The following is a 72,089-nucleotide window of genomic DNA, read 5'->3' as shown; positions in this document are numbered from 1 at the left end:
TTTCCTATCTGCATAACCAGTCTTCTAAACCCACATACTTACTATGCTCCCTGCTCTGTGTGAACCTGTCACGTATGAGAACCGTATTTTTATTTATTTTTTTCTCACAATGCTCCCACACCTATGTGATATTTACAAATTGTGTACAAAACTGCATTTGCTATCCCCCCTGACCACCACCACCCCCACCCCCACCCCCACCCAGGGGAACCCTCCCTTTCCCAACTTGGGCATAACGTCTGCCCTACTGCTCTCATCTCTCCAGGCTATTTATGTGTCTTGAAGTAGCTGTGGATTTTAAGCTGTATTTGGCTTTCATCTACTTTATAAAACTTTCCACTTCCTCTGGATCTTTAAAATTATGCATTTTATTATTCCACATAATATTTAATGTAGCAGGGAATTTTATTTGAGCCGTAGCTCCTAAAGACCTAAGCTCTTGTATGTGCCTGCCTAACTCCCATTGTCATGTCTGTGTTTCTTTTGCAAGATCTGACTGTATGCAGAAAGACCAACCATCTTTAACATAGGAGCCTGCTTTTACTGCTTCAGAGAGTATCTTTTCTTTACCCGAGTAAGTGTTAAAGTTTACGAGAATTTTTCTGTGCTTGTCCCTGTTGGGGTTCCGTCTGAAAGAGTCCCTGTGGATTTGTTGAATATCCTGAGAGATATCTAAATCCCTAACTTTCAGTATTAGTTCTTTAATCAGGCCTAGAGCAAACTCTTTCAAGTTCTCGCCTTCTTTTCCCTCCGGTATATTAAGGAGCCTTAGATTATTTCTCCTAGAAATATTTTCCAAGAGCTCTATCTTCTCCTGCAATACTTTCTCTCTCTCCTTGCAATGTTGGATTTCTTTGCTGTTACCAGCAACCTCCCTTCTCAGGTCCTCTGTAGAGGTTTCCAAATTTCTGATCCTATCTGTCAGGTCAGTAAGCTTATTTTCAAGGCTCTCACATTCATCACAGAATTTTGCTTGGTTAGCTTCACACATTGTGAATCTGTTCTTTATTTCCTCAGAGAGTGTATGCAGTAGTTCCCCAATGTTTTCCTGCCTCGTGGTATGGGATGTTAATGCCTCCACCTGCGGGGATGTGGGTGTCCTGGCTTCGTTTCCGCTAGGGGCCATAATCTCCAAGCATGGTATTATATCTTCTTCTCCCAAGCCCTGGTACCTATTAGTCAAGGTATGTCGGGCAACTCTTGGCGTACCCCACCTGATGTTGGTCCATGATATTAGCTTCACCCAGGGGACCTAAAGAACCATTGTCACTTGTGGGTGTGCTTTCACCCTCCCTCACCTTGAAGTAAGACCTTAAAGAGGGTGTGATTTACATTGTTGACCCTCTGCCTACTGAGCCTGATGTGTTCCCGGATTTGTCACCTCTTATTTTTTTTAGAAATGTATTTTGAAGTGGGAGCCTTGCATGGTACTCCTGAGGGAAGGGTGGAAACCCGGAATACAGGAGAAATAATTGGATGGGATTCCTTGCCGCCAGTCAGCTCTTCCCTTTTTAGCTGAGTATCTGAAGCTACAGTACAATGATTTCTCAAAGCATACCTGTTGGTTGATTGTTTCCTTAGTACAGGTACTGCCACCGTTTGGGTGTTCTCCAGTTTTCTCTTCTGTAATGTTTTTGAATTGGAGGAGGATTTCCCCAGCGTTTTAGCATCCTTCCCTGGCGCGGGTGTCTTTCTCCTTCTCATGTGCTGCGGGAGCTGTTGCCAACCCAGCGGAGTTGGTGGCATTTGTGGCATTTGTGGCGAGGTCGACTGTGGCTGCACGCTTGTGCTGATTCTGCTGCCTAGCCCCCAGAGGTGAACTTGTGAAGCCGCCCGCCGATCCCTGCTTAGTTACTGAGTGGCCAGAAACCACAGAAAACCGTGTCACTGCCCGCTCGTTGGAGAATGTCCCGCAAGACAGCGTGTCCCACAGCCTCCCCCAGCACGGACCGTCACCCAACAACAGTGATGCAAACAACCTAATCTGGCTACATGCAGCATCAACCAGACCCGATCCATGATGCCTGCAGGAGTGCGGGACGGACTAGCAGCTCCAGCCTCATTCAAAACAGCACCTTCGCTTAGCAGGGTTCATCAGGAGAAGGTCTGCCGACCGTGGCAAAACGAGAAGGGGAGGAGGCAAATCGGAAAACAGCCAGGGCGAGAAAGGAGGAACCTCAGACACAGGCAAGAGAAAGGAAAATCCTGCAGAATCCAGCAGGAACAGTCCGCGCCGTCCACACAGGAAAGTATATCGCCGGAGAGATGAGCGCTCACAGCCGACTCCTTAGCTGGCCGCCATTTTCCCCACCACCGCCTCCCCATATACAAATATTAATGTATCTGCTGATGTTTTCTTCTTCATGATGATTGCGTACTAAACATTGCTGCCCATTTGTGGCCATCCATGGGTTGTATGTGATGTTTGTGGCCTTTATTTATGCTAAATGATAAATAAAGCATTAAAAAAGTGCTTCACTATAAGGTGCTAATACGTTAATTCAATAATAAAGCAGCTAATATTATCATAAAGTTCACAAAGCAAAGAAAAACAAACTCACTGTCCTTTTTAACTGCTTCACCACAGACCATCGCACCACCCTCACCACTCTGGTGTCTACTGATCCATGTTGCCACTATTTCTCATCCCTACAAAGGGGATACATGGCCTTTGCCAAAGACGGTGCCAAAACATCAGTCATGTCTAAGAGCACTCTAAAATCGAAATATTCTTTAGTCCTAAACATGTTGATTGCTAGTGCCTTAGTCAAAATGTCCTCCTTAATTCTGTGATCAGCAACATTGGTAGTTATAGCGCACGAGAACTTAAATTGTGCATTTAGAGTATTGCTCACACATTATTATTAAAATGCCTTAATAACCTTTCAGAATGCAGTAATTGAATAATGTGTCAAACAATGTAATTATGTTTGAATTATTTTCTTCAAACTCAAGAACTCTAGTGAACACAAGATTTGTCCTTCTTGAGTTCTCCTTAAGATCCTCCTGTTTTGCTTAAAGCATTTCAATTTCTTTCTTGTACTTCTGAATATAAAAGTATTGCTGATTTTGATTGTCTTGTATGTCAGAGACCTGTTGCTCCAGTTCTGCATTATGTTTAGTCACATTTTTGATCCTGGCTTTCTGGTTACTCCTAAATACATATGGCCAATTGAATGTGTGCATGTTTGTTTCTTGAAACTTCACAACCAGCCAGTGGTGCCACATAGATGTTTGTAATGTTTCAGATTTCCCAATAAAATTTCCTAAAGTAGTTGGACGATTGCTTACCCAAATAAAACATAGGTTACATAGATACATTATCTTGTAATTTCACTAATACCAGGAGATTGGTGAGCGTGTTTCTTCAGATTAAACCACACACCTTCAAGACACCACACACAATGCTCCTGGATATATTAAACTGTAAGTGTCAACTTAAAACTTGGATTTATCAGTATCCATTACATACCCACAGTGTGTTCAGAGTCTACTTGTGCTTGAATATGTAATCTCCCATTGTAGGGGAGACCTCTGGCATATCTTGTCTCTCTGTTGTTGACATGAGGCTTGCAGGATCAGACATATCTGACTGCGCATCAGAGTTTGTGGGGTCCACTGTTTTATCTTACTCTTACTGCACACTGCCACAACTGCATCTCCATTTTCCTCTGTTTGTCTTCTGAGTTTGAGGAACCGGTTCCTCATCAGTCTTCACCTCCGTCGCTTATGGATCTGAAATAAAGTATGCTTGGCATCATCATCCTCAGAATCTGGCCTTTGAACTGCCCCGCCCCAGGCTCCCTTAGAGTCAGTGAAAATATAGCTTTCCAATCAGTCATAAGCTTCAGTGTAGCTAGAAACAATAGCATTTAGCACACACCCATCTCTTACTTGCAACTAGTTTTAGTTGCGTGGAGTTTGAATGAATTCAAAGGCCAGGTAAACAAGACAAAGTACTACTCACACCACCAGGAATAAACTCTACTGGAGCTCTTGAGGAGGATGAGAGCCATGACATCCTAGCTCCATCAGTTCAACAATCATCCCTAGAGGTCAGATGAATACAGAGGAGTACAGGGCATAATTTCTGGCATTAACCTTTGCTGTAACCATTGCTATTCAAAGCACATGACAGCTGAGTGAGAGAAATGGCAATAGTCTTTTCGCCATCATGTGCCAATTCATCACCATTGTACAGACGCATTACATCATTTTCCTGCACCATCATTACTCAACTCTGGGGCTCAGCTTCTAGAACTCTGTGCATTGACTGTGTGTGATCTCCCAATGCCTTCCCATGTCAAAATGCAAGCCTAGGATTTGTGGAAAGCTCCCCACACCTGCCATTTTCATTCTCCTGTAAATCATGGCAAACATTTAGGATGCCTGGATTGAACTTCACCTATAACCCTTATCAGACCCCTGGCCAAACACAACTCCTCCACTTCCCTGGCATACCTGACCACAATCATGTGTATATCTTCTTGTACATGTCCATCTTCACTTGACATGCATTTCTGCGGCATCTCTCCTCAGGCAGCTTTCCCTAGAAATGTCTCAGTAGTGTCTGTCTTCCAGTCATCCCTTGACTCCCGCTCCATCCTCCAGGGCCTGAAAGCTGTCATGTGATGAAGAATAAGAAGCAGGCCCTCCATTTCCACACCATGCTTATGCCAGCCTCATCCAGTCTCCCAGCAGGAGCAGTGTTGTCCTCAATATCACCTCAAAGCTTCACATTCAGATGACGATTATGAGACACCTCTGCATTCGATGTGGCAAATCAAGACTTGCTAGTTGAGATTCAAGCATGCGAAAGAGATTCTGCTATAAAGACTTGGAAGAAAATCAGTCACAGAGGGTTTTAGACCAAACACGGTTAAACTTTATGCGTCTACAAAACCAAGGGCCCCAGGTACAATTCAAAACCGGAAAAAACTTACAGCAGGACTTTGAAGCAAGACAAATATTTTTTTATTTAATTCAAATGCACTGACCTTCTTGTTTTAAAGTCAAGTCAAGTCAAAACCACTTTATTCGATTAATAAAAATCATAAAAGTATGCTGTACATATGCAAAACAATTAAAAATATTTAAAAGAAGTGTATATACAAGATAAAAATACTGAACAAATTCATTTTAAAATCATTAACAATCATTTTACTAATTTAAAGCAATTGAGTGGTGTACTTTAGCAATATTTTAGGAGGATTGAATTTCTTGTGCGGCTTTCTGTCTCGCCCTCCTAATTCTAACAGATGCTGCAAAAAAGCTAGCGACACAAAACATGGTTACAGGGGATTCCAAGAGTTGTAAAAACAGTAAAGCAGGTTTACACTGAGTAAAATTCATATTTTTCAATAATGGGAGAATAAACCTTTTCCTGGCATCATGGTACAGAGGACAAAAAAACGTAAAATGCAAGGTGTCTTGGGGGGGAAAAGTCATCACATTTACACGGTGCAGCAACTTCAGGTCTACTCCAGCCATGCAAATCCCAAAGTACCGTATGTATTTGGTTAAACCGGAATTTTGTCAGTAACCATCTATGAAAAGAGTTGGTCACTGTAAACAAATAGGGAGATATCATTGGCGGCTAAGTAACCAGAACATGACCCCTAACCGATGGCTTACTTAGTTCTGCTGCTTCCCGCTGTGCCTCCCTTAGCATAGTAAAATTAATTTTTACCCACGCTAAATCAGATTTACATAAGGATTCTGGGTTGTAAAAGATCTCCGGTCGCCCCAAATATACAGCTAGCATTTTTATGTAAGACAGCCACTGGATTTCCTTCATATTATCTAGGTTGATACAATCCTTTAAGATCTTGTGGTTTAAGGAAAGGTTCGAGTTCAACCAGATTCTAATCCATAGCAGAATAGGGGCTATATTGATTATATCTGCAATATACCCTATCCCCAGTTAAAGATGGACAGAATAGGTAGCTGTGGATTGCGGGCGGCCTAGAAGTGACCGTAAAAATGTGTTTTCTTCTATTTGTATGTGGTCTGGTTTAGTAAAACCCCATATAGCTGCCCCATACCTTGCAATAGACAGGGTCTTAGCCCTGTAAATCGCCAAGATCGCCTCATAGGGTTTCCCCCCCAACCTTTTCGCAAAACCTAGCACTGCAGCCGAGGAGCTTCTCACAGCATTTACCTTTATTGAGAGCTGTGGGGACCACATACCCCTCTCATCAAAAACTACTCCCAAATAGGTAAATACCTTTACTCTGGTAATTTCTTCACTGCCGCAGAAAAAGGTCTTGACTTTATTTTTCGAGACACCCAGAGACATAACGTGTGATTTACCATTGTTTACTACCAGATCCTGGCTTTTCATAAAATCCCCGAATGAGTCCAGCAATCTTTGTAGGCCCAATGGGGTCCTTGCTAGTAAGACTGCGTCATCCGCATATAGGAGCACCGAAATCGGGGTGCCTCCCATGTGGGGGACGTCGGGCGTTGCTGTTAACAGGTTTACTTCCAACGAATTTACATATAGCGTAAACAGCATAGGGGCTAAGATACATCCCTGGCGTACCCCTCTACCAGATTTACAACTTGATGTACATTTCCCCTCGTTGGTCATCCTAATCGAGGCATTTAAGTCTCTATGCAGCTCGGCCAAAAAATACACTAGGGACTGATCAAGACCCATCTCCAGGAGCATTGTCCACAGCCTTGACCTGTTAACAAGGTCAAAGGCTGTGGACAGATCCATAAAGCCCAGGAATATAGAGCCTCTAGCCGCCTTCGTGTATTTAGCTATGATTAGGTGTAGATTCAGACATTGGTCCTCCGTGCTCCTTCCCGCTCTAAAGCCGTATTGAGCGTCGGACAGTATGTTATTGTCCGAGGCCCACCCTGTTATCCTTGCTAAGATAACCTTCCCCAAGATTTTTATAGAGGAATCTAGCAAGGATATAGGCCTATAGCATTTGGGGTCTCCTCTTTGACCCTTTTTGAACACTGGGATTATTATTGATCGGGACCATGACTTAGGGAATCCCACACTGGCCGAGGTGTTGAAGACATTGGTCAAGATATTTGCCCAGTACACAGGGTTTGCCTTGTACATATCAGAGGGTACCCCATCTGGGCCTGGTGCCTTTCGTCCTGCTGTGCCCTCAATTGCTTTAACAACTTCCGCTATGTGAAACCTTATTGGCGTAACAGGGGGTTCCAAGGCTGGGGTCACAAAAATTTCCAATTCCAAGTGACTTCCATAAATTTTTTCAAAATGGTCCAGCCAGTCCTCCTCAGCTATATTTACTTCTAAAACATTGTTTTGGGAGCAAGAGAACAGAGGAGTATTGATAATGGACCAAAACTTTGTACTATCTTTTAGGGTTGCTTTATCCATAAGCCAGCCCATGCATCCTGTTTAATTTCTTTTTTCCTTTCTTTTACAGTTTTTGAGTACTCTCTTCTAAGCTGGGCTACCCGGGCTTTATTCCTTGGTTGCTCCTGAAGAGCTCTTTTGAGGAGGTTATGGGATTTAGTGCATTTGTGGTCGAACCATCCCATTACCGCTTTATTTTTTGCAGGTCGATTACTAATAGTAAGATCTTTGGCCACCTGGGAGCAAATGGCTTCATATGAGGTTATTACTTCCTCCCCATTAGAGAGGACATCCCCACAGATGTTTAGGTCATGTGCTGCCTTACTAGTGATGGTATTGAAGAACTCCTCAGGCACAACTTTACTCCAATTTAGCCTCCTCCCATGATCTTTAGCCTTAACCTCCACTACAGCCTGTGGCGGAACTTTTTTGTTCAAAAGAAAAAAACCATCTACCAGCAGAATCAACACTGGATTGTGGTCACTAAAGGATGAAGGTATAGCATTATAGGTAATAACATATTTTAAAAGTCCTGAAGAAAGAAATATGTAGTCGATTATTGTTTCGCAATCCCTGCCTACATACGTGGCAATACGAGTGCTTTTATCAAAAAACCCTGCTTCAAACAAGTCGTTCGTAGACAGGAGTTTCTCCAAAGCTTCCCCCTTATGGGTGTGCTCGAAATGCTGCGGGATGTGAAACCTGGCCCATCATAATCAATTAAAAGACAATTCTCACTACATAAATGCATATTAAAATCGCCCAACAAAATATATTGGCAAAAAGTGGTTTGCTTTTCATTATAGATATTTAAAGAATCTGTCAACCAAGCCAAATGTTCATTTGGGGAATCACCTTGCTGGGAGTTATAACAATTCACAAGAATCAATTTAGTATTATCTGTTAATCTTAGTTCTAGGACAAGAAAATTGTGAGAAGCACAATCAACCCTTTTCACTTTTCCCCTTATGTTCACAGATACTAATAGCACAAGGCCCCCTCTATACCTTCCTGCTAATGATCTCAATGGAGGGACAAAGTATGAGGTATAACCATCTATCCAAAAGTCACAGTCCCTATCCCATGTCTCTTGGAAAGCCACAATATCATGTTGTTTAACAAAGTTTAACCAGTTGCTATCCTCTCTCTTAGATCGCAGGCCAGCAACGTTCCAGCTTAACATCTTAACCGTTTCCCCCTCACCATTAAACTTTGTTACGGGGTTACAGTGAGCGATGACAGGAGCCAGTGTAGTGTGATCTGATACCATGGGAACCAGGTCTGGGGGAGATTCTTCTCCTGGTCCCACACAAACCTCTTGTCAGTCACACAGTTCTAACAAACCTCTTGTCAGTCACACAGTTCTTGTTTTAAAGCTTTTAAACATAGATAGATATAAGAATCATTGTAATCATAACAATACTTGCCATTAGAAGAACACATGCCTGTAGCACAGCACTTTTGCACTTTAGCATAAGAGCTACATGCGCATCACTTATTTGTTATACTATGCGTATTTCTTATTAATTGTATGTTCTTTGTTACTGCCTTGTGAATATAATTGTTATGGTCCAGTGGCTATTTTTCTGATCATGTCATGATCATTTCTATTCCCCGCAAATTGTAATGATTTTAAGTAATCACACAATAAATTTTGAACTTGAAAAAAAAAACAGTCACAGAGGGTGATGCACGCGAGATCAGGCAAAGGACTACCCGATGAGCGAAGGGCAGTAGCAGAGATGGAGGACGGAGGCAGTGCACCAACGATTGGCTTCATGGGAGCAGAAAAGCTGGCAAATGGAATCCTGAAGAGAATGCTGCAGCCAGGCAAATTCCAGCATTTCAGGTCTGTTACACCGCTACTTCAAACTGGGACTGACAGCTGTCTATCACTGCCACGTAGTGTGCCTTAGAAGTGGTCCAGCCGGATAGTTCCTGAGGAGAGCCGAACCAGGGGTTTGGACGGGCTCTAAGACCCAAAGTATGAGTCGATTTCTAAAAAAGTGTTAAGCCTAACTTGCACCAAAATATTTTCTAATCACAGAAATTACATGTTGTTTATATGTTATGCAAAACTATACCAAGACACTTACAAGTAAAAAAAGTTTCTTTGTGACCGTTTTTATATTTTGTTTGCCATCCAATACAAGACCAATACATATATATTTTATATAACCAACAATACTTTGCATTCTGAAATCCAATACTTCTGCTGGAGGGTTGCTACTTGGATCGCTTTAGGTAGTTGTGTCGCTTTTTGGGCGGACTTGAAACCCGTTGGGGATCTGTTTGGACATAAAGTGGGTGCTTTCTTACTTCTTGCCTGCTTGAAGACTCCTGTGATCCAGACGGCTATCTACTTTGTGTGTGATGGGTAGTTTTTCTAGCTCGTGTAATGGGCTATTTATTGAGGCATTTCCTTTGATGCTTTCTCGGCAGCGGAGGGGGTAACAAGGGGTGTATTTTGGCTTCTTTTTTATGATCTAGAAAGCAGAATCATGTTGAACGTTGGTACGACAACTTGTTGAATTTTAGCGCCCATGCAATCAACAGTGTAGCGTGTTCATTAGTTTGAAAATAATGGAAATCAATTTGAATACATCATTTTAGTTTTGTTTTGTACTACAAAAACAATAAGACGAGTGACACAACAAAAACGTCAGCAGCAGTTTCTTTGAAATGAAACTTGTCTTTCCCTAAGTGTTTCAGAAATACTTTACATCTTGTTCCAGAGGGTCTCTGAAACATAAATGTTCTTAGGGAACTCCTGAATTAGCTCCTTGTATTGCATTTCCAGGACACATCAATAGGTTTTGGCATGACCGCTCACAAATGTAAAATACATTAGTTTTCTTTATTTCTAGTGGTAAATGTTTCTAAAAGGTATATGATGCAGAACCAGTTTAGATTGGTTCCCCGATCAATCTTTGCCAGGCTCCTCTCCAACGACAGCCTTTGTTTACTGTTGCCCATCACAGTAGAGTAGTATCTGGCCTGAAGCATCCACAACAGAGGCACAAAGAGGTGTGATGATCCAGCAGTTCATTAGCCAAGCAAAGTGTGATCAAGGAAGAAAATAGGCTGTGCTACACCTAGAGGGTCAACTTCACATTTCGCAACAGAAATCTGCAGCCCGGTAAACAACCTTTACAATGCAACTTTTACATCGCAGAGCCTTTACAACGCAACCATTACAACGCAAACTATTACAACGCATTGCTCTGGGGGGCGCTCTAGGATAGGGAATAGGTTAATTTACTATCCAATAACCTTCCCTAGTGTCCACGGGGACTGGAGTTGGAATAGTAAATTAAACTATTCACTATCCAGCACCCCAAAGCACTAAGCGTTGTAATGGACTGCGTTGTAATACTTGCGTTGTAAAGGCATGCGATGTAAAAGCATGCGTTGTAATGTCATACATCCCTGCAGCCCCACCATATAAGAAAGGGCAGTGCTTCAGAAAGTTCAACCAGTAGCCCCTTAGTAACCAAGCCGTCATTGAATTTGTACAGGGAGCTGCCTCAGTCCTGTGTCTGGATCTACACCCTCAGGAATGCAGGCAATAAACTTCCACTGATTGAGGAAGCTGTTTTCACCCTCCATTTGGTGCCCTGTCAGAGCCAGAGACCCAAAATAAATCCCACAGTGCTTTATTAATAATACTGAGCCCAACTTTTGAGTGACCATCACCAACTTTCACTCGAACATCTGCAGAATCTCCTTTCAGTGTTGTATCCAGTCATTAATTGCCTAATAGTCATGAATAAACATCAGTCAAAATAAAAAAAAAAAACACCACGTGGCAATACATTTTTCTGGGTTAAGATATTTGTATTGTGCCGGGATGCTTTAGAAAAACATATTTACTCACGTTTTCGATATTTATGAGGCTTTTTTTATTGTAATCTACAGCCATTGCAAATTTAACTTCCAATTCATTTAACAAATATGTAATCATTTGTTTAATGTAGCGTGTACCATATCAGATTTTGATTTTATATAGTAATGTAAAGAACATTTTCTGTTATTCAGCTTGGTGGCTGACTCACAATTGATCACTCTCAGAAGGATGGAAGGTTGAAATGATCCTGCTAACATTTAAACCTATGTCCCACAGTTTCCTGCAGAACTCAAAACACAAACATCTTCACATGCATAAACTATCATGACGTGCAACAATCGAATTTCTGAATTCTTGTGTTCCTATACTCTGCAGCACGCATGCTTTTTCAGTGACGTAGCAAAGGGGGTGCTGCACAAGTTTAGGAGGCTGCGGCCTTACCTCCGCTCATACCTGTCATCTTGACGGCGGCAATTCCCAGCACCCTATAGTCCTCCTGCTCTTCAATTCGGCCATCACGGGTGGCAATCGGAGGAACCGCCACTGCACTTTTTAATGGTTCTTTGGCCATATCATGGTCTCTTTGCTGAGAATCTCTGTTTTTAATTATGTGTATTTGTAAGGCACACTGTCACCTGCATGGGTATCCGGCACTGAGCAGGTGTGTGTGTCTAACCCTGCCTATGTTAGGTTGGTCTTCAGTTTCTTGCAGGATTCAAGAACAGAGGAGGAGGTTCTCATCTGGAGTGGGAAGCCCTTCACGTTTTAGGAGTGATGTAAAAGTAGGTCTGTCCTCCTGAGCTGGTTTTCTGTATGAATGGGATGTGTGCGAGTAGGAGTCCTGCAGAGCAGAGGTGTCTGGATGGTTGGGGGGAGGAAATGCAAGTGATCAGGTTGGTAGGTTTTAATTCCTGCCTTGAATGTGTGTGAAAAGTTTGAAATGAGCATATTTGAGTATCAGGGATCACTGGAGCTTCCTGAGGTGTGGTGAATTGTGACTTTAGCACGCATTTGTTCTGCACGCAAGTTGTTACAACGACTTGCTTTCGGGGGAGCAATGATGTCGTATTATTGGAATTAAAGTCCAACACTTTCCCTACTGTTGTGCAGACTGGAGTTGGAATAGTAAATAAACTATTTCAATATCCAGCGCCCCCCTAAGGCAAGTCATTAAAACAACTTGCGTGCGGAACAAATGCGTGCTAAAGACGCATTCATTCAAATGACGGAGTTCCGAAGGCATGCATGAAAAACACATTCGGAATTCCATCTATACATTCCTTTGAAATTAATGCTAACAAAATATTTCTCCATGCACTATAATATCCCCAGCTCAATCAGGTTTTGTTCCACACTGGTCCACAGCCTTCAACCTCCGTACTCTATTTAACACATTGCACAGAATAAACCCAGATATTCCCGCACCAGCAGGCCTTCTAGACACCGAGAAGGCTTTTAACTCCTTGGAATGGCCCTTTTTCCTTTCCATAATGCAGCACATGGGGATGCCACAGGGATTCATTGCCACCACAGCTCTATTATACACTCGAACTACAGCTAGGCTCTGGCTTAATGGTACTCTGTCGGTTCCCTTTTCCTTGTCGCGGGGCACGAGGCAAGGATGCCAGCTATAACCTTTACTATTTATATTAGCAATGGACCCCTTGATTAGGCACTTTCAGGAAAAACACCTACACAGGGGTTTACAATTAAACACAGGCCCATTACTAGTTTATTTATATGCAGACAACACAATCCTATATGTTTGAGACCACCCAAACAAACCTGGACCCACTTCTCAGAGAGATCCTCCATTTTGGTACCTTCTCTGGGCTGGGGATAAATTGGACTAAATCAGTAATTTTCCCTCTCACGGCTGGAACGGCCCATTGGGATCCGGACTTTCCATTGGAATGGTGTATGGATTCAGTAAAATACCTGGGGGTACACATCCATCTCGACACAGATCAGATCATACGATGCAACTATGGAGTAGCGATCTCCAAACTTGAGGCGCAAATTGACTCCTGGCTCAAACTCCCACTCTCCACGGCGGGGCGAGTAGCCCTTAATAAAATGATTGTTCTCCCAAAGTTTTTATATTTATTGCTCAACATACCAATTCCACTTACGAACACATTTTTCAACACTCTGCGATCACACTTAATCAGGCTTATATGGGGCAACAAGACACCCAGGGTAAGATGGCAGATAATGACGCTCCCCTGTGATAGAGGAGGATATGGAGTTCCTGATCTACAATTGTACTTTCTGGCAGTACAATGCAGTTTCGCAAAGACATGGTACCACCCAGGTGCCAGGACTACATGCCTGCGCCCGGAGTCAGACTTAGTTTTACCGAGCACTTTCGCCACCGTATTGCCCTTAGGTATCCCTAAAGATCCAAAAGACATACAACCGGTCTCCACCACCAGCTGGGCATGGACTAAACTGAGTCGTATTGCAGGCACCCAAACACTGTACTCTTCATCCCTCCCACTCCTCAACGCCAAACTGCTACCCATAACTGGCAAAAAGTTGGTTCAAAGGACGTGCACTAAATTTAACATTAACGCAATGGGGGATCTATTTCCTACTGACCACATTTTTGACCCAAATGATATATCTACATTCCCGGATACCACATTTATGGATAGATTTGTATTGGCTAGATTGCGTTTAGCTCTGCTGCCTCACTTCCCTTACTACCCACTAGAGCCTCCCTCATTTCCCCCCTTACAATGGTGATAGGTAGCAGCAAAGGGATCCACCTTATATCCCAATTGTATAAGGCTTGCGCCGACCTAGTCTCAGTTGATGATGTAAGACTGCGTAATGCATGGAAGTTAGACTTAGGCAACCCAATCACTGATGAGCAATGGATGGCCTGCTGCAAGGTCACTAAAATGGTGTCTCTCAATAGCAGACATAAACTGATCCACTTCAAGTTTTTACGCAGAATTTATGTTACACCAGCCCGAGCACACAAGATATATCCCACGAGACCGCATTGCTGTCAGCAGTGCCAATCCCCTCAAGCAGACTTCGCACACCTTGCCTGGACGTGCCCACGCATCCACACCTTTTGGGTTGAAGTACATAAGATTTTAAGTAAAATGATACAGGTCCCGATTGATCCCTTGCCCGAGATTGCCCTCTTGGGATATGTGGTCCAGTTCCCCCCTAAAACTCGCAGATTTGCTGCCACCTCTCTACTCCTGGCTAAAAGAGAAGTAGCAATTCACTGGGGCGGCTAGAGGGCTCTGACGATACGCAGCTGGATCCAAAGCTTAGCGACCTGCTCTATGAGAAGCGACCTGTATGCTAGTACCATCCCTCCTTCCTCCAGGCCTCAAGACATTTGGGGCCTCTTCAGATCTTTCTTTTCACAACAATAGTCAGACGTCCCCCACCCAACCGGAACGGGGTATAGTGCCGACTGGGGTGGGCTAATGGGACTCAGTGTACACGTCAATGGTCTTTACCATGCTCTGCCCACCCGTAGAAGGTAATCCCTCTGTTCTTCTTGCATATATCTCGTGGAAGGGAAAATTGCACTATATCAATGGACTGGTAGCCGGGGTGGCATTTGAAAGGGTTTTGGTATATATTATAAGCATTATTGCACGCAATTGATTAACCAGGTGTGCTTTAAAGAAAATGTCATACCTAATATGTTGAGAGTGTACCCTATGTATCATGCACTGAACTCAGTGCTCTGCTTTATCTTTAACAAAATGCTAAATAAAGTTAAAAAAAAAAAAATATATATATATATATATATATATATATATATATATATATATATATATATATATATATATATATATATCTCCATGCATGGCCTTACAAAACGGTCATGTAGATGGCGAAGCACGTGTTGGCTCAGCTATTTTGATGCTCAGGATTATTTGATTTCTTTAATATAGTAAAGTACAGACGGCTGAATTTCATGCATATTTCGATTTTATTCTATGCCTCTCCAAAGTCCACTATGCAACATTCCTCAGTTACTCTGATGTCAAGGTTTAATATATCTTTTCATCAGTTTAAGTTTATTTTTTTTCTATATAGCTCTGATGTGAGGATTCAATATATATTTTGATCAGTTTAGGTTTCATTTTGTTTTCATATAGGGTTGAACATTATGAATGGCCTCTGAGCCCTAAAAAAAAATAGATCAGATTAGCACAAATAAAGAAGTTATAATGTCATGCACATTTAATTAACTTTTTCTTGGGAAAGCAAAATCTTACTCAGACGTATTCTGGGAAATCACTGCCTGTGCCTCTGTATTCTCTCTTGATGGGAGCTTGTATTTTCTTATTTTGTTGTTGTAGTTGAGTGTAGGAGAATACACTGCTGTTTGTTTATGTGGTTGGAGGGTGCTGGCAGCATTGATTTCTGCTGACTTCTCGTCAGTACTCCAATTCCCCAGAAAGAAAGCGCTTTTTGAGTGCTTGGAAGGAAAGCATTTTTGACGTCTGGAAGAAATATATATGGGGCGCGCAGCGTTTTTCGAGCACTTGAACAGAAAGATACAATTTAAGTTCCTGAGAGAAAAAGCGTATTATTTAGACCCCAGGAAGGAAGCGTTTATCAGGTCAAAACATTATAATCTTGAAAAAATAAGTGTTTATATCATTTGGTAATGTCTGGCAAATCCAGGCCTAACAAAATTCATCCTTGGGCCATTTTGCCCCACTTAACATCTGTATTTGGCATCTTTTGTTTTTTATATATATTTAGTAAGGAAAGATAAAAAAATATATTATACAGTACAGGCGATATGATGCCCAATGGGTAAAGTAGAGTAATGATATTTTTTTTGTTTTTCTTGTATGCATCTTTTTACCCTTGTTGAATTGTGTGTTTATGGTTTTAATTGACTATTAAACTATATATATATATATATATATATATATATATATATATATATATATATATATATATATATATATATATATATATATATACTATACATTCTTGGACCTTAGGGCTATCTACAGAGGGACCAAAGACTATCTGTGCAGAACACCCCCTGCAGCACGCAAAACACACAAAGTGAGTTCATGATGGCCAAGGCGGGACTATGTGTAGTCTTGGGACAAGCAGCAGTGAGAAAACTGGTTCGTTCTCTGAATGGCCAGTGAAGCTGCGAGAAGGTCCGCATCCCACAGATTCCCAAAAGGATAATCGAATGCCACTGGGTAGAAAATTTAGCATTTTGTCTTTAGACCCATATATTGTCTTGAAATGGCATATGGTGGAGGTGTGGGAACCATTAATAGAGCGATAGGAGTATGGACATCATATATTGCCAATCTTTTACTTGCACCCAATCGAGTGCATGTGTAATTGCTTTGAATGCAGCAACTGACCCTTAAGATGATTTTACTCTATATAGGTGGTTGAATATCAGCTGCATGTGCAGCTGTTTTGATAATGTTCTTGATGATAGTTCTGGTCAGTCTCTTCTGTGGGAATATAGATTCTCCCCACCAGAGAACTAGCTTAATATTCCCTTAATTATTCATAGGGTGGAAATAATGCAAGATGCAGATCAGGCTTCTCAAGAAGCATTCTAACCAAGGCCATCTTTAGGTTGGGAGGCTTGTCCTGTCTATGTATACATACCCATTTTGAAAATGAGGCAATTCAGCCATTGTGCGAATTTCCCCTGCTGCTGCCAGTAGTGTGCTACCAGCCATTATGAGGTTGGCAAACAATATAGATAGATTTGAATTCACTTCTCAGTTAATGTCATCGCTCTGGTTATCCACATTTTGGAGCGTATTCAATTTTGGTCGATTCACTAAGCACTTTGCATCCAACTAAGGTGTGCTAAAATGCCTTAGTACCTCCAATTAACAAATCCTTATTCGTGAATTCAGGATCTGTGACATTGATCAGTGCACATCTAACTTACGATTGTGGTCAAGCTGCCAGGTGTATCACTCAAAGAGGGGAACATAAGGGGTTGGCTGTCCAAGGATTGTACTCTCCCGATAGGAATAACCACAGAATCAAAATGAATGACCCAGACATGGCAGTTTCACACCATATTTGTTACAGTTGTTGGATATTCTCTATGAGAAGGTGATTCTCAAAAAATAGAGGCAAGCCCTCACACACCAGCCTGGATGGCTTCCATCATCAGCGTTATTATGCCTGCTCCCTTCTACATTTGCTAAACTAACTAATGTGACGCTTATTACTGCCCAGCTGGATCATGTATTGAATTGTACATGGATATGCTTGAGGCGAAGTTTCTCACAGGAGAAATATATCTACATAGACAATGAAGCGTAACATAAGTGCACTGTGAATACAGACGGCCTGCCTCGAAATTAGTCGCCATTAGCTGGTCATTGCTGAGATAGAAATATTAGTTGTACAAAGGAATGTAGGCCTCTGGCCTGGAACTGCCGGATAAACATGGATCTCCTGTTGATGGCCATAGATATGTATGCATGGACAAAACTATGCCTTGGAAACCGTGGGGGACGTATACTTCTCTGGGGCCTCTAAACAAATGGGGGCCTTCACGGTTAGTGTGTGATTCCTACTGGACAGCTCCTAACACATGCTGGTCGAATAATTGTGAATCAACAATTGTAGGTCCCTGGTGGCCTGATGCCGCCAATGGATGAAGTGCACTCTCCTGACTGGGGGTATGGGGACTAAGGAGGATATTGAGGTTTTAAGAGCAAGTGACAGCTACCTTGACAAGATCATTGATCTTGCCAGGCAAGAAGGCCACACATTGGTGCAGCTCTGTCCGGCTGATCGCCTATCCGCCAAATATCTGCTGAAAATTGCGGCATCCATGCAATTCAAATGCGTGCTCTGCAAGGGGTGACGTCCCTGCCACTAACGGGACCCCCTAGAACAGTCGGAGCCTGGTGTGTTGCCAGATAATAGAAGACAGAAGATCTGTCTGCAGCGCGGCCAAAATGGGGGCCGCCGCTGGGCTACACTGAACGAAAGTGATGACCAGTGCACCAGTGATAGCAAGAGTGGTTTCAGCGGTGCTGCGCTCGGGGTATCTATTACCTGAGTATACCTGTCCCTGTCATCTGGAGCTGCTGCTTGCGGCAACTAGAATTGGATCTGCAGTGAGGGCACAACCTGGTTCCCTCACACGGTTGAGTGCTGCCTGTGGATACGAAGAGGACCGCCTTACTGCCGCACGGAGCCCAGTAACATCCGCAGAGCCTACCTGAGGACTGGGACTGCCGCCGCAGGAGAACGTGTGTGCCCACCGCGGGCTGCGGAGGCCGGGCGGGGGCAACGAGATGCAGACAGCCATTTTGCTCAGTGTAGTCCCCCGAGCCCACGGGGTTAACAACGGCATGAGGACCCATGACACAGCCCTCTGCACCTTCGCTATGAGAGAGTGGAGGGCTGATGCTGCTCGGCAGGTTTGCGTGGCACTGTCTACGAGAGGCGGGAGGATTGAGATGCGGGTGATCTCAGCTGCCCGACTCTGAAATGGCCGCTCCCTGGGACGGAGACTCGGTCTGACGCTGCTAATCAAGACTGCCGCCCCTGCAGCTCACGGCATGGGGAGTTGCTCCCTAGCGGACTGCTGCTATGAGAGCTGGTGCCCCACTGTGTGCCTGCAGTGCTTGATAGTGAAATCGCCAATTGAGGTGAGCCGTGGACCCAGGACTGGCGAGAGCGGACGAGCCTCCTGTGAGCTGAGACAGCCCCACTCTGGCATCCGGTGAGTCTGCGAGCCGTGGGGCGTGAGTGCCGGTGGGGATGCTGGACGCAGCTGCAGAGAATTTCGTGCCCCTCAGGTCCACTGTGGGTGAGGCTCCCCCTTGTGAATCATCAGGTGTCCCCATGAAGCATCCAGGTGAGAGAGAGAGGGAGGCCCGGCCCCCGCCAGTGAAGGTGTGCAGCAGACTTTGTTCCATTCGGAGCACACAGTTGGGCCCCTCCCCCGTCTGCCCCATAGTACTGGATGCCCGTGTATATCTAGGGCATTCTTCTAGTCCTTGGGGCCACTATTTACTTGAAGCTGAGGCTGATGGGTGCCTGACCCTTACATGGCCCCCAGGGATAACTTGCTTTCCCGAGCTGATTTCTTCCTTACATAACCCTTCCAGGACTGTGCCTGACCTCAAGATGGCGTCTGGATAATCTGACAATCTATGAATACACCTGATCGCTACCCTGACAGTTGAGTTCCTTATCTCCTATCTATCTATCTATCTATCTGACCGATGCCTATCCTGACAGCGGAGTTTGAGCATTTTGTCCGACGCCCGGTGGAGCTGCTCTGTTCAGCTATAGAGGAGATCGGCCTTGGTTCATCCCCTTGACCATCACCTACCCAGCCGGACTTTGGGCACAGTTTCTCCCCATCTCCCTGTCTCGCCCATTCCCCCGTCAGTGTTTTTCTGTAACTGCTTTTTCCTTATCCTCCTATCTATCTAACTATCTGATTAATGCCTATCCTGACAGCGGAGTCCGAGAATTATGTCCGACGCCCGGTGGAGCTGCTCTGTTCAGCTAATGAGGAGATCGGCCTTGGTTCATCTCCTTGACCGTCATCTGCACAGATGGACTTTGGGCACAGTTTTCTCCCCATCTCTCTGTCTCGCCCATTCCCCCTCATTGTTTACTGTAACTCTGCTTTTATTTTTTTCTTATCTATTTATCTATCTGTCTGTCTATCTATCTATCTATCTATCTATCTATCTATCTATCTATCTATCTATCTATCTATCTATCATCTATCTATCTATCTAGCTATCTGATGCCCAATGGAGCTACCTTGAGAGCTAAAGGGGTGATTGGCTGTTGATTCCCTCCTTGGCTGTCACCTATCTAGTCGGTCATTGGGCAGACTTTCCCTTCGTCTCTCATACCTCTACCCCCTCTTCCTCTCCCTTCTCACTCCCCCTCACCCCCTTTCCGCTCTATTTTGTCTCTCCCTCTCGCTCTTTAAGGCGTTGCATATATTTGATGTAACGTGTAATTACTATCATTGTTGTAACATTGTTGATCCTTATGTAAAGCGCCCTGATACCTACGGGTCTAGCCAGCGCTATATAAAACTCTAGAATAAAAAAATAAAAAAATTGATGGGAATTCATACATTGACTTCTAGGCACCGGCCTCTTTATACTAGCCCTATCTATGCCTGCGATGGAAAGAGGACATGGAAAGGGAGTTTAATGACCTAATAAACAACCCAGGTGTTTCCAGAAATATCAGATTGAAAATGCTACAATTTTACTATCTTCAACACACATCTTTCACCCACCAGATTACATAGATTTGTTGATACCCATGTGGAGATTGCCCTAGATCAAATCCATGTGATGCTGGCTTTTTCTGTATGATTGGGAATGCCCTAGGTTTGCCGAATATTGGAAGAGATTGCAGTGTGTATAGAAGCGATGCTGTGGGATTATACAGCCCTCCCCCGAAGTGCGCCTGCTTCGGTCAATGTCACGATCAGGATACAATTATTTTGAAAAAAGGGGACCCCTATATATCTAATGAACAAGCTATACATAGGGAAGGAAACACATTAGACAAATGTCTATAGCTAGTTAGGTCAAGGAATTGACAGAAGCAGTACTAGGTCCCTCCATAGTAAGCAACCACTAGTTGATGTCAATCAAATCATCAAAGATTTACAAGGATTTACACACATATGTCTTAAGAGAGTAAATGTCATTTTATTACTAAATCTGATTGTTATTTTTGAATTCTCATTTTTTTCTATATATAAAAGTTTTTTTATGAATTTCAAAAGATATATAAATGATACATAACAAGATTCGCATAAATTGATTCAAACTATTCAATATAAAATTCCATCATTAATATACGATAGACGTGAAGTTGATGGAGGCAATGCGGTAGATTTAGACGATCAGGATCCAATAAAAGCTCACTGGTAGATCTGGCGCTGCTGCAGGATTGCCATGCATTGGAAGGAACTTGGGGTGCCACGGATGTGGTAAGGTTGGCTTTGTTCTAGATAGTGGTGCTAATGATCATGTCCACAGAAACAAGTAAGCACATCCCCTTAGGGACATGGAATACACCACTAGTCCAATTCATGGAAAAAGGATATGTCACCAGAAACCATTACACCCTCTAATGTAACATTGTGCCCTGACTGCATCGCAACGACAAAACAAAAGGCAGAGCTACCTTGATATGGAGAGCGGCTGTATCACCCTCTTGAGTTTAGCCAGATGAGCTGTTCCCATGATGCTTGGTCAAACCTGGAAATGTGAAGGCATTGATAACGTTCCATTTTGTTGGTGTGAACTGATGACTGTGCTAGCAGCTGTGTAATGGAATACTGTGCTGTAACAAATGTCGATGGGAATGAATGCAACGCCCTCGTTTATGTTTTTGTATGCAATAACAAAAAGATGCTTTAAATAAAAAAAATAGTACGCCGTTGCTCTATTTTTGGCACCAAACTGACGCAAGCATTGCGTAAATTGCGTATAACCTTGCCTCATTAGTCATATTTCGCATCTGAGAAACGAAAAAGTTTAGAGAATGCGGCATGTACTCCGCAATTATAAGTAGGGTACGAGAAAGCAGGAGACCTAAAACATATCAAGATAAAAAGTTAAAAAAGTGCTGTAGGTAGCAATTTATTTACAACATTAACACGTAGGAGGAACTACTAGTGAGGCATCGTTTTGGTTAAAGCAAGCCTCAGTATTGGAAACCGTTTGCTGCATTTAGAATGATTGCGGTGTAACTATGGAAACCATTTAATGTTATACATACTGAACAGTGCCTTTGTACAGTCTAGAAATAACATTTGAAAAGCTTGTCAAGCAGTGAAACAGTGAATAACAGCTTGATAATCACGACAAACTATGCAATGTCCTTTCAAAGCTGTTTTTCACACGTGAATCCTTTCTGGTGCTTCGTTGACGTTTTACCGTAATCAGAAACATTTAGAACATTTTTTAAAGTAAATAGAGCTAGTCTTTTTTCCAATTATGAGAGCTGTATCACTGCAGGATTCACATCACATACTCCATAATAGACATAGATCCCTGAATCATTTCTCTAGAAAGAGATCATTTTACAGTATCGTTGTGGCATCACTGTTCAATCGTAATTCAATAATGATATCCCTACGATACTTTAATACTTATTTAGAGCTGTTAAATGCCTCTTTAGAACTAGGGGGCATATTAGCAAGGGGAAGTATCGCCGCTTTTTCAGCGAATTGTGCAGAGAAAGCGGCGATACTTCTAGAGCCCTATCCACAAGGGCATTCTAACGCCTGGCTCAAGCCCACTTTGCATGTCGGCGACAAACATCGCTAATGACATGCAAAGTGGGCGTTCCCACGTCCAACCACATGTAAAATGTGGTTGGAGGTGGGAACACCCTATTACCAAGGCAGGCGTTGGGAGAGGCAGACCTGTGATAAACTCGTTTATCGCAGGTCTCCCAACGCCTGCTCTGACCAGGTGTTAGGGCATTGATAACATGGGGGTGTGGATCATAACGCTGATTCCACCCCCCCATATTATCAATGCACACATTAGCGCATGAAAACGACGTTTCTTTTCATGCGCTAATGTGCCATATCGCCGACTATCACCGGATTTCATTTCGCCTACGTGATGCGCATTGATAATTGCGCGCTATCACGGCAAAAAAATTCGGCGATAGCCGGCGATATGGGAATGTGTGTTGTGCGTTTTCTAACGCACTTCTAGGTAATATGCCCCATGATTCCTGACGAGAATATCAACTACAACTGCCATTTCACTATTTAGAGGGAAGGGTATGTTTTTGTTGCTGCTGTTCTTTTTACCGCCCCCCAAAATAAGTAATGTGGCTGATTATTACAGTTTATTATACTGCGGAATTCACCTCACCAGGGACAGAATTTATCTCTAAATTACCACACTTTCTAAATCCCAAATCGAGGTTTGATAGTGACGCCTGGAGCGACACCTGGTGGCCCACCGCCCTCGGAAACCCGCCAACCCCCACAGACCACGCACGCAACCTGGGAATCATCCTGGACTCCGAGCTCAAAATGGCACGCCAGATCAACTCTGTCTCATCTTCCTGCTTCCACACCCTCCGCTTCCTTCGTAAGACCTTCAAATGGATCCCCCTCGAATACCGAAAGACAGTCACTCACGCCCTGGTCACCAGCAGACTCGACTACGGCAACGCACTCTACGCCGGAAAAAACAAAAACCTCATCCGCAAGCTACAGAACATCCAGAACGCCGCCGCAAGACTGGTCCTCAACCTGCCAAAACACTGCCACATCTCCCAGCACCTGCGCACACTCCACTGGCTCCCCGTCGAGGCGAGAATCACCTTTAAGATGCTCGCCCACGCACACAAGGCCCTCCACGGCACCGGACCAGCATACCTGAACAGCCGGCTCAAATTCCACGCACCCCAAAGGACCCTACGATCAGCCCAGCTCTCCTACACCGTGATCCCCCGCACCAGAAAGACCAGATCAGGAGGCCGCTCCTTCTCCTTCCTCGCGGCCAAAGCATGGAACGCCCTTCCGCTCCACCTCAGACAGACAACATCGCTCCCCATCTTCGCAAGAAACCTCAAAACCAGGCTCTTCGACAGACCCCTCCTTGATGGAATGGAACCTGCACCCCCCCCCACCCCTAGCGCCTTGAGACCCTTACGGGTGAGTAGTTGCGCTTTAACAAACTCCTAATTGATTGACTTACATCACAATGTTTGCAACAAATTACACGCTGAATCGTTTTGTTCCGTGCCGATTTCACATTTATTCTACATATCTGCGACCAGCAATACTCTTTAGATAAATGGACGGTACTTCATAGGGTGTATAGCACTGTGTTTGGGCTCCTATGGAGCATAAGGAATAAAACTTACCCTACCATGCATAAAAGCATGTTATTATAAGTCACCTCGGAGTTGCATAACCTGGAAAAGAAAATCGTCCTTTATCCTCTTTCCTTTGTGTTGATTCGGAACGCCATTGGTTACTTGTACTGTATCTCAGATGTATTACATCCATAAAATGTGTATCGTGTACTGAAACAGGTACCACAAAGGTGTATCCTATAATAGATGTTGAAATGTATTTAGGTTGACCACCTTAGTTCAAGTCATTAAGGACATTGGGGCATATTTACAAGCCCTTATCGCCACAAGAACATCACTTTTAAAGATGCTCACGTGGCGATAGGGGCCTCGCCTTATTCACAAGGCGGCGTTAAGCCACTTATGTAGCTTAACGCCACCTTGCAGTGGCGGCTCGCAGAGGGAACGCTGTGGGGCAGTGATGCGGGCGGTGCTGGGTTGGTGGGTAGTGGAGTCCGACATAAGATGGCAGATATTTATTTATTTATCTACGTTCACCTTTGCCGTCATATGTGGGACTCCCCACCCTCCACCCAGCCCTGACCCACTGCCCCACAGCGTTACCTCTGTGAGCCACCACGGCTGCCTTGTAAATAAGGCACACTTTCATGCTAGAAATCGATTCCTGCGCATAAACAATCATTAAAAAAACTACAATTTGCAACAGCACACAGAAATTTCGAATTGCCATTTGTGATTGTTTATGTGCAGGAAGGAGCACCTTCCTGCACATAAACAATAATTTCCTCAACGCAGGCACAGTTGCACTGTGTTGGCGCTAGGCAGTTTAATTTAGAGCCAGTGATAGGGAAAATGCAAGGAAGTGCCGTATCTTTGTAAATACGGCTCATCCCTATATTTAGGGAATGGCGGAGAGTGGCGTTAGAATTTTGTGCCTAATGCCATGCTCCTCCATTTCCTTGTACATATGATATGCCCCACTTTTTCTAGTCCTGTACCTTTTCCCTGATAACCGGAAGTACTCTGGCTAATATAGTCTCAGCCTCCATTACTCTAGTTAGACTAACACACCTTTTGGCAATTATTCGCAGGCAAAAATCCCATGACCGGAAACTTCTCTTACGTCTGTAAAGGCATGGAGTGAGGTGGTCCATCTAACCTTATTAGATGTTAAAATGAATACGTTATACATTGAAAATGATATAATCTTTTTGGACCCAATTAGCAGCTGTTTAAAATATGGTCTTCTGTTGGACATGGCATGCCTTTAGTGACTTGCACTCTTCTTAAGATATAAGGTGCAGTGAACTTTATCCCATATACACTCTTAAAGTATGCCATGAGCTAAAATAGATACTTCGTAGTAAAGTACATATCGCATGGTACATGTTGAAATGTAATATGACATAGATTGAAAATGATATGGCTTATATTAGAGAAAGTTATAAGGAGTTAACCAATTGTTTATATCCTATATTGTCTGCACATCAAACAATAACATGTCTTCTGTTTAGTGAAATTAACGTACAGCTGTTTAGTGCAGTATGATTATACTATGAAACTGTTTTATCGATCTGCCACTCAATTGGTTTTCTCATATGATCTGCTACAATTAGGGATGTAAACAAGACTTTGATGCGTGTGGCTATCACTCGCTTGGGAAGTTGAGAGCAAAATGATATTTAGGCAAAAAAAAGTTATTTTCAATCCAGACCGGTGTGTCTTCAAGTGAGTAAAATTTTGTTTTAGTATAAAATAAGAATAGTAGACCTTATTAATTCACAAAAAAAAAGTGTGAAGTAGCGCAGGTGGAAACTTGAGAGTTGTCTACATAGCCATTACTCAATACTTTTTCTTAATTAGTGTGGTGCCCTGGCCTTAGGGGATAAAATGGGCCAGCTCTCCTTGTATCTGCTGCTCTGCTAACAAATAGTTATTATTTTTATTTTTTTTATTTTTTTTTATTTCAAAAGATTTTATTAGAACATTTTGTATGTACAGCACAGATATAGTGAAGGCAATACTGGTGTCGTTATACCCCGTTGGGGTTACAGTAGGCATATCGTTGACATGATTGGTCACGTGTACATAATTGTGTTTGGAGACACTTACCACAATAACCCTATGATACAGCATTTGACTGGCAATTCAATATTTTCTAAAACATCTGAGACCCTGAGCAAGCATTAAGTAAGAAAACCATTTAAGGAGATGGCGATTCGGTTATTGTAATGCAAAAAAACGTGTTTTCAGAACATAATCAGCCAAAAGTCCTTTGAAGTACAAAGAGCAAAAATGGAAGGTGCACTCAAATAAAGTCAATAGAGATAGTGATTTAAGTGTCTTCTTCTTTATTCAAAAAAAGTGTTCATGAAGTATAGGCACAGCCAACGCGTTTCTTTCCTCTTGCCTTTTTAGGAACTTCGTCAGGGCGAGTTCTTAGTTAGGTGTAAGCTGGACTCAAAACAGTCATGTAAAGTTGAGTCGAAGGTAGTAATAGTTCATAAGAAAGCACGCCGTCTGTGCTGCAACTTTGGACACGGGCACCCTATCACAGGTGTTCCGTGGTTTTGTGCCTTAAAATTTGGGTCCTCACGGAACCGGCAACGCTTGAGCAAGTTGATCGACTCCTTTACCTTGGAGTTCCTTTCCGTGGGATCTGTGGTCATATGCACCGCGGGGCTCACATCAGAACCACTGTTGCAAGTGATAAGAGTCTAACAATTCCAACAATTTCTCTGCCCCGGCACTGACTTTAGCTTCCAATTATTCATCCAGCATAGAACCCTGACCGGATTAATGTGTGATTACCTACTGCGGGGCCTTTTCTTCTCCGACATTGAAGGATACATCCGTCTTTCTTATGAACTATTACTACCTTCGACTCAACTTTACATGACTGTTTTGAGTCCAGCTTACACCTAACTAGGAACTCGCCCTGACGAAGTTCCTAAAAAGGCAAGAGGAACGAAACGCGTTGGCTGTGCCTATACTTCATGAACACTTTTTTTAATAAAGAAGAAGACACTTAAATCACTATCTCTATTGACTTTATTTGAGTGCACCTTCCATTTTTGCTCTTTGTACTTCATTAATCCACACATCCCCCGGCGGCGGGTGTGGGAAGAGACTGCACCATCCTAATTTAAGAACCAAATGAGCCGTAGTGCTTGGCCTTGTCTGCTGCCTTGGTCTTTTTTTCTTCATTAGCCAAAAGTCCTTTGTTTGCATTTTCTTTTTCAGCGAATTTCTGTATCAAGTGATTTGTTTTTTGTGAGTTGTGGGATTAATCATGGAGACAGGAGGGAGGGTTAGTGAGAGAATGTGTGAGAGGAAGTGAGTGTGTGTTTGTGTGTATATGTTTGAAGTAAGGGTTTTGGTTGATTTAATCAGTCAATGCATTGAGGGCTTGGAGGACACAACCAGGTATTTCGGCAGGCGAGAACCATTGACGAATGTTTGACTACACAGTCCCCCTATCCCCAAGACCCTATGGAGCCATAAATACGTATGGGCAGTACAGCAAGAGAAATTCCCGTATAATGGTTGGTACCGGTATGCAAGGGCTGTGAGAATGCCACAACTGATCTGCACACCACAATAAGGATAAATCATCTCTTATAACCTAGGGATCTAGAGGGAACTTGGTCCTGAAGAAAGCCGCTTGACCCTATTGGGCAGTTATTATGGCTGAAACATATCGACCTAAGATGTTTGGGTACCTAATATACCATAACAACATCCTCTGATAGATGTTTTTAATCTTGCCAAAGGTATCCACAATAAAGAGATCAAATTAACTGTGATTGGCGTAACCTGCAGGCAATTTTAACCCCTGATCATGTAGCAATAAGAGCTCCACTCACAAACAGCGCTGAGCCACCTACTCACGCTAGGTGCAATGGGTGAGGATCCAATAATGAAGCATGCTACTGGTGGGACTAGTGGGTGAGGAACCTTTTATATAATCTAATAGAGTACAGGATAACAGTCCCCTGCCACCAGTCTTCTGAGAACAATAAAACATAGGTCTCCTGTCTCATTGTGATAGAATTGATGATAGTTTCTTTATTGATGTGTACAAGATTATTGAGGCATCAGGCTGGTTCTTGAGAGGTGAGGATAGCACTGTAGGTTCTCTTGCAGTTGTATGGATGTATGCAGAACACTGCATGAAACTACTAGCTAATCACAGTGACTGTACTTGGAGGAGTAGCGTGGCTGAATAAAGAGGAGCAGTGAATGGCAAGGGGTGGCCTCAGCTTAAGCACTGATTCTTGCAGGTGTGGAATGAATTACCTAAAAAGATAAGCTTAATGAAAGTTGAATATATAATTGCAAAGTGTAAATGTGTTCGCTTTGAGATGTAGTTGATGAAATTAGAGTCTACGATATTGTTACCTTTCTATGAATTGTGGATAATTCAGACTAATGAGTCAAAATCTTTTGCTCCCTTGAAAGGTATAGTCCAGACCGAACTGCCAAGCAAGGTGTTCCACACCAAGGACCACAAAAATCCCAGACCAGATTCAGCCACTTAGACATTATTAATGAGTTATAGCTCACGTCCTATGACAGAGTACGGTGTGCTTTCCAGTCCATTATTTTTCATCCACAATACTCCAAGAGGAACAATCCAGCCAGAATTGGCTGATCATGTCCCCTTCAGATGGGACCATAAATACTCACCTACCAGTGTTGGCCTGGTTGGGCCTCATTATTGAGGTATAGCTCAAGTACTATGGCACAGGGCCATGGGAAATAAACGGTGTCTTACTGACGAGACTTGGATAGGATGGGGTTGCCTGTTTCTCATTCGAATGGAACTGGTATAGCAGTTCAGGCCAGTCTATTGCTATTGGAGATTAATTAATCTTGATTTGCTTGAGAGCAGTTCTTGTCTGGATTTGCACAATGGGTGTCATACAGTCCTAAGTAATTACCAGGGGCTAAGATTAATTCAAACATACCACTCATCCTTTTTATTTAGCTCAGTGTACTTGCTCTCCCCACCACCCAACATGAAGCTCTTTGTTTTGAATCCATTGCAACATAGATATATTTTCTTCATCCAAAAAAGCTGTGATCAAGGCACTATATGAATTTTTTTTTTTTTTTTAAACCTTTATTGTGCAGAAATTGCTCACAAATACGGGCCTACAACCCATCGGGCCGGCCACCACACTTATAGAAGCACATTGGTCAGGACAGAAGCTCCAGCAGGACACCACAGTAATCCAAACGGGAATCAAAGGCGAAAAGCCACAGAGCAACCACCACGAGCAGGATGAGAGAAGGTTGATTTTATAATAGAAGAAGGGGTATAGCAGAATAATGGCAATCATTAAGGTCCAGAGGGCCGTGGCGAGCCGCGAGCAAGCAGTAATACAGAACACAGGAAAATTCAAAAAGAACAGTTACATTTTAGCAAAGGCAGAACATGAGTCCCACATTAAGAAGCAATTGCAACCGCTGCCCAGCGCCCACCCACCACTACGAGAACACACAATGATACACAGAACGAAAAATTAGCTTGCATAACAAAGAGCCCTCCGCTACAACAACCCAGGGGAGGGAAGAAAAAAGGGGAGGGGAAAAAAGGGAAAGGACATCGGGAAAAAAGGGGGGGAAGAAAGAACGTAGCATCACAGCACGCGCCCCATGGCTAACGAAGCACTCAAAAATAGACCGGCACATGGAACCAGTGGTAACAGGAGTAATGAATGCGTAGTAAACCGTGACGGCAGGGAGACCAGAAGGCCCATGCTAGCAAAAAACACCCCAGGGGGCCCACATGCCGACACCGCGTCCCGAAAAAAGGGGATACATAAGAGCCATAGAACCAAAAAAAGGAAAAAAGGGGAAAAAACAAAATGACAGACCCCCCCCCACCCCGCACACCCCACCCTGCACCCCTGCAGAAGGCTATGGCCTACCCCCCAGCAGCGTGCCTGTCGCCCTAACCAGAAACCCGAAATATAGAAGAGTTAAAAGTAAAGAAAGAACCACAAAGACAAAAAGAAGAAGGGGAAATGGGGAAATAACGGCGGGAGAGGAGCCTCATAATCAAAACCATCAGCTCCCACCCCCCCGGCCGAACATACTCAGAGCCCACGGGAAGATAGCAATTACAAGGATAAGCTCCAGGAACATGAAGGAGAATCGAACATAGTCATACAGTCACAAACGGATCATCCGACCATACCGCAAAATAATAGTCCACCGAGGCAAGTTCATCTCAACCCTGTCCTCGTCTATCCAAAGCCGTAGGCATCCAACGCACAAGGAACCAGATCATGAGGAACCAGAGGCGAATAGCAGGGAGTCCAATCGTCAATCCACATAAGTCATATCGATGTCGACCCGGATGAACAGGAAAAGACGGCAACCACCGCAGGTAATGCAGGCACAGTTCCGCCGACAATAGGAGGAAAGTCGTCTCGGCGGAGCAACCACAGGATCTTCGATCGGCCACTCGAGGCAAAAAAGGAATGGGAGATCCGACGAGACCGGCCCGGACGGGACCCGGCCGGCGGACCCCCAGCACAGGGGAGAGCACATGATGATTGAGGGCAGCAGGTATCCGTACACCCAAACAAGCGGCAGCCGCCGAGTCCACGACCTCCAGGAAAGTCCCAGCAGCACACAGCAGCGATGAAGCCGCATACACCGGGAGGGGCCCAGCAGGCCCGGCAAAATGAGCATCCTCCAGTTCAGCGATAGGTGCGGTCATGGAAGCACTCCAGGAGCGCAAGGCGGCGAGAATGTCGCCAAGCGTAGGCTCACCCTTACGGTATTCAGCAAACGTGCCACGCGGCGGACCAGCGTTGCCAGTCTCGGCCAGGCTGAGAGACCGGGCGCCGGCCGCCATCTTGAAAGCCCGGCGGGGCCGCGGCAATCTCCGACCCCCGTCCGGCCACAAGCGGGGTCACACAGGATACAGCCGACCACAAGCAGAGGCACCCCCAGGGCAGGAAGGCGGGCCACCAGAATGAGGAGGGTCGCCGGCTCCCCCACGCCACCGGCTCCGTTCTCCGAGTCCGGGCGGAGGGACTCAAGATGGCCGGACAGGAGAACAAAGGGGAGACGAGCCACATACGCGGTCAACCCCCGTCCATGGAAGGCAGCGCCCCAACACCAGGCCGCAGGACCGCCGGACCAGGCCCGGAGAGCCGTAACCGGTCTAATTGCACATCGGCCTCTCCGACCGAGCCCACACCGCCACCAAGGGCCGGCCACAGCGCTCCGCCCCGTCCAGGCGCCGCCGAGGAGTTTCAGGCCCGCCCGCTCCGGAGGCCCCGAAGCGAACAAGGGCGCAGCTCAGGATCCGCGGCACCTAGGAACAGACGGATCAGACGGTAAGTGCCAGCGAAATGTCTTAGTTCCATAGTCTACCAAAGAATACTTCCCGGGGCAGGATAAGACACAGGATAGACGTTACAGGCAGGAGAGCGAACGGAGCCGAGCTAAAACGCGGCCATCGCGGACGCGAGCTTGGCTCCTCCTCCCACTATATGACATTTGTTTGTGACTCAGTTAGAAGCCAATCTGGGGTTTGCAAATGAGCGTGGGGAAACTACATTTGATGCCATTCACACACAAATGCAAAGGGACACATACATATGCTATTTAGGTTTTTTTCTGAATATATTGTACCTTTGCAGGAAAATGACAATCACAAACAAATGAATGTAATAACATTGGGAGTGTATAAATAACAAACAGAGGGGAAAGGAAGAGGAAGACAGGTCCAGAGTACATCCTCCTCAACAGCTTGAATAACATAAATGTGTGGTGCCCAGGTAGTCTGAAAGTATCTGAACCTCATCAGAAATGTAATGGAAAAAGTGAGATTGTTTAAGCACTTAAGTCCTTCCCCACCCAGGGGTGGCATGCTTCACCATAGAGCTCCTACTCACTTTGGTGGGAGTAACCACCAGTGTCGGATACAACGGTGAGCAAGCAGGGGAGCTCTTAGGAATGGCAAAATACCAAGACCACAGTTGTGGATGTGGGAGCCTTGATAATCTGTTGTGGAGATGATGTGCAAATGATAAAGAGAGGACAACTGTTAAGACTACTTCCTGGTGGACCAGAACGTTTTATTAGTGTTACCATGGGGCAGAGTTAAAAAGTAAGTTCATCCTGCATAAAGAAGATTGACATGTTTTAGCCCTTTTGGTAGCCCTCAGTAGGTGCTATGGGCTTTCTCCGGGACCAACCCTCTATATATTATTCACCAAAGTAGGCATACCAGTACCTTTTTTCAAAAATTGGAGTTCATACTAAACTTAGTTCTCCATACGTTGGGCTACGGTTTTCAGTGTTGTATGGACCTGGTAATTGAAATTGTAGATTTTCAATAGCAAGGTCTTATATCAGGCTATGATAATTAGAGTGAAAGGTGAAAGTGAACAATTATCACTACAAACAAACGTGACCCAAGGGTCAAGTTAACCTTGGTTGAACAAAGTTTCTGCCTTCACTTTTTTTATCAATAGGGAGGGAGCCTCCTAAAACAACTGTCACACACCACAAGTCAACATGTATGAAAGAAAAAAACATGCTGCAGTTCTGGCTATTGTGCTGCTAGATCTGTGTCTCATAGGAGACAAGCTGATGGATCACAAAGTTGACTGTAGAAGAGCCAACATCACTTTGGTAGAAGTAGTTTTAAGATCCTGTGGCCATTGTTGGTGAGAGAAGTGGGTCCCGTTAACACACAACAATAGGGTGGTGTACTTGTTATGCACTGCCATTCGGGACAAACATCTATGCAGAATAATACATATTCATTATGCTCCTCTGCAAGGTGTGCCTTGTAATAACAATAGAATGGTTAGACACAGCACCTAAACACTTGTTAAAGCCCTGTTCTAAAAGATGATCAAGCGGGACTCTCATTCACCCCCCTTAAGGGTGCTAGAGCGAGTGAGGATAACAGTAGCGTATGTGTTTCTCCTATGGCTGTTTCTTCGATTCAAGGCGTGTTCCTCTTATGGTTTTACCTGGCATATTTAACCCTTTGTGTGCTCGTGACGGAACCGTTCCGTCACGAGCCTCGGGTGGGCTGTGCTGGTGACGGGAACGGTTCCGTCACGGCCCGCTCACCGCCTGCGCTGACATTCTAAAGAGCGGGCGAGCTGTGACGGAACCGTTCCGTCACAAGCACAGCTCACCCGAGGGCCGTGACGGAGCGGTTCTGTCATGAGTACGGGAGCGCCGTGCGGCCCAGCCTCCCCCTTAGCGCTACGGTGGAATAGCCGCCGCAGCTAAGGGGTTAAAGAGGTAACTGGAACATTGTGGTACACTGGTGGGCCCGGTACCCAGGGATGATAGTAATTGTAGGTTGGCAGTCAAAGGAGCAAAGGGATTGTAACCCTCAGCTCAAAACCATACTGTAGGTATGCATGTAGAGGCAGGTAATTGACGGGGTGCACATTTTGACCTTCATGGGACTCCAGGTCCCAGACTTCATACCAGCAATGAGGTGGGGCTTGCAAAGCTGCCAGCGCCATTGGGCACATTTGATCAGCCGCATTTTAACTCAGTGCAGGATGCATTTACTGCTCTTCAGGGGATTCAAGGTGCCAGACTTCATCCCAGAAAGTATGAAGGGGCTCACACAGCTGACAGCGACATCAGGCGAATTTAATCGGCTCCATTCTAACGCAGCACGGGTTGTCTTTATTGCTTTTCAGGGGACTTCAAGTCCCAGACTTCATCCCAGCAAGGATGCGGGGGCTAACATTGCTGACAGAGCAGTTGGCCACATTTAATCAGCCCCATTCTACAGCAGCACGGGATGCGCCCGGGTCAAAGGCAGGCCCATCTTGCGCCCTTCAGCAACAGGAAGAGGCAGGGCAGGGCCACCCCCCTTGGCCCTGGGTTTCTGGACCAATTGTACTTGCACCCTTGAAACTTGAAGGGACTGTAGGCATTGTTTTTTTCCATTACTTTATGGTGCTTCAAGGATGGGGAAGCAAAAGACCCAAAATAGCCCTCTGGGTTGGGCTGGTCAATCGAAAATCCCTAAAGCTCCTAAACAAAAAATTCATGCAGCACTGAACTGTGTCACAAGAGAGATTAAAACTTTGATTGAATAATTGGAAACTATTTTGAAAAACAAAGATGTGAATGAAGGGAACGTAGCAAAAGGTGTGAAGGTTCCAGAACTCTTCCAGACAAAATCTATGCCATGGAATAATCAGATCATAACTGCTACTGATTCGCCCAACGATACGGGGTCATTGCATACACAAGATTTAGGCAACAAATTAATTTCCACATTGGCCCATAAGGCGGACCCTCAAGTCCTAATCGATTTGAATGTTCAAATAGTTTGGCTGCTTTATAGGAGCCTTTTGACTCAGCTCTCCATCCACATCATCCTTGCTTAATTCTCCTACTTAGGACCCACCCTCCCTCAGTGAAACTATTGATGTAATCACTGCTTTAAGAGATGAGTTTCCCAATTTGAAGTGAATCTTATTGGGTGTAGTTAAAACTCTTAGTAACTCGCCAGGGATTCTAACTCCTCCATTGCAGTCGCATGATAGTGCTCGGTCACTTCAAGCTTAACGGGCTCAATTGGCCTCAAAATTTACCAGCAGCCAAAAGTAGCAATTACTCCTTCATTTCAAGGGCCTGTTCAAAATCTTCGTAGAAGCCACCTTGACAGCTTAGGGCATTCCTCTTATTCTAACTTAGATCTGCCTCCATCTGCAGTATGTATGCCAGAGATTAATCATGTTCCAGCAGTTTACCAACTGCATCAAACCATTTGCAGCTCTATGTGGGGGTCACGTCACTATGATTTATTGGCCCGTTTCAGTGCAGCTCGCTCAAAGAGATTGCTGCGGTGCCTTTTGCCCAATAGGCCATATAGTCTACATGGTAAGAGCTCTAAAGCTGTCCCTTTGCTCTTATGAAGGGAGTGATTCGTTGAAAAACAAGGTCATTCACTGGATTAGGCATATCAGACAGTGCTACTCGATTGTATGCTCTGACGTTATCTATGTAAAATGTCTTACAGCGCCTGCTGGTCCCTTGGACTCTTTCAAAGTCCACCTAATTTCTCCAGACCTGGCGAAAAGGTTGATTTCTTTGGACCTACATTCTTCTTCCCCGAAAGGCTCAGAATCAATCATAAAAAATAGCCTATCCCATCTTGAAACATTAACCCGCAGGGAAGAAGGTGTGCGCGATTGGGTGGGTACCTTCACAAGGAGGAGCGAAACATCTGGAACATGGGGCGCAGTGTGTCAGTCACCAGGAGAATGGCCTGGCATCAATTGATTGACTGCAAAGTCCGTCTGCCCCTTCATCCCTTGCAACTATCCACCTGTTTTCTACATCTGGAGGGGTCACCTACTTGGGATCCAGCCAGGGGGTGTTAATTCCTGCTTCAGCCACCGTGGGGGTCTCTATGGCCCTGTCCTGACAACTAATTCCTTACAACCAACGTTCACCGCTTCTAGGCCCTGTTCTGGCCCTAACAGTCCTGCTGCTTCTCTCCATCTCATTTCTTGGAACATTGCTGGGATCCGGTCTAAAATAGAAGATGTGGATTGTGCATTGTTTGTTGATGAATTAAACCTTTGCATCTTCCAAGAGACTTGTGCTCTCACTCAAGTACATAGGCAGAGATGCATAACACATAGCATAGAAGCTGTTCCATCAGTAGCATGTAGGCCATAAGGGGGTTTATCATATGGTCTAAAATATCTCTTGAGTGTGTCATCAAGACAATTAATATTGATTCCTGTAATCTCTTAGCTTTTAGTTTGTCATCCAAGTCTACAATTTCTTTCTTCTTGAACAATATTTATAATAAGTAGACTCGCTTCATCAACCTTCTCAGACTTTCAAGAATTTTGAATACATTTTTTTCTTTTGAATGCAGACTTTGGCTCTTGCCACAATGTGTTTATTGCAGGAGATTTTAATGCATGTTTCGAGCCATAAACCCCTTTTTTGGAATTAGTCAAGGGGGAAGATACATCTTGGTGGATCCCGCCTTTTTGTGCTCCCAAGAAATCACTCAAAATGAATTCTCCTGCCTCCACATTATTGATATAGTGGTCGCTCAAGGTTTTAGGATATGCAACGGTTGTCCTCCTTCAGATACTGCTGCTGAGTCAACGTTCCTGAGTGGTAAGTGTAACTGTCACATTGATTTTATCCTTCTGGACATACGATATGGCATGAAATAACAGACATGGCAGTCATAGTCCGCCATGATAGTGACCTCTATCCTATTATATTGGATTGGGACAAGTCACTGATAAGGGATAGGGAAGAGTCCAACCCCGTCTACACTATATAACCCCGAGGTGATGAGTAATAATGAACATAATGTGAACAAAGAGGCTCTTTCTTGATCAAAAGAGTCCATATCTGAAATGTTTAGAATTGTAAAGGACAAAGTGCACATTTTCGAGGATCAAGCCTTGTTCCCCACCCACGTGACGATTGTGCATAAAACTTTCTTTAATAAGTTAGGCAATTTATTTGTGAAAGATTGTAAAAGCTGGAGGGGACCCCAGACAATGAGAGTGAATGAGTGGTTTAATAAATCTTGCAAAAGTGCTAAGAAGGCCTTGGTAAATGCCCTGAAGAGAAAACACAGAATAAAGCTTGCTGAAACCAGATACGAGTACACCAGGGCTATCAAAATTAGCTAGGCCCAACAGGAGGCTGGTATATGGGATGATTTATTGGATGCGGTAAGGCTGAGGGATAATGAGGGTTTTTGACATTTGGTCACACAAAGCGGGCGTAGAGATCCAGCCCATCCCAACTGTAATATTGCCCCTGAAGACTAGGTAAAACATTGCTCAGCTCTTTATGGTGAGAACAATTTATGGGATGGGACAATAGAGACTTAGCCAGCTGTTACTATAAAATCCCCTGAAAAAGAGGTAAAGCCATTTACGTGAAAGGAAACTAGTGATGCAATCCATTCCCAGAAACCTGGAAAAGCCCATGGTTTAGAAAGAATCCCTGCAGATTTCTATTGTTGTGAACTCCTGATATGGGACCCTCATATAAACTCCCTGTCAAATGCATTGATGGCAGAAGCCCTAATCCCGAGCTCCTGGAAAGAAGCGGACATGATTTCCATTTATAAGAAGGGAGATATATCTACACTGGGAAATTACAGACCCATAAGTCTGATTGATAATATACAAAAAGTTTACAGCATGCAAATCTTATCGAGAATATGAAACTGAATTTCCCAAGCAATCTCACTTACAGGTGGAATTTAGATCTACTATTAGCACATTCAATTAGATTGTGCGGTTTCTGTTTATAAAAGGGAAGACAGTAGATATTGACAGCGGGTTCTTGTTTGTTGCCTTCATGGAACCTCGAAGCTGCGTTTGATCTTGTCTCAAGGGCAAAACTTTGGGAGGTTTTTCATAGGATTGGGGTTCTGTGGGGACTATTGGCCCAAATACGGGCTTTGTACTCAGAATATGTTGCAAGGGTTAGGTGGGGCTTTACAGGGGAATTGACGAAGGATATTACTATCAGGAGTGGAGTTAGACAAGGGTGTGTTTTGGCCCTTATGCATTTTCTCTTCTACCTAAACAGCTGCATTCCCTTTCTTTAAATTGGGAAAAGGATTTCCCTAAGGTGAAGGATCACAAAATACCACAGCTTCTTTTTGCAGACAACACATTTTTGCTGTTGAAAACTCTTCGGGGCTATCTACTCCTTTGGAAAAATGTAACATATTGGTGCGAATATGTTTCCAATCAGATCAACCTAAATCTTAGACCAATTTCTGGCATCGCTGCGTTGAGACCTATTCAATATTGGATAAGGCTTTGGTCTAACAATGACCTAGGACCCTATAAGGATTGCATTAGCCGCTTACTTGATGGCCAGTCTGTTGAGAAGATTTTCTGGCTTGTACACATAAAAACTGAAGAACATTTGTTTACAACCTTCTGTGTTACTCCAAAATGCTCAGGTCAAGCTAAAAACGTATTTATGGAATTTTGTTTTAGGAGCGAAAATCTCTGAAGCTACCCCAGGCACCTTGGTAGAGTCCTTTTTGCTGTTCAAGTGTGTAGCAGATTATGAGCCATACTTGAACTTGGTCATTAACCCTGCTGCACATTCACTTTAGGTAAAATTAAGATTGGGTATTTTATCTCTGGCTTCTTTTACTTGCTCCTGGATTAAAAAGGAAGACATATCACACCTGTGACAATGGGCTGGCAGTTGAGAATACTGAACATGTGCTATATTTCTGCAAGGCTTATGCAAAACAACGTTCATATTGGATTATTCCTCTTTGCAGACTCTTTAGTTTTAGGGATAACTACACAGCTCTGTGCTCACAGGGCATGTAAAACCAAAGCTAGAGGCTGTGTTGTGTTCTCAATTGCAAATTAGCTGTCAACAATATGGGTATATCAGGTTGCATTCATTTAAAAAGAAGTAAAGATTATTTTTTGCACATGTGTTACTGTGTGGAGCTTGAGGTTACCTTGTTAGGCCTCGAGATTTAGTTTCCTTCTTGCTCAATTTCTAATTCTTTTATGGGTTTTTTAGCTCAACTTCTTTGAAAGTCTTTCTTAGGTATAGGATTTTCCTCTTTTTAATACGCCTTTTTATTTTATGGAATTAGAAATACGAAAGGTTTCTACTGCTGGATTGTAATTTGTAAAATGAATTTGTACTTTTGAGGACATTTAATCTGTTTGTTTTATTACATTGTTGGTTGAATGTTTTATTCTGAACCTTTTCTGGTTCAATGGAGCTGAAATAAATTAATATGATGATGATGACTTGAACTATAAGAATAGACATCACATTACTAACTGTGAAATCTCTGTCAGTAACATGAAGAGATGTAATAAATGGGAGGTAAGTTTGGTTGTAGACCTCTTACAACTCATATTGCTGTTGATCTAAGCTACAAATGTTGATTTTTTGAGTTGTCATTCCCATGTATCTGAGGTCACAAGAGGATTTGATAAGGTAAATGACCCCAGTACTGTTACAGGTAGCAAAGTTGCATAGTACCCATGAGGTTCGGATGTCCATAGGAAGATGTGTGCTCTTTTCTGTGAAGGGGCACCAGCTGCACATTCCACTGGGGTGATGGCCTGTGACCTTGAATAAAGTCCAAAGATACATCTGGGATGACTGATCCTGTAGTCGCATTGATCAATGTCTAGTTTGTATCAACAGGTCCTATAGATTCGGATTCCATTGAAAAGCAAACAGAGGTTTCTCTAACGTCAGACTGTCTGTGTTTAAGAAGGCCCACATAGTAAAAAGTTTTGGTGACACTGGAACACATTTTTATTGTCCTTTTTGGGTAACCTGTTTTTGATTGAGAGAGTAAAGAATGAACTCTGAGTTTTCGAGGACCTTATACATTGCTGTAGGTTTTAGCGCAAAAGCTATTGTAAACTTGCTCACTAGACTAAACTCTACAGTGGATCTGGGAAGGATGATCGCTTTTCCCTGGAAGCATAGGAAGGTGCCAATGAGGACAGGTTAAGCAGGTTGGTAGCACAATCTAATAGGCTTTCGGTAGCTGATCCTGTGACGAACTTCCTATCGTGGCTCACATATGAATTTACCTTGAAAAAGATGAAAGACAAAATGCATTTGACAAAACGGGAACAGTTGGTTTAATTAAAAGGCAGTGGCCAGGAGATCAGGCAACAGAGACGGGGTCTGAATACTGTCTCGGAGTACACTGGTTTTAGCCGTCATTTTATACATTTCACAAAGTATAGCAAAGCAATGTGTGCATTTCTTTTAGAACAGGATTCTGGGCTTTTTCACAGAGTCATAAATCTGGTGGGTCTCGACCCTGCGTGGACCCAATGCGGAGCTAGTGGGTACATGTCCAGATGTCTGAAATGGGAAGCGCCTGATTACTGTGTGTAGTGTGCATGCTGTATTCTGATTGGCTGAGTGTTCCTAACTTAGTATGGTGTCTGACTTTATGATGTATTGGGAATGCACGCCCCTCCGGCCAAACTTGCTTTATTGGGTGCCAATCTCCTCTTTCTATCTGTGAGATCGTTCTGAGTTTTCCTCTTCGTGCATTTGTGAAAGGCTTTCCTGTCCCCCCACCAGTGATCTGTCAATCAGTTGCTTCAGGCCTAAGTCGCAGGACCTGCCTGACCAAATATTTCTTAGTGGTTGAGGGAGAGGTCATATCGGGTGAATGCAACATGGTAGATGCGAGGTCGTTATTATACGTACATATATCATGGTGTATATTTCCATTGTATCTATCAATATTAACAGTATTTTACAAAGATTGCTTGTAATTGGCACACTACGGCTATCTTTTTCTATTACCTCCCCCAGATTGAATAACCCCCACTAGAGGGACACAGGTCTTCAGAGTATCCTCATTGTTTATGGTAGATACTTCTCAAAGTTCATAAGGAGAGTGGGGTTCTATTTGTTTGGAAACTGTGTCTAGGTTGTGCTAGTTTCTGTTAATCAAACGATTTATAAGGTTTGATATACTATTGTACCTGCTGACACATACTCACCAACTAATCTGTGATTTCACCCTGTTCTCTAATGCAGCAGGGCAATTAATTATCTTGCTTTAATAATGATCTTTAAAGAGTGTCCTGGGTGTCATGCTTGGTTCATATAGATATCTACATGCCCTCATAGTTGTTATGGTCAGAGCTGTTCCTCCTAAGGTGTAAGAATTGTCCAACAGGGAGCTGGTCCCTGAGGGATTGGGGATGAAAACTATGAAAATGTAACAGGACATTTCTATCCATGTGTTCCTAAAGATGTCTGTTTTCAGTCTCCTGTCCTCAGCTCAGACCCAAAAATCTAGGAAGGCAAGGTGTTGCCTGCTAGGGGTACTTGTACAAATCAGATGTAGATCGCATTCATTGAACCAGGTAGTACTAGATTGGTTAGAAACTGGAGAGGAAAAGTGAATATTGTTCTGTAGGAGGGCTGGGCAGATATAAGGATGCAGAGGCGGTTTAGGTTTCTGAATCTTTAGTGGGCCAGGATGGTGAGGTGGTCGTCCTTCCATGAGAAGTCATTGTGTTCCGGTTTCTATTTCTTCTCTGTAGGTTTTTTCCTCAGGGTGGTGTCACCAGGAGTTGATAAGTATGGGTTTTCCCGATTCATTAGTCATCACCATAGTGATGATTGTGACTAGGATCGAGGTTAATTATGGGGTCATGCCTTAAGAGTAGTCCCCCTCTTTGATACTAAGCATATGCCATTCCTTCATATGGGCGAATTATGAGTGTGTTTCTCCTTATCACCCCGTGACCCTTCTCTCACCTCCCACAGAGGTAAAGTATTATGTAATTTATTTCTGTGCATGGTCAGGTTGGGTCCGTTTCTTAACGGTCCAGCCGTGCTCCATACAAACTTCCCATACCTTGATCCACCTTCTCTAAAAATAAATGGTCCTTGTCAAATTGACCGTAAATCCAGTGCCCGTAACATTACCCACATACAGCGTCTGGCTTTCAACCCCTCTTTTCTATTGAAGGCATCAAAATGCAAAAAACAAACCAAAATCAACCAATATACTCCAGGTGCAGTAAAAATATAAGGTGCAGCGTCCTGTCACCGTAAAAAATCTCATCCCACACTCTCCCCCATTTTACTCACTCACTATGCCACAACTCTCCTGAGTTGCAGCGGCTTTTCAGCATCCTCTGGTGGCATCCCCATTTTACTGCCCAGGTCTCTGGGGCTCCTTGAAAGTCAGTGGCATTATTTTCCTCCAGTGTGCTTCTGTCTTCAGGTGCTTTCCACCTCGAACTTTACGGTTGTTTCAGCGCACTTTCTGTGTACGTCTATGGCATCTTTTTCTCCTCCTTCCTGATTGATCTTTCTATAGGGGCACCGCCCACCTATCCAAAGATACAGGGGCCCTTTGTTAGTTTTGTGGATCTCTGTTTTTTGTTCAGTGCAACTGGTAATTCCTCTTTTTCGCCGTAGGTGTTCCAGGGATGGCAGTGTGTCCAGCATGTACTCAAGGAATCCCTTCAGGTAAGTATGAGGGTTCGCATGTCTCCTCCAAACATGTTCTTCTCTGGAAAGTTTCCTTGGAGTGTTGCATCTCCAAGTTCCTTCAGCTTTCATGGCAATCTTTTTTAATTTTTGATAACCAAAGGAGACGGCCAGAAGTAATAGCTGTCTGACGTGTGTAGTGTATGGCACCTCAAAGGTTTGTTAATAAAACCGTCACACACCAACCTGGTTGGTGTCATCCTTCATCATTGGGTCCCAGCCAGGTAGCTGAATGCTATCCGGCTGTGCTGCGACACCTGTTTACAGTGGAGCGGGTTTTGAGGTGATGTGAAATGTGATGAAGTGAGTGAATCTATAGTTAAAAATACCTCCAGAATACTGCCCGTTACTTTATTCTTGGTGATCTGGGGTAGGATTAAAAAAATTGAGAGTGGATAATATATTACAGATACTATGTGTAGCTGTATTTATCATCAGATGGTCGACACGTTTCAGCCCGCGGAAAAAATATAGGGGGCTTTCTTCAGGACCTCTCCAATACAATGAGTAAGTGAGAAAAAAGTGAGTGGTAAAAAATCACCACGTGAAAGGCATTTTAACACTCACGCTAAGGAGTGCTTTGCATGCATAGAGAACTGACCGTATGTGGGTCCTTGCAAAAATGTAGAATAGCTGCAAAGAAAAAATTACAATAATGCTCATTACAAACAGCAGCATTAAATTCATGCCACTAGGATAGCCAGTGTTCATGCCACCCTTATCGCCAGTACTGGCATGTGATACCCAGTGCTCATACAGATTCATTCAGTGGATATCGACAGTACTGGTGGTAAATACAAGGTGCTAAGTACTGGTCATGTGTCAGACTTACGTGTACTTGGACATGCCATCCCATGCACAAAATAAGACAAAACAAATAAATGCCGTGCATGCTTAGTTCTCAGAATGGTGGTGATGACTTTCTAATTCGTATTTAGCGTGGAAAGTCCTGTGTTTGTCCTTGTGAAACGACAATGTGCTGTATTCAACACTCGTAACATATACGTGTTGGTTGTAACTAGACATGGCTAGGTTTTTGGTGCGATTACATAATACAGTGGGTAGTAGCGTTAATGCATGCACCAAAAAGCTGAATTAACACTTATATTTATATTTGTCCAGGATTAGGCTGTCTAATCTTGTCCTGGGGATGTGGGAGAAAAAAGAACCTCTGTCATATCACAATCTATTTGAGAATGGGATTGAACAAAAACGGAGGGAAAGTAAAAAACAACATATTAAAAATTGACCCCATTCCCTGTGAAGCATCGTATTATGCACGGTTACATGGGTAGACAGAGTGCAGCGGTAAAGGACCGCTGCCCTCGAACGATCTTACTTGGTCTAGCAGAGGTGTTCACTGCGAACCTATTACGGCATCCCCGAGGCAAAGGCTGCCGTGTAATGGAACCCGGGGAGGTTCTTTATGGAAGTCGATTCGGATTCATGCGGCTTCCGCGTTGTCTGTGCATCATCACGCGGAATGCGTGTGACGTGAACACAGACTCCGCGGGCTAGACCGCTGACCTCGTTCTGCAAGTCATGTCTGTGAAGAGACATGCGTAGGAGAGGTTCAAATATCCAAGATAAATAATATATCCCTCAAGGTAATTTAAAAGAGATTCATTCATAGATAGAGGCTATGCCCGCCCTGTCTGCTTGGCTCTTGGGAATTTGCCACAGAACGAGAGTAAAGACGGTGTAGCCAGCATAACTCCTAGAGCAACTGCCCAAGATAGGTATTGCCAGCATGGCTGAAAATGACTTAAAAGGACTAAACAGAGCAGCCGCCCAAGAATGATAGTCGCCAGCAAATGTGGGGAAGCCTGTGTTGTTATTACTGGGCTGGATAAGGGGCCATAGTGTATAGGAGGGGTGAATATTTTATAAAAGGGTCCTAACACCGGCTCAACGGGTTTAATTTGGTCAGTGCAGAAATTATAGATGTTTTGAAATTGTACTGTCTACAGACTGAATAGGGAACAGGTTTCCTTATTTTGTGTGGGGATTGGGAGGGAAGGTTATCTTCGGTTCAGCCAATTCCAAGGTATATTATCGTTTAGTCCCTGTGTGTGGGTGGACAGATGATATATCCATCTCTGTTCTTTATCTAAAAGTTCCTGTTGGATGTTGTTGGTGTTGCGATCTAGTTGCTCAATCACCACCCACTGCATGTCATTTGGAGTGTGGTTCATTTCCAGATAGTGGTTGGTCATGCGGGATATGTTGCGCTAGCAGCGGATGTTACTTCTATGCTCAACAATTCGTGTCTTTACTTTGTGACTCGTCATGCCGACATACCTTAAATTACAAGGGCAAGTTATTAGATAGATGACATTTGGGGAGTTACAGTTTGTGTGTCTGCCTATCTCCCAGCTCTTTCCAACTTCTAGGTTAAGGGTTTTGGTAGTTACTGTCAAATGACAAACGCTACAGTCTCCGCATTGATAGTGTCCAGTTATCTTTGGTAAACACCATGTGTTGGTGATTGTGTCCGTCAAACTCCCCGCTCTGCGATATGAAAACAATGGTTTTTCCCAGTCAAAAGTACCTGAGTTGAGTATTGACCAATGTTTTTGGACTTTTTTGGCTACTTGATTAGACACAGGATTGTACGTTGTTACACAAGTTAATGGAACAGTGTTGTCTTCATGTATTTTATGCCCCAGGAGCCCTTCTCGATTTTGGTTACGTGCTCTTTTCTCTGCTTTTTTGGTTATCTTGCCAGGGTAACCACGGTTACATAGTTTCGTTGTCAGCATTTTTGCCTGCTTCTTGAAATCTTTTAATTCACTGCAATGTCTGCGTAGCCTCAGGTATTGCCCATAAGGGAGATTCTCCCTCAAGGGGCAAGGGTGGAAGCTTGTATAATGGAGTAGCGAATTTCTTGCTGTCTGCTTGAAATGTGTTTTCTTAACTAGACCCCCATTGTCTTGGGTGATGTCTAAGTCCAGGAAGGCCATAGTAGTCTTACTTATGGTGTTTGTGAATTTGAGATTTGGGTTACAAACGTTGATCCAATCAAGGAAGGCTGTTAGTGATTCATTTGTTCTCTCCCAGATCAGAAATACATCATCGATGTATCGTTTGTAGAAGCAAATGTTCTCCATGAGGTGTTGGCTGTTAAGTAAGAATCTTTGTTCATTACTATAGACATATAGTCCCGCCACACTTGGGGCGAAGGTGCTCCCCATTGAGGTGCCAAACGTTTGTTGGTACTGTTGGCCTTCAAATTCAAAATAGTTCTGTTTCAGAGCTAGTTCCGCAAATGTCAGGATTCTATTCACCATTGTCTACAACTATTCTCAGTACCCCTAGTGTATCATCTTGGGGGAGACTCATATAAAGGCTCTCTATATCCAGACTGACTTGGAAGCTTGTGTTGGGATTGAAAGCCAAGTCTTTAATTTGTCCTAGGAGGTCTTTAGTGTCCCTCAAATATGTACTAGGGCTTTGTACCAGTGGTTTGAGAAAAAAATCACAAAACTTGGAAACGGGCTCTAAAACTGAGCCAATGCCCGAAACTATGAGGCGGCCTGGTGGTGGAATCTTGTTTTTGTGCACTTTAGGAATGGTGTAAAAATAGGGTCCTTTCTTCTTGTGATGTTACTAGGTATTGAGCCTCTTTTTTGCTGATGTGCCTTTGGCTTTCTGCTTCGGTTGCTAATTCCTGGATGGTTTCCTTAAGTCTGGGGGTGGGCTCCTCATGAATCGGTTTATAATTGCGCCTGTCTGCTAACAAGCAAAGACATTCTTTTCTGTATGCTACTTTATCTTGTAGGACTATCCCACCACCCTTGTCTGCTGGTTTTATAACAACAGATTTGTTTTCTTTCAAGGTTGTAAGTTCATCCTTTTCTTTTTTGGTCATGTTATGAAAGGTCCTTGTTTCCGTCAGTGACTCAATGTCTTTAAAGACTGCTTGCTCAAATGTTGTGATTTTCACAGGTGTGGCTGATGGTGGTGGCATGAAGGTGGATTTGGGTTTGAAGTCCGTGTCTCCCTTTTCTTGGGTGTTAGTGGCCATCTCTTGTTTGGAAAAGAATGCTCTGGAAAAAGTCAGCCATCTCGCATTGGAGGCGAAATTTGTCAAAACGAGGTGTGGGGACGTAGCCCAATCCTTTGTTGAGAAGATCCGTTTCTATTTGGTCAATTGTGTGTTGGGAATAGTTTGTCACTTTTTCTGGTACTCGGTCCCACTCGTTGTTCCATGGATTTGCTTCTCGTTTGTGCTCCTACTTGTCGGTCGTACTCCCAGTGTACTTGGGCTTGTCTTCTTCGTTTTCCTCTTCCCCTTCGACCGCTCCCTAAAAAAGGAAACCACTGGCTGGGGTTCATGAAGGGGATATGTTGGGGTGGAAACGGTGTGTTCAAGCCATACATCATTTGTGGTGGCATCTGCTGATACTGTTGAGGGTATGGTATGTGGCCAACCGGTTGTCCTTGGTAAGCATGGGCGGATCTAGCGGATCTCGCGTACGCGAAATTGCGGATTTACGGATTCGCAATCCGCGAAGATACGCGAACTCTCGCGGATTTGCGGATTTGCGGATTTTCCCGTTTTTTGTGTTGGCGAGCGTTCGCGCCGATTTTGGGACAATTTCGCAATTGCGAACTTACTTTTCGGCACGCAACGGCCGCGACTATGTTGTTTCTACGTCTGGTTTATCATCACAGGTTCACAGCACCCTCTGTTTCACCACTGCCACCCTCTGGGACACCCATGCCACCCTCTGGTACATCCTCACTGCCACCCATTAGGTTTGTTTATCACTGTAGTTTATGGGGGGTGAAAAAAGCAAGCACACCTCCCCTACTTCAACTGCCATGAATTAATTGGGGGTTGATTAATGTGTCAGTTATTTAGAAAGTTCCAGTCTGGCTGGCACCTGCTTCCTTCCTTATCTGTAATTTGCTTTCTGTTGCAGTGAAAAAAATTTTGACAGGACCTTTATGGTCTACTTGTAGCTATTCTATGAGCCTGCTGTTTGGGTCATAGCAGGGTCATAGAATAGTTGCAAACTCTGGAGGGGCCCCTCAGGAAGCACTACAGTGAATGTTACAAATGTTAAGTTTGAACTTTTGCACCTGCTCATTGCTTTCAGTTTAGCAAAAATCGTTTTTTCTGCAATTTCGCGCATTTTTTGGGGCGCGAATCCGTGCGAGATCGATTTCGGGAGCCGCGAATGCTTGCGAATACACGTATTTTTTTTTTGCGACGTGTATGTTCGCGTGCTTTTGCGCGTGTTCGCGAGGCGCTTGTAGCTATACGTTTGCCAAGTTACCCTAGCGGTCGTACACGGGCGCGGCCATCTTGTTTGCGTGACGTAATTCCGTTTCCGGCCGCTATGTGTAATCTCGCAAACTGTGCTGCTCGCTAGTACAATTTCGCGCGTGCTCGCGAGGAAAATCTCGCGTGAACTTACCCACGCGGTCGTGAACGGGCGCGGCCATCTTGTTTCTCATTTATTGCTATGGTTCTGGGCATGCTTTCTGTATCCTCTCTGAATCTCTGCCATCCTTTGCTTGTTTGAAGTTTATTTAATCTATTTTACTTATTATCTATCCCTCTATTTTTCTAGCTGTATATTTTTGTGTTTTCTGCTACTTTTAGTTACTTTTAAACTACTTTTTTAAACTCTTTTCTTTTCTTCTTCACTATTCTATTTCTTCTTTATCATTTAAGTTTATTTCTGCCCAGACCATGGTAAAGGGAGCCGGGAAGCACCCTGAGAAGGGGAAGGGTCCCGCACCCCGTGCCCGGCTCCCGTGCGGGCGTTTGAGGGGGGAGCAAGTGGTGCTGCGGGAGATCTTCAGCGCGGAGGAGGTGGCCGCACTCATCTTCCACGTCCAGCGCCGCCTCCCCAAGACGATCCTGGGAGGCGGCAAGATCGCAACTGGCTATGGCATCCGGGAGCGCCGGAAGCGGTGGGAGAAGGTGTGCCGGGCAATGTATAAGCTCTATGGGGTCCGGCGCACATATAACCAGGCCACCCACCGCTGGACCGATGTCATGGACCGGGAACGGGACTTGCTGGACGCGCTCGGCGTAGAGGTCCCCGGGCTTGGTGAGTAGTAGTAGCTATTCATCACTACTCTGTTTTATCCGGCTCTGTTATTTGCAAATCTTTGTTCTTTACCAAGATTAATAATGCCGCCGATTACATTGTAGGTAAATTATATTTCAAAATCTTCTATGCATTTCAGGTGCACTGCTCTCCTTCTCAGTAGCCTTGCTTGCTACTATGCTTATTTGTTTTGTACATTGTGTTCATTTCATTGGCCTGAGAAATTATGTATTAGTGTAGTGTAAAGATAAGAACTGCGTAATGCTAGACACTAAGGGTCATATTTTCAATTACCGGCGCATCCCTGCAAAGTAGCAGGGATGCGGCAGTAATTGTGTGCCATGCCACCACCACCCATTGGCCCAAAACGTCACAGAAGCCTTACGCATCTGTGCCGTAAAGGTGGCGCATTGCTGGAGTTGCGTGCCAACGATGGCGCAGCTCCAGCAATGCTCTGGGGTACCCTATCTCCCCAATGCTGCATCAAGCCGTACGTCGGCTTCAAGCACGCAGGGTTTGACACATGCATCATTGTCTTAAAAGTGACTGATTGACATCTTGTAGATTTCCCTCAGCCACTTTTAGGATCGGCCCTGCGCAGGTACGCCCTCCCTTGCGCCGGAACGCCCCCTGATGGCGCAGGGCTTTACAACGTGATGCATCGCCCATAATTTTTTTTTTTAATATATACGCCGCACCAACACCATGGCGAGTCTTTTGTTCTGCCGCTGCGTCACAAAAGTCACGCAACAATGGAGGAAAATGAGCCGCAAGGGACTTCTAAATCAGCCCCAACAGACTGAAGTCCAGTCCTTCCTTTAGACACATGGCTATAAGAAGAAATAGTGGTGGTGGTGGGTGGATTGATAGTTTGAGTATTCACTGATCTGCAAGCAGGATGGACTTTGTCTGTCACTTCGCGTGCTGCGGACTGCTGCCTGCAGTGCCAGGCCTAGGCAAACCTCTTTAGTAGTCTGTTTATTGAGTTACATAGGAACTTTCTAAGTCAACGGTCCGCAAATCAGGCAATACGAATAACGTAGTATACCACATGAGATAGATCCCGTGGAATAGTTGTCTATCTATTTGCTATTTCTCCAAAAAAATTTGTTATTGTTCTTTTGAAATGGTTGATTTGGTTGACAAATCTCATCCATGTTTTCTGGTCTTTCTTTCTTTCATGTTGTACATCAGCTCCCCCCAAGGGCAAGAGGACACAGGAGGAGGAGGGTGCTGTTCAGGATGCAGGCCAGGATCGGGCAGGCGAGGGCTCCTTTGCTGGCCCCAGTAAGTTTTAATTGTAATAAAGAGTACCTATTTTTTCCTAGCGTTCCTCATTTGATTTTTTCTAAATCGTCTTTGATCTTCTTGTAGACTGGATATAAATTCTTATCCTGGCTCTAATATGACTCCCTGTGGTATTACTAGATTATTCTTATTAGTCTGTCTGTGTAGCTAACTAAGATTGGACATTTGGCAATTCCATTGGACTCCCATTCTATTCAGCAATAGCTCTATGCACTGTCTCCTTACTGACTAGATAGTGTGGCAGAGTCATTCAGCTCCCGAAGTCACCGATGATTGATCCCCAATGATCTCTAGATTATCGTACGCAGGACAAGAGAGTACGGAGTCACAGCACAGTCAAGAAGTGTCAGAGGCACTCATGCTTGCAAAAATTCCAAAACCTTTAGCTCATCCACTCTAGTCTGGAGGACCAAAAACCACAGAGTCTATTTAAGTTTAAAAGCTTTATTAAAAGTAAACACATTTATTAAAATCTACTTTGTCATAAAACTATTTAACTGAAAACGGAAAAGTGGTTAGTGCTGCTGACGATTAATTGGACACATTTCTTGTGGTCGAGTCGAGCTCTCACCTGGTTTGAACTTGATCCTGGTCGTGTTCTTAGGAGTCAAGCTTCTGTCTGTTAGGAGAAAAAGTGGTGCGTGTTAAAAATAAAAAGCAAGCATTCATCAGTTGTGCATAAAAGTGCAGCAAGACAACAGCCTTCCCTGGAAAAAGGTACATTTTTACTTTAGAGTAGACAGTCACAAATTATTACATTGTATTCTGTTTTTTTAACATTTCTCCTAGACCAAATATTATATAGTAGTGAGTGGTGTATTCTAACATTCTTAAATGTACTTTGTAGGTGTAACATCTGGTGACGGGGCCAGCGCGGAGGTGGCGGTGTTGGGCGAGGACTCGGAGGACTCTGGGGAGGAGGCGGTGCAAGAGCCGGCGGACGGTCCTGTGGGGGTTCAAACGGTGGTGGCGGAAACAGGTAAGCTATATATTCCTTACTTATTGAGATTGAAGACTGCATAGTGTGCTTTCTGCACGGGTGTATTACAAATCAACCAGGTAGTAGCCTCCTCGAAATGTACTTCGACTTAGCTGTGAAGTTTTTGGTGAGAAGAATCCCAATAAGTTCTTAGACGAACGTGATGGATGGGATGAACGAAAAGCGAAAGAAGGGTGTAAGTAAGTGGGACGCGAAATTGTATGATGGCTGGCAAAGAAGAACGATATGTGTTTGCTTGGCCCCCGAGGTGGCTGGGAAGGAAAGAATATGGTATGGTGCATGGCTGGGTCAATGATGAAGCAAGGATGGGTGGAAGGACAGCAGCCTGGGTGGGTGAAACAGAAACTGTATGTGTGCGTATACTTTGAATGAATGGATGCCTGGAGCATGGTATTCTCTGACTCTTAGATAGCACATGTGTATCTAGAGAGAGTAGATGGTCGCTGGATGAACTAAGTCTTACCTTGAAGAGCATGTACCACCGCACCCGCACGTCCGTTCCAGTTTAGGGAAGGCAAGGAAAAGAAATTGTAAATGTGTCCAATACTACCATGAATAGTAGCAGTACTTTGTATTGCGACTGCAATCACAGCATATATCTGGTTATTACGGTGGACACTCCGTACCTCTCTTAATAACTTTAGTTTACTTGTAGTACGTCATTCATGTGTGGGTGTATCACTGTTCACTCAATATTAAGCAAAGCACCTAAAGTCATCCCATATGTGATCAAATACATACCATGTGAAGTGATAGATAATCAAATTATTTAGCTTCTTCATTTTCCTTTACTAGTACTTATTTGCACTGTAGGGTGAAAGGTAAATTAATTAAGCAGCAGCCCTTGTAACAGAGTATTCTCAGTGCCACCCGTAATAGAAAAGTAATAGCTTCACCACCTGCATGTACTGGACCGGTACAGTAACGCAAGTCTGTCTCACTCATCATGGTGTGCGTCTGTTTTTCTCGGGTGCAAGTTCACTGCGCTGGCATTCTGCCGGCTTGCATAAGATAACGTACCAATTTTCCTAAACAAGAGAGAAGAAGAAGAATAAGACTGGTGTACTGTCATAGTCGACTGTAATGGAAGTCCATAGTGGTCGTAGAATTTGTTCATTAAACTCCCACTAATGTTAGAGCAAGGATGCAGAAGTGGGAGGTTAGATAGATACTGTCCTCAATAGTTATGTACTGTGCTTTCAATTTGCTACTTGTACTGTGACACAACTTTCGGCTCAATCACTTTGTGTTATTAATGTTAAGGAGCATTGGTTACAGACTATGTCTTTCTTTCTTTATATAGTTGCTCCTTCCAAATCGACATCACGGAGGGAGCAGGCTCGAATGGCCCGGCAACGGAGGCTGGATGCCACTGTCGCCGAATATCGGCGGCTGGTGGCCCTGGAGGAGGAGGACACGCAGTCAACCGGTGGAACCACAACATCCTCCACTGGGACAGCTGCATCCTCCTCCGTGCCCCCACGGGCTGCCAGACAGCGCAGTGCTCCAGCGGTACGGAGCCGGGCTACCAAAGCCAACCGCCACCGCCAAGCAGCAAAGACATCAGCTGCCCCCCACAGGAGTTGCAAGGCACGCCAGCGCCGCTTATCCCTAAGAATGTCCTACCTGGAGCAGGAGGTCCTTAGCTACAAGAACTTGGTGGAGGGCCTCCGCTTCGACCATGCCACCCTCCGCAAGGAGTATGATGCCCTGGCCGCTAAATTCAACAGCACCCTCCAGTAGTGTAGTGTCCCTTGCCCTTTTTTTAGAGACTTTGGGGGGGTGGGATTTGGGAGTTGGGTTCTTTTTGGGACTTTTGAAAGACAATCGTTGGGGTTAGGGAGGGTCTTGAGGGAGATTATTTTGTTAGGGCTACATAAATATACTTTTTTAAACTTGATCTGACCATACCTGTTTTTTACTGCTTTTGAGTCTGGTGGGTGGGGGTTTAACAGTAAGTTTGTTTTCCTAAAGAGTCCTAGGACTTTAGTAGTACTACCGTCAATCTCTCGTCTAGTCCTAATAGTCCATTATACTACCTCCCACCAAACGCTTATCTTACCTGTAATTTGTGTTTGAAAGTAGGGCTAGGCCCAGGACTGGCTCCACGGGAAATGGGGATTAAGGTTGGCAATCCTGGGCGGATGAAATGTCCTCATTGCGGTGGTACTAGTGGTGTGACACAGTGGCAGTTGCATGCCTATGGAAAAAAAGAAAACGAAACCTGGTTTGTCCTTACTGTAGCATTACAACGGTTACGGTACAATAGAGAATATAGCAGGTGACAGTACACTAGAACAGTGCCACAATGTAGCCTAGCAAATGGTAAAGTATTGCAAGTATAACTAGTACTTGCGTTGAATTTATTTGACATTGGCTCCTACTACTACAAGAAATAGTACTGAAGCTGAGTAAGTCTAGAATATATCCTCGGATTCCTTCACCAGCCTGTTGCTATGACCTTATCCTCCCCAGCAAGTGTGTGGAATTATTGATGTAATTTAGTCACACATCAAGCAAAACCACACAGCCTGGGGGAAGAGGGTTAGGGTTTGGAAAATGGATGGGAATGGGGGTTTCTTTTTGGGTAGGTTTTGTTGAGAGAAGAAAAAAAAGCACAGCATGGTCAAACAATAATTGAAGAGAAATCTGGGATCAATTTAGAAGCAGAGAGAGATCCAAGAAATGCAGTCACACTCATAGAAGAAAACAATGGATACTGTATCTGTATGTTGTTGGAGTTGTCCTGTTGAATTTGGTAAGTAAGTTGCATGCAGCAAACAATTCCTCTTATTAGCGGCACTCCTCCATTCCAGCTGACGCTTCGTCCATCAATGTTGGTGACCACTGACAGAAGACACCCTGTCCACTGCCTGCCTGGCGGATGTTGAATTGCGGCTCGTTAATGTGAAGCCTGACTCCATCTTTTTTCCCCATTGCACAGACTGAAACCCGGCCTGTAATTATTGAACGGAAAACAGGAAGTACTATTACAATACCACCGATATATAAATATAAGGTATGTACGCTGTGTGGTGCAAAAAGTCACACTTTGATTTTCCTAATAGACAGTACAATATTTTTGAAATTGCGTACTCTGTCTGAGTCACCTTTTGAAGGATAAATAAGTATGGCCAAATTAATTTAGCGAATCTTTCCCCTCAAGCTTGGTGTACTGTGAACTGTGTTTTAGAACAAAATTAGACCTTCCCAGCAGTGCTCCCACCCAGACCCTTACTAAAGCCAGTCGCAAAAATGTAGAAGACCCCCAATCAGATCTCAAAAAACGAGGCCTAGCAGAAAAATGGTGACAAAACGTACTTTGAAAGTAAAAGTAGGCCCAAATACCCCCTTACCCACCGTGGATTGTATTCAAACCACTTGCAAGCAAGCAAAAGTATCCATAGCCAGCATCGCTCCAAGAGTGCTCTAAGACCCCAGAACTCAGTTGCAAAAATCTAGAACACCCCGAAACACATGCAACCCTGCTGCTAGGGCTAACCCTAACGAACCCTAAGTTACAAAAAGTGCCAAAAGGCTTTTCCTTATGGATTTTGTCCAAACCACTTCTATCCGGTATTAGACCTTCACAGGAATGCCCCAAGAGACCCGCCAACCCACCCGCAAAAAAGCACGCGACAACACCCCCAAACAGCCAAAAAGCAAAATCTCATACTTACAATATCTCTCGGCCTTCGGTCCAAACGCGCTGTGCAGCTAGGTCATCATCATAACTCCTGTTTTCCACCACGGATTTCCTGAAAAGCAAATGCAATCAAGATTAGACTGTCGCAGCAGTGCTCCCAGACCCCAAAACTCACCCACAAACACCCGGAACTCCACCAAGGAGCACCTCAAAGGCAAGCAAGTCAGCAAAAACGGCAAGAAATGTCCAACTCATATTTGGTCCAAAACACTTTTTTCCGTTATTAGAGCTTCACAGCAATGGGCCCAGAGCCGTCAACTCACCCGCAAAGAAGTAGAACACCTCCACAAGTGCTGAGTCTTTCTTCATTGGGCGTAATCCAGCCCTCTGCTTTGAGGGAAATAGGAGTCTGGAGGAGGAGGATAGAGGAGCATGTTCTTCTGAACTTGTGAACCTGAGGAATGTAGACTGCGGCACCTTCAAATCAATAAGCAAACAAGTGAAGACAATTCTGCTGATGGGCTTGTTTTTGTGATTAGGTGATTAAAGTTTGAATTAAATTAACTGTGCAAAACAAAGAAAGACAGACACACAGGAATAAAAGTGAATAAGGACGAAAAATAAAGTTATTGATTCATTGTCTCATTTTCAGGGCTCGGTGTCAGGGAATAAGAATAAGAGTTTGTCATCATACTCTGCGAATTCAGGCAGGATGAGGTCAGCGTCACCGAACAGAGAATAAATTCCCTCATCTACGTTGCTGTCCTCCTCGTCTTCATGCTGCGTGCTTTCTCGTACTTTGTAATCTGGTGGTATGAGGTGCTGATTCATCTTGATCATTGTTAGCCTCTCCACATTTTTGGGCGAGAGGCGGCTCCGTTTGGGAGTTACAATGCCACCAGCAGCACTGAAAACACGTTCAGAAGACACACTTGCGAGTGGGCAAGACAAGTAGTTTATAGCCAGGTTGGAGAGCTGTGGCCACAATTGTTTTTTCCCATGCCAATACTGCAATGGCTCATCATTAAGAAAGACCTCTGTTGAGTCATTCAGATAGTCCTGCACCATCGACTCAAGGTCCTCAACGGTTCCTACACTTTGGTTACTTTTTGCTGTGCTTGTGACCTCTTTTCGAGAACCATACCCAAGCCAAGTTAGCCAATCCTCTTCAGCAGCCAATGTTACTCTTGTGAGTGGTGCAGATGATCCGGTTGCCGGTGTCTTTAACGGCTGAGAGGTCACTTGTGCCAGAGCCACAGGTGCAGAAGTGGATTCTTTTGACTGGGGATGGCCTGCTGATGCTGATGTACTGCCTTCTCCTTCAATATCCTGCCGTTCTTTTTCAAACCTCTTGGCTGACCAGGCTTGCCAACGTTTGTACTTTTTAACATCTTCATCAGCAAAAGGAAAGAATGCTTGGCCTGCCAGCGCCTTTTTGTAGCGTGGATCCAGAATAGTAGCACAAATGTAATGCTGTTCTGAGTTGATCATTTTAAGACGTTCATCACCACGTAGGCGCTCTAATAATTTCTCCGACAAAACAAAAGGGTCTTTGTTTTTTTCATCTTTTTCTAACTCAGAAGACACCGCCTTCAGTTGGTGCTCCAGCATGCACAACAATGGGATAGCTTTTCCCAAATGACAGTCCTTCTTGCTGACTGCACGCGTGAAGACCTCAAAAGGACGAAGCATGTCTGTCAGGCTTTTAACTATGTCCCATTGCGCCGCACCCATCCTCAGGTCCTTCTGAGCTGTACCCTGTTTTAAGAAATAGTGATCGAGTACCGTATACTGCTCATACAGACGCTCAAGCATGTAGAAGGTTGAGTTCCAACGTGTTGCCACCTCCTGGATGAGTGCTTTCACTGGCATTCGACGTTCATGTAGCAGGCTCCTCAGATGCTTCCGGGCCTTAAAAGAATGGCTGAAATGGTTGCACATTTTTCGGCAGGTGGCCATTACCTTGCACGCTGGACTGTCTTTATCACTCAAGAATTTTTGAACTACCAGGTTGATACAGTGCGCCAAACACGGCACTCTGAAATAGTCACCCAGCGACATGGCCTTAACTACATTGGCGCCATTATCTGTGGAAACATAACCAATCTTGCGTTTTTTTGGGGACAGCCAGTGAAAGACCTTTTTTGTTAAACTCGTCCAAAATGTTTCCTGCTGTGTGACTTTTCTCCAAGCCAAACATGGCTAGTGTTGCATGTTTCCGAGCAGCTTTAAAAACTTGGTCCGGGTCAACACCTGCGTTTAGCTTTGCTTTAACCCCTGAAAAAGAGACCCAGTGTGCAGTGATGCACATGTAATCAGCGCCTGCGCCACTGGTCCACATGTCTGTTGTCAGATGTATAGTGTGAACAGCACTCTTCTGCAAAGCTGCCCCAATCACCTCCAGCACATCTTCATGTAGTGCTGGAACCGCAACTCTGGCAAAATAGAACCGGCTAGGAACCTTCCATTTAGGGCAGAGCGCTGCCACTAATTCTAGAAAACCTACCGCTTCTACAAAAGAAAAAGGGAGAAGGTCCACAGCTAGCATTTTAGCCAGCTTAGTGTTATACAGACGCATGAGTGGGTGGTTGCGTTCATATGGCGCGTCTGAACAAAACATGGTTCTAATGTTGCCCTGGACCAAGCATTTACGGGATGATAATGACTTCGTTGACCCAATTATGCTCGCTGGTGAACTTTTTTGCGTTGGTGTCTCACTCGCTCCAACACTCTTAGTGTGCCTCACATGGGGTGTGCTGCTGACAGGGGTACTGGGTGTAAGTGAAGTGTTTGACACGTCTTCTTCCTCCTCGTCATCATCAGATGAAACATCAACGTTTTCTTGACTTCCAATTCGGGCTTCCTTGATCGCCTTTAGGTGCGCAAACCATTGGACAGCGTGCTGTCTCTCAAGATGACCTCTCTGGCCTCCGGTACCATAGTTGGTACCTAACTTACCACGACTAACTGCAAGCTTACAAAGGGTACAAATGGCGAACTTTTCCCTTTTTGGGCAAACAGTAAAGAAGTCCCAAACTGGGGACTTGAAGTGTCTGTGGGGCCTGGAGGAGGCGGCGATACTGGTGGTGGTGGTCATGCTGCTAATGCCAGATGAAGTGGAGGATCTGGATTGCCCAACTTTTGTACGTTGTGCACTTTCACCGCCACTAATTAAGGTCGAGGTGGATGGAGGTCCCTTCTTGTGAGAAAGAAATATGGAAGCGGTACGAGTTGGTGTACTACTTAACTCCAATGATTGTGGTTTTTCCACTGCCTCCTCATCGACAACATCATCATCATCACGCTCAGCAGCTTTTCGGGCTAGGGTCAAAATGTCTGTTTGCTGCATGCCCGCTGGGGCTGCAGTGACCTTTATGATGACTGGGTCGTCGTTGTCAGAGTCTTCATCAGCAGCAGTATCCGCCACTTCTTGTTGAGCCTCATCATCACACTCCATAACTCTGAGACTTTGGACGAGCTTCCTTTTACGCTTAACTACCTTTGTCAGATCATGGTGTGCCTCACTCTCAGACGGCAGTGGTGCTGGTTCCCAATTTTGATCCGTATCATCAGAAGGAGGTGTGCTTGAAGAAGATGTAGACACCACCCTTGATCTCTTCCTTGCTAGGGGTGTGGAAGACAATGAATGATCATCAGGAGGAGTGTCTTCCTCAAATGATACCTCGCCTTGATTGTCGATTTCCTGATGTGCCCCTACTTCGGGAGGAACAACTATTGTGGGCACTTGTGACCCTCCATGCACCTCTGCTTGCGCATCTCCTTGCGCTGCCTCTCCTTCCGCATGTACTTGGGCTTGTACTTGCACATGTGGTTTTTGTTGCGGCTGTTGTTGTTCAACACTCGTCAGATGAGTTACAACAACCTGTGTTGATTGAGGGACATTGCTGCTATTTTCTTGCGATGAGCCAACATCACTGGTCGATGGTGATTGAACAACTAGACTAACTGCCTCTGCAGCAGTCAAGGGCTTGGACTTAAGTTGGCGTGGTGGTGGTGGTGGCACTGAGCCCAATGTAGCGGGGGTGCTCCTCCCAGCTTGGTCCCCAGCAGATCCCGCTGCTGCTGCAGGCGTACTTTTTTTTTTCCTCCCAAAAAAAGGGGTGGCCGGCACACCAGTCTCCTTGGTAACTTGCTTCTTCTGCTCCTTACTGGCAACTTTCTTGCTAGAGGAGCTACGGGGAACTTTTTTTGGGGCCATCTTCTTCAGAGCAGGTCAGAACAGCAGGCAGCAGTTGCACGAGTTGCAGAGTTGTCTGTGTCCAGACGTGACGTCGCGTGACGTTATGCTGCACACACACACCGCTGCAGGACTTCTTCCTGGCACTGGTGGTTCTCTTGAGTCTTGTGCACCTAAAAGCAATGGAAGACAGAGGAACATCAGTTCAGTTATACACCCCAAAAAATGGAAAAACACAGAAAAATCAGCACAATCCCATGCCATCCATGATGTTTACATTCAAGACACCACACAGAAAGACTAGGCCCATGCAACACTTACTACCCCTGGGCATAATGGATGAAAAGTAGGCAAAATAAGTGCAGGCCTCAGACACTGCCTCTCTTCAAAATGGCCCCTTGCACCCCAAGCACATGTTGCCTGTACCAGCCAGCACTCAAGATGGCCACCACCACCACCCACATGGCCAGGCCACCACCACCACCCACATGGCCAGTCCACCCCAAAAAAAACGAAAAACACCCAAAAATCACCACAATCCAATGCCATCCAGGATGTTTACATTAAAGAGAGTGAGACCCCACAGGCACACTCAGTCCATGCACCACTACCCCTGGGCAAAAGGCCACACCAGCAGCCCCAAAAAACGACAAAAACCACAAAATACAGCACAATCCCAGCCCATCCATGGCCTCAATGGTGTTTAAATTCAAGAGGACACCCCACAGAAAGACTAGGCCCGTGCAACACTCACCACCCCTGGGCAAAGTTCCCCACCAGCAGCCCCAAAAAACGACAAAAACCACAAAATACAGCACAATCCCAGCCCATCCATGGCCTCAATGGTGTTTAAATTCAAGAAGACACCCCACAGAAAGACTAGGCCCATGCAACACTCACTACCCCTGGGGATAATGGATTGAAAAGTAGGCAAAATAAGTGCAGGCCTCAGACACTGCCTCTCTTCAAAATGGCCCCTTGCACCCCAAGCACATGTTGCCTGTACCAGCCAGCACTCAAGATGGCCACCACCACCACCCACATGCCAGTCCACATCAACAGTACACCCCAAAAAAACAGAAAAACACCCAAAAATCACCACAATCCAATGCCATCCAGGATGTTTACATTAAGGAGAGTGAGACCCCACAGGCACACTCAGTCCATGCACCACTACCCCTGGGCAAAAGGCCACACCAGTAGCCCCAAAAAACGACAAAAAACACCAAAAAACAGCACAATCCCAGCCCATCCATGGCCTCAATGGTGTTTAAATTCAAGAGGACACCCCACAGAAAGACTAGGCCCATGCAACACTCACCACCCCTGGGCAAAGGGCCCCACCAGCAGCCCCAAAAAAACGACAAAAAACACAAAATTCAGCACAATCCCAGCCCATCCATGGACTCAATGGTGTTTAAATTCAAGAAGACACCCCACAGAAAGACTAGGCCCATGCAACACTCACTACCCCTGGGCATAATGGATGAAAAGTAGGCAAAATAAGTGCAGGCCTCAGACACTGCCTCTCTTCAAAATGGCCCCTTGCACCCCAAGCACATGTTGCCTGTACCAGCCAGCACTCAAGATGGCCACCACCACCACCCACATGGCCAGTCCACATCAACAGTACACCCCAAAAAAACAGAAAAACACCCAAAAATCACCACAATCCAATGCCATCCAGGATGTTTACATTAAAGAGAGTGAGACCACACCACAGGCACACTCATTCCATGCACCACTACCCCTGGGCAAAAGGCCACACCAGCAGCCCCAAAAAACAACAAAAAACACAAAAATCAGCACAATCCCAGCCCATCCATGGCCTCAATGATGTTTAAATTCAAGAAGACACCCCACAGAAAGACTAGGCCCATGCAACACTCACCACCCCTGGGCAAAGGGCCCCACCAGCAGCCCCAAAAAACGACAAAAAACACAAAATTCAGCACAATCCCAGCCCATCCATGGCCTCAATGGTGTTTAAATTCAAGAAGACACCCCACAGAAAGACTAGGCCCATGCAACACTCACTACCCCTGGGCAAAGGGCCCCACCAGCAGCCCCAAAAAACGACAAAAACCACAAAATTCAGCACAATCCCAGCCCATCCATGGCCTCAATGGTGTTTAAATTCAAGAGGACACCCCACAGAAAGACTAGGCCCATGCAACACTCACTACCCCTGGGCATAATGGATGAAAAGTAGACAAAATAAGTGCAGGCCTCAGACACTGCCTCTCTTCAAAATGGCCCCTTGCACCCCAAGCACATGTTGCCTGTACCAGCCAGCACTCAAGATGGCCACCACCACCACCCACATGGCCAGTCCACATCAACAGTACACCCCAAAAAAACAGAAAAACACCCAAAAATCACCACAATCCAATGCCATCCAGGATGTTTACATTAAAGAGAGTGAGACCCCACAGGCACACTCAGTCCATGCACCACTACCCCTGGGCAAAAGGCCACACCAGCAGCCCCAAAAAACGACAAAAAAACACAAAAAACAGCACATTCCCAGCCCATCCATGGCCTCAATGGTGTTTAAATTCAAGAGGACACCCCACAGAAAGACTAGGCCCGTGCAACACTCACCACCCCTGGGCAAAGGTCCCCACCAGCAGCCCCAAAAAACAACAAAAACCACAAAATTCAGCACAATCCCAGCCCATTGAACCTGAACAACAGGTGATATGTTCCTTTTTATTTTTCACCTAAACCCACAGCAGTAGCAACACCTAGGTCCTGATGAATGCATTGGTACTGTCCATCTATGCAGAAACATGTTGACCACTATTTGCTGAAACGGATATTATGTTAAATCCGTCTTTTCACTATTGTTTTTAAGCTTGAGGAGCTGAGAGAATTTATTAAAACTTTTCATTTCTACTCAGTCTCACCCAATTTTACTCTATCACTAATCACTTTATTTGCACTGCTTTTTTCAGTTGTCACATTACATTGACACCACCCACCAGACAACACGATAGGGTTTTCCTACACTGCTGTGACTGCGACCACACTAACTCCTGGGTAAGGAGAACCCATATGATGTGCTAATGGTTGAACAGGTCGACAACTGATGGGAACATTTACACCTACCCTTGCGTTTGTGTCTCCCAGTAGAGCAATCACGTGCACTGTAATTCACTGTATCACGTGGTGTAACCGAGTAATTTGGTCCACGAAACATGGTTTTTGTCGCGTCAAAAGGGTTTTCTGTGTTTAGAGCTTTTTTCTTTTGACTCCTAGATATTTTTGGTATGTTGTAGTTATGTAGAAACAAGCGATATCTGTCTCCTACAGGAAACTTGGGCGCTAAGTACACCGCAAAGAGTAGGATACAGAACATACAATATAGATGCAGTTCCCTCCGTCAGAGGCAGGCCCTCGGGGGGACTCGCAATATCGGTAAAAGTAACGATTTAGGCCCGTATAATAACAATAGACATTGAATCAGTGGACATACTTGGTTTGAAGGTAATAACAAAAGAAGGTAGGGTGTTGTATCTATTTAATGTTTATAATAGACCTTGCCGTCCATCCAAGGAGTCAGTGGTATTAGAGAAGTTGGACTGTTTCTTAAATAGCTTGGAAGAGAAGTCAAGTATGATATTAGCTGGAGATTTGTATTGCAACTACGAGTCAATTACAGGTTTTGGTGATGTTTTTGACGAGGAGGACAGGGCTAATAGTATTCCTCTATTAGATAATATTGAGCTGATCCAGTGTAGTATATTGGCAGTCCAAATTATGAGGCTGACTGCCACGTACGGACTGAGGGTGTGCAATGGCCGTCTCCCATCAGACATATTAAAGGCCCCGATTTTTTAAGGAATAATTCCAAAAGCAAAATTGATTATGTCCTAGTATCTCTTGACATTTGGCCCTATTTAACTGATCTAGAGATCATGCCTAGGTTTGAAAGCGATCATCGTCCACTCCAACTGTTATTTGCTCCCAGTTTGTTCTTTAGTGTATCTGCTGAGACTGAGGGGCATACTACCAACAACTAGCGATAATTATCGCTATGTTGGCTTAGCGGCAATAATTTTATTGCCGTGTTGCGGCGATTGTTATCGCTTAGGAGCCTTGCTATTATCAAGGTTTATCTCCGAAGCGATAAAAATCGGCTGAAATGCATGAATATCGCTGTAAAGTCAGCGATATTCATGCACTACCAAGCTAATGCTCTTAGCCATGTTATCCACCTCCCATTGGATAACATGGCTAAGAACTGCGCAGGGCAGGTGTTAGCTTTTGGAGATATTCGCGCTTAGCGCGAATATCTCCAAAAGTTGGTAATAGGAGATAGCGATGTTAGCGACTGTTTCCAGTCGCTAACATCTTGGCACGCCCACTTTGCATGTCATTAGTGATAAATATCTCTGACATGCAAAGCGGGGCCCAAGATGGTCGCTATATCCTACTAGCTTTCGCTAACTGGTGTTAGCGACAGCTAGGTAATAGGGAGATAATTTTATCTCCGCTTTCTTGGCTTTTAAAGCCAAAAAAGCGGAGATAAATCCCTTGATAATATGCCAATGAGATCTCTGATTTATTCAATATAAATAATGATGTTATATTGATTTAGCAATAACCAACGTTCACTAAAATGGGCTCAAATATTGGAGCATGGAGAAGTGTTAGCAGGTATTTATACACTACTAGCTGACACGTTCTCCAGCTATATAAGCTCACCATTGGGGGGGCAATAGCTTTATTGATCTGCATATTGGGTTTTTCATTGGTAACGAAAATGCCAAAGAAAACCCATCAAAAGACAAATAATATAGTGATTAGGAAACCATGGTATGGTAAGGATTGCCGCATTGGTAAGGCTTAGTGGCGATAAAAAGTAAATCCCCAGAAGAGATTAAGGTGGCAAGAAAAGAATATAACATGATCCAAGAGAATGCTAGAAGAAATTGGGATGAGGAAAGTTGGTCGGATTTATTAATGGCAGCGAAGAGTATGGACCAAGTGGGGTTTTGGAGACTGGTGGCGAATGGGAATTATATAGGAAGAGTGGTCAAGGACGTGTTGATGAAATGACTTGGGTTGAACACTTCTCGCACCTATATAAAGCTCCAGATTACACCAGGGTACCGCAGAAGAGTATAATATGGTCTACTCCCAGTGGAAGCACGTTAGAGTTTGATATAGAGGAAACAGAGCTGGCGATTAATGCAGTTAAAAACGGCAAGGCACCAGGATTAGACAAAGTCCCAGGCGATTTATATAAACACGAAATTAACGTTTGGGCGCCTTATAGAATCTATTTGTGTAATACATTATCTGGATAGTTGGAGGGGTACAGAAATCGTTTTAATTTTTAAAAAGGGTGACAGGAATGAGCCATCCAATTATTGCCCCATTAGTTTAATGGATATCCTACAAAAAATATATGCAAGGCATATTTTAACACGTATGAACTTATGGATGGATGAAAATTCTGTACTCACCAAGTTCCAATCTGATTGTAGGCTTAGAATAAGCACTATTGATCAAGTTTTCAGATTCCGCTGCTCACGTTGGAAATATGTACACATTAGGAAAGGGCATCTTTATGTTGCATTTGTAGACCTCAGGGCTGCTTTTGATTTAGTTTCACGTGATCTTTTATGGGAGTCTTTATATATTCAAGCTGCCGGTCTGTTTACTTCAACAGATCATAAGGGTGCATGAAAATAATTATGCAAGAGTGCGATGGGGACCAAATGGCGAACTAACAAAAGCTATCCCGATTAAGCGTTGAGTCCGCCAAGGATGTGTACTGGCTCCTACGCTATTTTCATTGTTCGTTAACGATATCCCATCTCATTTTGAGGGCTGGAACAATGATTCACCTAAATTGAATGGAGAAAGGGTTCCAGCCCTCTTATTTGCAGATGATACAATTTTAATTTCTCAAACTCCCAGAGGTCTACAATCCCTCCTAAATTCATTCCAAACATATTGCAACAAGAAAGGCCTGAGATCAATACCAACAAGACAAAATATATGGCCATAAATCCTCATAAAACCTTTAAGGGGAATTTGTTTTTAAATGATGAAAAATTAGAATCTGTACAGAACTTTATTTACTTGGGAGTTTCGTTAGATTCAAAACTTTCATGGAAAACCCAAGTGGAGAAGAGTAAAATGATACTCACACAGAATACTTTACCAATTTAAAAAAAACACGGGGCGAGTCTTAACAAAGCAATCTCCCCAGCACTTGAAGTTTTTAAGTTCAAGGCCCAGTCTGCAGCGTTATATGGGGCGGAAATATGGGGGCATACTTCTAGGAATGCTTTTATGAACAGTGAAAACAGTTTTTATAGAAGTCTCCTGAAATTACCAAAAAGTACACCACTAATACCACTAATGTTAGACCTAAATATGAAGCGCACAGACCATTATGCCATCTTACGCCCACTATCTTTTTGGGTGAGACTCTGGTGTACACCAGAGCTAACCGATTATAGAAACGGTCTCCAGGAAATAATGAGATTGGATTTGAACAACTCTAATGTTTGGCTAAAACATGTGCGCATATGGTTAACCAGAATTGGGTTGTTTCAGTTTTGGGAAGACCCCTTATGTTTGATGCAAAACTCTAAACAATTGGTGAAATCGACCTTTTGCAGATACATAGCACATAGCTTGTCCAATGACCACAATGGCGGTACTATGATAAACAACGTTCTTACTTTTAAGGATACTCCATGTTTTGAGGAATTTCTAGATGAGGTCCGACCACCTCTGGCCAAAAGCCTTTACATGAAATTTAGGTATATAATGTTGAAAATTAATACAACCTTAGCTAGGTGGTCAAGTACCAGCGAAATAAAGATTAGTGAGCTATGTACATTGTGTCAAAACAGCATCAAAGCAGACGACCCACATATCCTTTTTTTCTGCCCAGCTTATGAGATAGCAAGGAAAAAATGGATTAAGCCTTTATGTAATAGCTTACGAGTGCGCTCATTCAAGGAGGCGAATAGGATCTTTAAGTCTGACACCAGGCAAGTGATTGTCTTTGGAGTTAGTAGATTCTTATTTGCAATTAGCATTGTACGCAATAAGAGGGGCTTAAATTTATAAATGAATCTGTGATGCGTATCATTTTCTGTATTTGAATCTAATGTTGTTGCTATTCTGAGCTTAAAAATCTGTTTGCGTATATTTATGAATTTTACAGTTAATAGCAATTTTGGAACTGGTGAAAATAATTTTAGATAATGTTTTATGTCTTTTTATATAATGCCTTTTTAATTAAATTATAGACGTCATTGCACTGATTTCCTAACCGTTTCCACATTATCCGCAAAATCATTTATTCCTTCTAAAAACAAACTGTTTAATGTATGTTGTTTTTATGTATCTTTTATGGCTCGATTGTGCCGAAATAAGGATTATAAATGAAATGAAATGGAATTGATTATACAAAGTGGGGGCTCCGTCCCTATATGCAGTTTTATGCCCTGGCACACCGAGGAGTCCCACTTAAAGATGTGCAATTCCTTGCAGAAATCTAACTCCTCAAATATGATGAGACACCGCTTGCTCTACCCATGTTGGAATCTTGCGCTGGGCAAAAATAGTCTTATACCCTTCCAAAAGAAAGTTATCTGTGTCTCCCAGGTTTCCTGTAAACATATAATTTTATATGATTTAATGTATGCAAGCCATCTGTCATTGGAAAATTTGGCGCATGAGTGATGCAATATGTGATGTCATCAGCAGTGCATTGCGGGTGCGCGAGTTATAGTTAGCTGAACTAACTATAACGGGGGAATTTCACTGGTTTTGTACAAGTGAAATGTCCAATTAACTATAACGCCCCTGAAACCTATGGTTTTTCAGTGAATTTCTAAGGTTTTTTAAATGCTAATTCCTAACTATAACATGCCTGAAACCTTTCAGTGAATTTCAAAGGTTTTTTAAATGCTAATTTCTAACTATAACATGCCTGAAACCTATGTTTTTTCAGTGAATTTCAAAGGTTTTTTAAATTCTAGTTTTTAACTATGCCTACAGAGGTAGGACATGTGAAGAAAGAAGAAGAAAGGCACAGAAAGGAAAAAAAGAAATGCGGAAAGAAGCAACAAAAGTCCACAAAGACGAAGAAAAGTGCAGGAAGACCATAGAGATGTACAGAAAGAACCAACAGAGGAGCAGAAAGTCCTCCTGTAACCACAACTTTTTCTGATGGATACTGACGGTAACTGAATCTGACTAACCAGGCCTCGAGCCAGTGCTATGCTAAAAGACACTTTGAATACAGTGAAAACACCTACATACACTAGGGAACACTATGCGTTGGGGTACCCCTATGATTACCATGACCTCCTTTGTAAGACCCTAGTATATAATAGGGCAAGGGGATTAAAACTACCTCTGAAAACGTGCCACAGGGCGCGTTTGCACACTGGTGAAGGGAGGAGGGAGCCTGAGGTGACATGTGTGCAAACACGCCCTGTGGCCGTTTTAATTTGGGGGATAAAGTCCCCTTGAATCCTGAATGTCCCTTGGGTTCAAACAGCCCACCAGGTATCTCCAGTAAGTGTCACAGAGCTGCGTTGCAGAGAGGTGTACAAAGGGGCATGGCTTGGACCACCTCTCTGCAATGCAGCGCAGTGGTGCTTACTTGAAGCACCTGGTGGGCTAATTGGCCCCCAGGGGCTCTCAGTATTGAAGGGGAAATATTTCCCCAACTTAAAACCGCCACAGGGCGTGTTTGTATACGTCACCTCAGGCCCGTCCCCTCCCTTCACCACCGTGTGAACACATCCTGTGGCCGTTTTAAGTTAGGAGATTAACTCCCCTTGAATCCTGAGGGTCCCTAGGGTCTAACTAGCCCTCAGGTACCTTCAGAAAGTGCCACAGATCTGCGTTGCAGAGAGGTGTAAAAACGGCCACGGCCTGGACAACCTCGCTGCAACGCAGCGCAATGGCACTTACTGGAAGCACCTGGTGGGCTAGTTAGCCCCCAGGGGCCCTTAGGATTGCGGGGGAATTATTTCCCCAACTTAAAATGCGCCACAGGGCGTGTTTGCACACGTCACCTCAAGCCCCGTCCCCTCTCTTCCCCACTGTCTAAACGCGCCCTGTGGCCGTTTTAAGTTGGAAGATTAAGTCCCCTTGAATCCTGATGGACCCTAGGGTACAACTAGCCCACCAGGTATCTCCAGTAAGCGCCACAGAACTGTGTGGCAGAGAGGTGTAAAAAGGGGAACGGCCTGGACCGCCTCTCTGCAACACAGCACAGGGGTGCTTACTTGAAGCACCTGCTGAGCTAGTTGGACCCCAGGGGCCCTCGGGATTGATGGGGAAGTATTTCCCCAACTTAAAACACGCCACAGGGCGTGTTTGCAAAGTGCTGCAGGGAGGGGGCAAGGCCGGTCTTTTTTTTTTTATATCTTTTTTTTAGAAGGGGGCTGTGTGGCCCTCCTTCTTTTCTTAATTTTTGACCCCCGGGCCCCCTATAAACAGTGGGGATAGCCTTGGACTTCAGAGGAGTTACATTTACTATCCCTGCTCCAGTCTGTACAACAGTTGGGAAAGCATTAGACATCGGAGGGGTTAATTTTACAATTCCTGCTCCAGTCTGTGTAACATTAGGGAAAGATTTGGATTTCAGGGGAGTGGAAATGTACTATTCCCACTCCATTCTGTGCAACAGTAAGGAAGCGTTGGACTTCAGAAGAGTTAATTTGACTATTCCCACTGTAGTCTGTGCAACAGTAGGAAACGTTTAGGACTTCGGAGGGGTACGTTTTACTATTACCTTTCCAGTCTGTGCTACAGTAGGGAACGTGTTGGATTTCGGAGGAGTTCAATTTACTATTCCCACTCTAGTCTGCACAACAGTAAGGAAAGCATTGGACTTCGGAAAGATAAGAATAATATTCTCACTCCTATCTGTGCACCAGTAAGAAAAGCATTGGACTTCGGAAGGGTAAGATTTACTGTTCCCAGTCCAGTCTGTGCAACAGTAGGGAAAGTGTTGGACTTCAGAGGTGTTAAAAATACTATTCCCACTCTAGTCTGTGCAACAGTAGGGAAAGTACTTCACTTCAAACACACTACATATTTGAATGACTATTATTTTATTAACAAAAATAGGAAACTGTTAATATAAACAATATTTAATTAATTTGTTAACAAAAATAGAAAACTGCTCATATAAACAATATTTAATTAATGTATTTAATAATAAATAAAATAAATATATATATAGTTTAAAAAATAAAAATAATTCAACAGTTCACATAATTAATATACAATAAAAAAAATTGTTGTATAATTATTAGTTAATTCATTTCCCACCCTATACCCCTACAAACCTTGCAGCTAACACCTAAAATATAACTAAAATAAATAAGTATAATACAATTTATAGAATTAATAATCAATTCACAAATTAATTAACAATTAGTAATTCATTGTTAATCAATTATTACGGAATACACTTCCTACCCTATACCCCTACAGACCCAGAAGCTCACGCTTAAAATATAGCTCAACTATATCATTATTACAAAATATACATTATTATTAATCAACTAAAATATTAATAAAACATAATAACTAATTATAATTATTACTTATGTTCCCACCCTATAAACTGAGCAACCCTATAAACCTAACAACCCACATCTAAAAAAGACTAAAATAAATCAATAGTGCATAATGTACAAAATTCATATCACTCACATATTTACTTAAACATTAATTAATAAATAATTGATTATTATGTAATTTACTTTCCACCCTATCCCCCTACAAACCAGGCAATCTGCAGTGACACTATAAAGTACCATTAGCAATTATATTACACAAACTAAATCACTTAAAATTACAAACTATATTAAAAGAAATAACAATTATACAAACAATAATAAAACATACAATTTACATATACACTAAAACACATTAAAATAATTTTTAAAAAAACAATATTTTTTACAACTATATCATTTAAAAAGACAATAAGAATAATGATATTCTTAACAATGATATTACTTACCTAAAAAATTATATTCTTGACAACGATGGTTCCGCATCATAATATTTTTGTATTACGGTATTCTTTTGCCGATAGTTATGTCTCTGGATATAAAGATCTCAATATTTTGTCCAAACACCCTATGTACTGCCCGTATTCGCCGTTTTCTCTGTAATCTACTCCCGCTGACCCTGTGCTGTGCTGAATAATATAAGGCTTTTACCTGGCTGTCGAGACCCTCTGCTCCTCCCGCCTGCCTCCCGCCGCCCTGCTGCTCTCTTACGATCCAGAGCGGGGCCGCCGAGTGGAGTGTGGCGAGGGGATGCCTACAACTCCCGGCAGCCCTTGAGGTCTCCAGCGTCACTCCAGCATCACAACCCAGCGCCAGGAGGCGCATAAAAGTGACACTAGCTCCGTCTCGCGGGACGCCGGGCGAAGCCCGGGCCAAGGGCGGGCCCGTTGTTGCCCGTTAGTGACCGGTAAGGACCGGACCGGACTTCCCCCCATACCTCCCGCATAGGGACTCTCTGGAACACTGACTGATCCCTACATTTGGCCAACATGACCAGAGGCACTAGGAGTAAAACCAAATCTGCATCAACTGTTACCCATCTCACAGGTCCGATTGACCAATTTATTTAGCGAACAAACGAGGTCATCAACCAGAGTATTTCCCTGTTGGAGCGCAGGGTCTCCCTAGACCTGGTGAATGCTAAACGCTCTTCTTTGGGCCTCCTGGCCACAGCAGCTTCTCCTATCCAACAAGTCTCCAAAACCCCTTCTTTGATACCATCCATAACTACAGTAGAAATCCACACAGTCCCCCGTTCGGTGGATCTCTCAGTAACCCATTCTTTGCCAGACTCCCTTTCGTCAGTGGATCTCGAAACCACTCCAGATTTGGAGCTATGTCAAACCCAGGAGACCTCTCTAGACAAACAGTCCCGTGGGGTTAGGGAGGGCGTGGTTCCAAAACGGGGGGACGGTAGGATAAATGACAATCTAGCTAGATCAAATGCCCCTACGGAGCCTGAGGGGGGGCAGCCTGTTCCTCCTAGCTCAAATGCATTAAAGGCCAATTATCCTCTTGTGACTATTTCAGATAGCATACCCGATTATCCTTTCAACATGGGCCAGTCAGGGGGCTCCTGTAGGACTTGTAACACCACCCCGTTTCTATTATCCAGCATCAGGGAGCTTCTTATGCATCACCTAAAACCTCTGGAATCTAGTTTGAGGCACCTCGAAAAACAGATAGCAATTCTATCTGTTACACCATCTACTCAGCCTAGCTTAGATCAAACAAACAGGGGAAAGTGAAAGCTAAATGTCCAATAATAGCTCCCCAAATGGCCCAATCAGGTCCTTGTAGCAAGCCGACTACAGCCGCAAAGGCTTCTATTGCGCAATCAAAGCCCATCGTACCATCAGCCCCTCCCCATTTAAACTCTGATGTAGGTTTGGCAACGACCAGAATAGCCACCGTTCTGTCCCAGATCCCCCAGGTCTTGTGAGAGATTCCGATTTAGCTGTCAATAAAAATCAGACACCCTTACCACCTAAAACACCGGGATTAAAATCCTCGGGGGCAGAAAAAAGGGGAGTACGGCCAAGGCGCCCCATACATCTTCCACCCGAGGCATCACCCTATACGGTCATTCTTACGGTGTTCCAGAATTACCGGATGGTAATGACAAACCTCCTTGGTCCCTTAAAAACAAGGTCCTGCAGTGGCTCAGTTTAAATAGGCCCTTACAGCCTCGTCACTCAAATAGAATTTCTACAGTCCGCAGAGTAACTTGGATAGGGGATGAACGTAAAACAATACAAGGTGATTGCATTATAGTAAACTGTGATGATCCTACCACAGTCGACTATATTTGCTCCTGGCCAACACTGGAAAAAAGGGGGGGAATTGACGCCCAACGTCTCTCCTTTTTTTACTCTCCAGTGAACACCTATCAATACTTCCCCACTCCAAATTGGCAACAACCATCTGAACCGCACTGGAATCATGTGGGCCACAGATATAGAAACAGGAGCAGAGAATGGCAGACACAGTTCTGGTATCCAGGCAGGACCCACGTCCCTATGGAGGGTTGGCAAGGTTTTCCAATCAGAAATCGTTATGACTGCTTGGAAATGGTAGATTGACCGATAGTGAATGCAACTAGTGTGAATCAGGCCTTTAGAGTTTCTGGCGTTCCTTTTAGCCCTGGAACACAATTAAGTTTGACAGAATGTCAAACTCCCTCACAATTAACGATGTCCATCCATAAAGTTAATGAGGACAGAACTAGACTAGAACTTTCCTCTGCCCTCCCCAACAAAATGACGGATGGACCCCCGGAGGCTTCCATCGGAACAAACGCTCCAAAATTCCTGAAGATTAAGGACCCTGTCAATAATAAGAAGTCAGGGATCGTGGCCCTATCGGTGTGCCCGCTTACGCGTGCTCCCGATCCTTTGTTACCTGAAACCCTACCACCTCAGCCAAATGGCCATCTCCATACCATAAATCAGAGCTTTTCAATCTTGTATTGGAACATTGCAGGTTTACGCGCTAAAATGTCTCTCCATCCGTGGTTGGATACGATAACTGAACATCAGATAGTCTGTCTCCAAGAAACATGGTCAACTATTCCACATCATTTAGCGGGCTACAAAACATTTCACATCCCGGCCAGTCAGGGTGTCCTGGGTAGACCCAAGGGAGGACTGGCAGTTTACGTTGCCAATACCCTCTCTTCCCTAACGATACGCAGGTCCAAAGAAGAC

Source organism: Lissotriton helveticus, chromosome 2_1, assembly GCF_964261635.1.
Source record: "Lissotriton helveticus chromosome 2_1, aLisHel1.1, whole genome shotgun sequence".
NCBI classification, from domain to species: domain Eukaryota; kingdom Metazoa; phylum Chordata; class Amphibia; order Caudata; family Salamandridae; genus Lissotriton; species Lissotriton helveticus.
The sequence above is the reverse complement of the archived record's forward strand: the minus strand, read 5'-3'. Positions refer to the sequence as shown.